The 72,089-nt window shown below is 37.5% G+C and overlaps 2 pseudogenes; both read right to left on the bottom strand.

Moving 5' to 3' along the window:
* Positions 1-33,153: 33,153 nt before the first annotated feature.
* LOC149152916 (uncharacterized) lies at positions 33,154-37,784 on the bottom strand (annotated as a pseudogene).
* A 771-nt stretch (positions 37,785-38,555) lies between these two features.
* LOC149152915 (uncharacterized) lies at positions 38,556-48,630 on the bottom strand (annotated as a pseudogene).
* Between the last annotated feature and the right edge of the window lie 23,459 nt (positions 48,631-72,089).

The raw sequence follows: 72,089 nt of genomic DNA, 5'->3' as shown, positions 1-72,089 counted from the left end.
AACCATCCTTTGATGCCATTTTTTTACATGGTATCAGAGCTCCCATTTCATCTATTCATGAGCCCATCCAAGTTTAGTGTTGAACCATGATCTAATACCACTTTTTAACATACCTTATTCCTTAATTCTTGACTAAGGATATGGGGTATCAAATTTGTTTCTTCTTCACAAGCTTAACAATCAACTCTAATACCACTTTGTCACATACTCAATTCCCTCAATGACTTATAAAGGTTATTGGGTACCCAAAGTTTTATTTTCCTTTTTAATATCTTGAAAACAAGCTCTGATACTAAGATGCCACATACCCCTACTAAATTTATCCTAACCACACTTGCCAAAAACTTGTTTTTCATATCTCATACATTTTGTCAAGCACTTTCCATGTATACTTTCTTCAAATACTTTGTATACAACAAATGAAGTAGTATTTTTCTTGTAGACATTATGTCAAACATTTTGTACGAAATCAAATAAGAAACATTGTTCTTCTTCCACTTGTAACATACTAACTAGATATAACATTCAATCATGCAACTTTAGATTTATGTCTTTCAGGTATTTTGTCCAATAGTTTGTATGCAAATTGTAATAAAACACCTTTAACACATTTCTTCAAATGTTTTGCATGCAAATAGACATAGATCAGCTACAGTAGTACTATCATAAAATAATGCTAACACACAACAATATTATCCCCATCAACAAAACAAAATTTTCATTGGGGAATTTCATCAAATAGTTTGTATGCAATGAATCATTAAACCATTTAGGCATTTCTTCAAACACTTTGTCTACAAACCAATATAGGAACTTCCACAGGGAATATATCCTAAATTATGGTAGTTCAAGTTCTAAAAATTGAAACATATGATCAGTGGGAGTTCCCCTCATTGTAGTCCAAGTTTCAGCCTCTAGAACCGCCCAGATGAAAAGTTATAGCAGAAATCCTAGCATGACCTACTTGGTGCATGATTTTAGGAGCATTTAGGAAGCTCAAATTCCTCTTGTTATATCTCCTGAAATTTCATGACCCGAGATCTAAAAGTTGGACCATATAATTAGTAGTATTTCCCCTCACTATGGTCTACGTTTTAGCTTTTGGAACCTCTTAGAAGAAAAGTTATAGTAGAAATTCCAACATGACCAACTTTATGCACGATTTTAGGAGCATCTAGGAAACTCGACTTCATTTGATCATATCTCCTAAAATATCATGACTCAAGATCTAAAATTTGGACCAGATTATCAGTTGGATTTTCCCTCAACGATTTTTTATGTATTAGCTTATGAAACCTCCTAAAAGAATAGTTATAGAAGAAATTCCAACATGACTTGTTTAAAGATGCATTTAGCAAGCCTATCTTACTCAACCAATTATGTTACAAAATTCAAAACATATAAAAAGCTAAATCCAAATAGTATAGCATATACAATCATGATAAAATTTGATGAAGGGTAAATGCATGTACATATAATCTTGCTAAAAGGAGAAATTAAATAATCATGCATGTCACTAAAAAATCTATACCATAATATCATTAACAAGTAAATAAATATTTATATATTGCAACCATAAAAAAATTGGAAATTGAATTAGGGTGAGTCATGTTCCACCCCATCATGAGCTCAGTTTTGTTACAATTTTTCTCATAACTAAGCGCCCCCATTCCAGATCTTGATGCCTTGAAGAGAACTTAAGTTAAGGGTATTTCACACACTCAGTTTCAAAACTAGATTTTAACACCAGAAGTGAAGGCCATCCTCCTTCATACACACACACAAGAAAAATCATTGATTAGTGTTGGGTCTTCAAAATTTCATTCATTTCCATTACACTTTCACTATTATGTCCATTATATCACCTCCATTTCAGTACTATGTCACCAAATTCATCCCACTTTCATTATCATTGGGCCACATTTATGTTTTTCCAAACCTTATTAATTTTAAGACTTTTTAAGTGAATTTGTGGTTAAAAATTAGAAAATAATGTGCATATGCTTATACCTAACAAGTGGGTTGAGATTGTTGATATGTGTAGGTTAAAAGGAGGCTTTTAGAAGACCTTTATGTGGCACCTTAAGGCCAAATTCAAATTTGAGTGGAGATAATCGTGAGATCATGACGATATGTGTTGCATCTCCTAACTGTATTGAAACTCTAAGAAGACATGTGTCTTATCAATTCCTATTTTGATTAGGACTCTAGAGGTAGAGGGAGAGATTCATGGACTCTCATTAATGAGATGGCTTCTCATCTTTTTGTATAAATAGGAGATCTCTCTCCTTCATTTGTTAGCTTAGCTTGGCTTTTTAGTTCTTTAGCTTGGAGTTTGTAGTTCTTCCTTGATGGATTTGAAAAGCTTTGGCGAGCTTTGTTGTACTTTGTAATTTTGAAGAATTTGAATAAAGCTTTGAGGTTCTCAACATGGAAGGAGATGTGAAGTAGTTGTTATGGAGCATATTAGAATGTAAGGTAGAGTAGATTTTGCTTTGTAGTTTTGCTTTGATTTCATTCAAGTATGTCATTTGATTGCTTTCAAGTTTAATAGATTAGAGTTTCCATTCATGCAATTTTAATTCATGCAAGTGTGTTCAACCAGTTGTTGTAGATTAGTTTTTCTTTAGATGTTCTTGTATTTTCTTATTAGTTTTTGCTCGAGCTTTTTAATGTAGTTTTTGCATCAAGTGGTGATATGAGATTTGCTTCTCTGCTGAACTTTAGCTTTTAAATTTCAGTTGTTATGTTTTGATTTCAGTGAGATTTGTTTGCTTCTCTTAGCTAGTTTAGATATCAAGTTCTTCATGTTATTTGACGTTATCTCCGGTGCCATGGCTTAACCCGAGAAGTTAATTGGTGAGCTATCAGATTATAAGTGAAGTAATTTGATTTTGCTTTCATTAATCTGCAAGTAGGTAATTTAGATATCAAGTTCTTCATGTTATTTGACGTTATCTCAAGTGCCATGGCTTAACGCGAGAAGCTATTTGGCGAGCTATCGGATTATAAGTGAAGTAATTTGATTTTGCTTTCATTAATCTGCAAGTAGGTAATTTAGATATCAAGTTCTTCATGTTATTTGACGTTATCTCCAGTGACATGGCTTAACCCAAGAAGTTAATTGGCGAGCTATCAGATTATAAGTGAAGTAATTTGATTTTGCTTTCATTAGTCTGCAATTTTTGGTTTTGAGTGCAGTAGTTTAGATTTTATTTCTATAATTATATGGACAACAGAGATAGTAACCTCATGTTCAGTACTTCATCTTTTGCTTGATTTAAGTAGCTACATATTTACACTTTTGTTCAAGTTCTAATTTTATCAATAACATGTTTTTAGATCTTTGAAGTGCTAAGTTTGGAAATCACCATAAGGGGCATAAACCTTGTCTTCAATTCTACATCCATACTTGACCTTTAAAAGTATTCTTAAAACTTTAAACTAGGATTTCCATTGCATTAGAATACTTTAGGAGACCAAAAAAAAAAAAACCCAAAACAACATAAACTATAAAACAATGAAGTAAGAAGAAGGGTTAACTAAGCACATATGGTGCACCACACTTCATCAGTTTACGATACCCAGATTGATAATTTATGTAGAGCAATTTAAGATGTTAAATTGACTAGACAATTAGCCTTTCCATCTTTGACTAAGCTCACATTCACAAGAAGACCATGCAAGTTTTCATAGCACAAGGGGTTCCTTCTTTGATCTCTGTAGTCCCTCAACCCTCCCCTCTTCAGTGCTCTATGTGCCACACACAACCATGACCATTCTGAATCCTCAGAGCCATCTAGTTCAAAGAAAAAATGCTACAACACATTGATTTCTTGTTACACAAGTTGTCACCAATTCCCATGTGACCTTGAACTTCTAAGTGTGTGTGTGTGTGAGAGAGAGAGAGCGAGATGTATGACAGAGTAACAAAAGAGAGAAAAATTAGAACCTTAAGAACCAAGAAGAAGAAACCCTTGATTTATCCTCCCTCTTATTTTTATAATCACACCTTGGTCATTCATCTTATCAACCTTTTAGCTTCTTGGGAATACTAACCATCACATCAAAGGGAAATATTCACCCAAGGTATATTTTTCCTCTTAATTTAATTTTTTCCCCTCCCCAAGGCATCATAATATATTGGTTATCCCCTTTCTTCATCACTAGGATTTTTATTAATAAGAATAAAAATTACATCATATAATAGCATCAATGTTGGCACCCCAGGATCATATATTGTTAATTGCATTACAAAAATTGGGGCAATGAAAGGGGTGTCACAATAGCTAATGAGGGGGTAGAGCTCATGCTAGGCTTTTCCTGATGAAGTAAATAATGTCTCAGACATATTTTGCATGTTTACATTTTATTTCATTATCACCCTATATTATTTTAACTTTATTTTAGTTGCATCAACCTCTAGGACCAAGTTTCTTGACCCTAACTCAAGGATGTGGATGAAGGGTGCCAATATCAATTACCAATAACTACCAACTTGGAGAATGGATATGTATAACATGGAGAGATGGAAAGTGGTATATATGGATTACGTTGGAAATGTTACATCAATTAAAGCTTCCCCGGTAGTGCCCTTCCAAAAACCCTAAGGCCTTAGAAGAGGTCCCACTAAACTAGACTTAGACACTAACCTCTCAAGTGAAGTGTGGTAACATAAATAAATTCGACGTCATTCAATCATCTAATTTTCTCCATGACACATATTAATTTTCCACAATATTAAATTAAATTAGATGATTAAAATAATGGTTAAAGTAACTAATGATAGATGACCCACCTTCTTCCAAGAAGAAATGTTAAATAAGAGAAAAATATGACTAAGGAAATAGATGGAGAATCCTAAAATATGTTTATGTGTTGATCATAATAGGATTGCGAGTTGGTTGGCTATCAAAAGAGGAGAAAAAAGTCCTACTAGGACTGCCCTTAACAAGATTTTCTGATAGGCTTTCTCAAAGGTGTAAAAGTGGTCAGTTATTAATACCTCTTTCACTTATTTTAGGTTGAAAATATTATTCTCTTTTCTAAAGGAAATAAAAGATATATCCTTATTATTAAATATACTTTTGATCTCCTCTATAAATGCATTGTCATGGAAATAAACTTCTCCAAGTCCTCCTATTCTCATTCTCTACCAGATATTATTTCCAAACAAGTTGAACTATAATTTTCTTTTCCTCTAAGGACCTTGGAATACAGCTTCAAATATATAGGTTATACCTATAACCTTCTATATATTGCTTCGGGGACTGGATCTAGATATACAAAACAATTGAATCCAGAATCTCTAGTTGGGTAAACATACTTCTTTCTAAGGGAGGTTCCCTCACACTCGTAAAGGTTTTCATTGAAAGTATTCTAATTTATTGGATGTTTATTTCTAACATCCCCAAAGGAATCTTAACCAAAATTGGTAAGCTCGAATTTAGCTTTCCCTAGTGTAGAGGTTGCAATTCGAGTGGCAATCATCTTGTAAAATGGAGAAGAATCACTCTCCCTAAGAATTTTAGAGTTGTGGCACTAAAAATATTTTCCACTTTAGCAAAGTGCTTATGGATCGTAGCCTCTAGCACCTCAAAAAAAAAACATCATGGCGAGGAAGAGTTCTAAAGGATTAATACCTTCCAAATATTACTTCTGATGATTGGTTTAGACAACCATTGATCTCTATAAAGGGATCAATTGTTTGGAAATATTTTGTTCTCACAATTACCTTATTTAGATTTTGTACAATGTGGAAAATTGGTAGTAGTGAGAAAGTGCATATTGATATGGATCCCTGAGTTAGGATGGGGATGACTATTGCCTCTCTAATGCCCTCATTACCTAATCTCATCATTTGGAGAATCTTTTTTTATGTCGGAAATAAAAGCACAAGACCCCCAATTATGGGGTCGATAGGATTGGAAATCGACTACATTTTTTGGGCTCTCTCGGCCTATAGCAATAGAATGGCAATCCTGTATAATCCTCCTCACTTCTAGTTACATCAAAATTTGATATGAAGTTAATGCTGAATTTTCATATAAATAGAAATCCAAATCAATGGTAATTTCACTACAAAAATTGGTTATTCCTCACATATTGAATCCTTCTTCTCTGATGAAATTAAATGGTGGTGGAAAATTTTACGGAAACTTTGTGCTCCTCACATATCAAAATCACTATCTATCTTACAATAAAAAAATAATTCTCACGTAGGATAATGAGTTGAAGATGGGATGGATAGGTCCCCATCATTGTTCTTCTTCTTTTTTTCCTTTTTTTTTTGGGTGACTAGAGGAATCAACAACTAGGCCAGTTTCATACTTGTGTGACACAGGGAAAATTTTGGCCACTACCACTATAACCTCTAGGTTCCCACGTATGAACCTTCTATAAACGTGATTAATTCGATCGATTTGAACCTCAAATCTCTTGGTACACTTCATTTTCACAACACTTTCCAATTGAGTTGCCACCCCCTCCCGGGGGTCTCCCAATCATTATTATTTATGCAAGATTTCTAAGGAAAACATTGCTCATCTCTTCAATTTATGTTAATATTGAGCATAGGTGGCTGTCAAACCCATGACATATCTCATAATTTAATTCAAATGGTCGCAAATATGTTTAATGAAGTGCTTTAAGAAATGACTAATGGATCGAGCCACTTCATAGTTTGTAGTTTTTCCATGTCTTTTTGTTTTTGGGGTCTAGTGGGCTTGAAACTATAGAATATTTAGATCAAAGGACATCATTGTTGACATTTTTTCAGGTCTGATTACAATTTCTTTTTAGAATACAACATATATCCCGAAAAAAAGGAGATCAGAATGAGGGTACACCCCAAGATTGACTAAAACATTCCATGGAGATATTTTTATGGTGACACCCAAGGCCACCCTTCCTTATGCAACATCGGGGAAATCCTACATATCTCCAATTCAAATTACTTTCATATCATATATACACCAAGGCATGTATCCAACAATTGTGTTGAATTTGTAGCCTTGAGAACTCTCCTCTTAACTACTTCTCTAAAAAGCATTGCCAAGTTATAGTCTTTTGGGGATTGAAAATTAGTTATTGACTGAGAAAAGAAGAAAATTGAAGTGGTAAATATTTTTCTCCAATCTATGCTACAGGTTATACAAGAGGCAACGATATCTTTTTAATGGTTATCTTTCAACCATATCTTGAGAGAACAAAACACAAGAGTGGATGTGCCTTCCATAGAAGCTTTGCAACTTCTAATAGGGTTCTTCAAGATCATTGAATTCCTCAATGGAGATGAACATGGACCTAGGAGTTCCATCTTTGATCCTTCTTTTCATTATTTCCTAATACTTTGCTGGCCAAATGAAACGGAAATATGTTGTTTCAATCTAGTGGTGAACTTAGAAAACTAAAGGACACCCTATTTTGTTTTTTTCTTATTAACCAAAAGGAACTTATAGAGGCCTAATGTGCATGATACAAATCGCAACATGTATCTTCTTCCTAATGAATGTAAAATATTTCTTGCTTTTGGAGATTTCATATTTCTAATGACAATGTGAGGATTATTAAAATTCCTCTTTCCAAAACAACCCATTTACACATAATAAGAAGTGCATCAAGTTTAGAGTTTATTAGGATTCAAATTTATTCACATTTTTACCATTTTATTAATTATTTAATAATAGTAGAGAAAAAATGAAGAGAATGCGAGTAACTTTATCCAAAGATGAATTGCAGTTGGAATTTTCTCTTTTGAGTTAATTTAAATTAAATATAAATGATCATATATAAAGCATCAAAGCCCATAAAACATATTCTTAAATATTTGTTCCTTATCTTTGAATTTAAAGAATAAAGAAGATAAACATTTTATCACATGAATAATATTGATTAATCTTTGGATAAATGGTTCCCATTTATGTTTTAACCAATATTCAATATAGTTAAGACTTAGTCATTGAAAAAGAAGGATTTCACTTGAAAAATGGAAGTCCCTTCCATACAGTTGATTTGGATTATGTAACTCCTACTTATCTTAGTTGTGATAATAGGATCGAGAGGGATTATATTCCTATTATTTAGGATTTGGTTAGATTTGGTTAGTTTGAGATATATTTACTCAACTAGATGCTTCCTAGATTAGTGTGTGTGGTTGAGATATTTGCTAAACTAGTTAATTGTGTGATCAAGGTAGCTTTTATATCTTGAGAAATCAATATTTTATTTATATATATCATTATTCGATTGATAAGAGTGTGCTTATGAATTTATAATTTGGTATGGGAGTGGGATTAGGCCTATCTCTCTCATGGGAGGGCCTAAGAACATGGGGAGAGTAGATTAGATTATTTATGTAGTGTGTGCTCAGTTTTTCTTTTGCAATACATTGTTTGTACATGAGATTGAATGATCTATTGTTCTATTATTTATGAGTATCCCACATGAAGAAGTATACATGAAAGGGAGTTTTCATTCATAGAAAAGAGTGGCACTGGTGTAAGTTGAAGGCTAATTGTGTAGAGGAGGAGTTGCACACTATAAGAAGAATTGATCTACCCATCATGCACTATCATCATGCAGAGAACTCGTTGCAATAATGTTGTTATGGAGACATCCATAGAATTGAATTGAAGGACACAAGAACATGTTGGACAAATACTAGTCATATAGTGTTTGAATGACACATCCAAGACATGTTATGTTATTGATTCGAGGGTAGAGGCTAGATGCAGTGGAGGATTCACCACAAGAGAAGAAAATTTTGATGACCAAGGGAGACAATCACCATAGGGAATTTGTGTGGCTAGATTAAATTTTGGGCATGTCTACATGTAATAGAGAGCATGATACATGTAAAGAAGGATCATGCATGTAGTAAAGGGCAGTGTACAAATGTGCATGCATTAAATCCTTCAATCTATTGGATCACGAGCATACAAGAAGGTGAATCACATTTAGCATTCACAAAGTTTCTCTCACTCATCAAAATTTGTAGACAATATAATCCCCACTACAATCCTTGAGAGGGCCATTATACCATCTGAGAATAACCTAATTCATATCAAATCAAATCAGTGAAAGCTTTAAGCTTTAAAACTTCTTACCTACTAGTGTTGTGCGTTAGTTTGTTTGAGCTTGGAGGCATTCTTGTTGCAATTTTACCATAAGCATTATAGCTTTTGTTCGATATTGGAGGATATAGAATAGAAAGGGGCATCCTGTAGCCACATTTGGAGGGACATATAGCAAAAAGATGCCATTTGTGCTAGATCGTGTGGAAGAAAACCCAATGTGATTAAAAGAAGAGGCAAGTATATTTCTAAATTTCATTTCACACATTGAAAATATCATGCATGGTCATGATGAAGTCAAAGGTAGTTCAGTTCATTACTTTATCAATGATATATTGTTAAAATTTATGGTATGGTAAAGTCAATGGTCAATGTTGGACAGATAAAGTGAAAGATAAAGGTTTTGGCATTGCCATATATGGGTGAAAATTATTTAATGGTTTTAGGTAATTCATCAAATATGTGTCATTATTATATGACTATGGAGATGGAAAATGTTGCTAAAAGAAGAGTCTAAATGCATTTTTTTGTGAAGGAAAATGAGTGCCAAAGTCAAGTTGGAAGATTCCCATTAGAGAGGTAAAGGAATTAATAATGATTCTACTATTCTATTGGCTTACATTTCGGGTACAAATTGATGCTATAATAACCATATTGCAAGGAGCGTATCGAATGCATTTTTGTTTGTATCCAACATTTTTTAATTTAAGCTATGGTTAATGATAAAATTGTAGATATTGAGTCTAGCTAACACAATATAGTTTCATTGTTAGAGTTAGCTACTTCAATAAAGAACATTAAATGTAGAATAAAGAATGACCATGGACACTAGTGATGACTAGTGAAGGATAAAGAAGACTCCAAATGTAGAGGTAAAACATAAGATATGCATAGCGATGAGATGTAAATGGGCTTGTAATTGGTTTTACATTTAGTAAAGCATTTGAAGTTCTATTGTAACTAATATAAAATGTTGTAATTGTGTAGGGGTGCAAGATCAATTGTACCAGACACCCCAAAGTTTTGGTCAAGGTTGTAAAAGATTTGATTTCTCCGAGTGTTAGTAACCCCTGTTGAATCACGCTTACATAAATTAGTGTGGTAGCACTGTAATCTTGTAGCATGTATCCTTCTTATGTATAGGGAGGATGTGACATCAAGTTGTGGAATTAACCACTAAGTAGGTATGAGGGTGGCATGTGTGCTTGTATCTAAGCTTGATGTTGAACCAGAGAAGTATTTTCTTCAATCAAGGGGGGAATGTGAGATGGAATAGCCTTAGAAAGTGAGGGACCAAGTTAAAGAGAGTTTAACACGAGGATGAACCATGTAGGTGAAAAGGATTCCTAGAGTACTTAGCAATACAATTAATAGCACCCGTGTATCTTGGTAGATGGATTTCTTTTTATATGGACATCAATGATCATCTTATGCAAGTAGAAAAAGAAGTGTAAGAAAGTACAATTAAAGACATGATCCTCAAAGTAACAAAAATGAACAGCTTGTAATAGTGTTTGTGGTAGTAATGAAGTTGACAACAATAAAAGTCAAACGATGGTGGACATCAAAGTTAAAAGTTTGTGGAATAGACTCAAGACTATATTGTAATGTGAGTCGCATTGTGTTTGTAAGCAATTCCATAGTGTCATATTTTGAGTTGATGTAATGGTCCTCAAGAATGTATGCACCTAATATCTCTAGGAGTGGATTTTGTAATAGTATGTACTTGAGTCAATAATGATGTAAGCCTAGTGAAGTGTGTATACCCCTGAAAGTTGTCATGTTGAAAGTTTCTGATCAACTCGAAACCAATTGGTGAGATGGTTTACGGTCATCTAAAACCATTTGACGCATTCTTTGTGGTAAGAAGAAACCACATGAAGATGTAATGAAGAAACACAATTTTGCGAGAGACAGGGACCAAATGTATAGGGATTCCTGCAGAGTTTTTTTGTTCCTTAGGAGTCTAGTGCAAGAGCATCAAGAGCATCATTAAGGATAAGCTGGAAAAACCCAAATCATGGTTACAGGTAAGTTGAGAAAACCGAAGACTATGATGATAGTGATGCAGTGGGAGTTAAAGGTACAAGTATCAGTATGATAATATGTGATTCTAGTTGAATGAACCATGTACATGAAAGGGTGTCCTAGTAGACTAGAAGTTGTAGTGGTTGGTTACCCATGCATTCTAGTGGATGGTTGTTTCTTTATATGGATGATAATATTTTGGTAATGTTTGTAAATGCTAGGTTTGAACATTGATATACTTTGCTAATTAGGGGATGTTTTAGTTCATAGTGGATCATGCATTGTAGAGAACATATTCGTGAATACCCTAGTTGATCAAGACCTCTACTTATCAATATTAAGACAAGTAGTCAATAAGGGGGAGTGTATTTAACTCCTACTTGTCTTAGGTGTGATGATAGGCTCTAGAAAGATTTTGTTCCTATTATTTAGTAGTTAGTTAGATCTAGTTGGTTTGAGAGATGTTTGTTCAACTAGATGCTCTTTAAATTGATGTGTGGTTGAGATACTTTATATTTTATTTTAGTGCCTTTAAATATTACATTAAAATACATTTTTTAAAATTTAATTTATTAATTTTAATTAAAATAAATAATTCAATTTTATAAATTTATTTATTAATTTTACATGAAATAAATAATTATAAATAATATCAAGTTTTTTATATTTATTAAATTTTAAAAATTTAAATATATTTTTTCATTTTTATTTTTAATAAAATACAAAAAAAAAAACTAAATTATAGGTGACTTTTTGACCACAGATTGTCTTAATAGAATTGTCTCTCACATTTTATTCTACCCCAAAGAGAAATTACACATTTTATATTTATAAAATAATAAAATATATATATTTTTTATTTTATTATTTTAATAAAATAAAATAAACATATATATTTTATTATTTTATAAAATATAAAGTGTGTAATTTTTTATTGGGTGTTCATTAGAAAGTGAAGGAATCTTTTATTACGACAATCTGTGGTCAAAAGGTCATCTATTTCAAATTTCATGGACAAAAATCTGGTCATGCTAAGGGCTAGTTTGGCATAGATGCCCCCTATGTTTTGGCTACTCAAACCAGAGGTTAAACATGCTAGCCATATCAAGACTCACATTACCTAATAAACAAAAAACACCATAAAATTTGTAATTTATACACATATAAAATTAAAATATTGAAAAGTATTAAAATAAAATTATACTAAATATTTAATATTTTAAAATAAAATGTGTTACACTATAAAAATAATAATAAATTTATTTTTAGTATATGAATAGATTATATATATATGAATGATTAAAATTTAATTGAAAAAAATTAAAATAAAATTGTATTAAATATTTATTAAAATTAAATAAATTTTAAAAATAAGAAAAATGATTATATAAATATTTGATATATATGGACTAAATATGGTGTAATACTACCAGCTAAAAAAGGTGGCAGAACATGAACAATAAGTAGTTAATATTGATAAAAACACTTAGAGGTCTTCTTCTGACTTGCGTTTCTTGTTGGTGGGGAGTTTCTTTCTTTTTTCGGATTCTATTTTTCCATTGTCCGATTCTCGAATATTTTACTTTCCAATTTCCATGTCACTCATCTCAGTTTAAGTCTTTGTTGGCATTTTTCTACAAAGGTTTAATATGGATGAGGAATTACTTAATTATGGCGAAGATAGCCCTTAAAGTGGGCATGCATACCCATCCCATGAAGATTGTATTTTTAGAAAGGATCACCCATTGGTTTCACCTCCCATTCATCTCACAGTAGAATTGTCTCACTTTCCTTAAGGCTTATTTAATTTGTCATCAGATCATCTAGATAATGAACAACATCTGGAGGTTTTGGGCTTGATTCCTTCTTCTAAGCATGCTCCAACTTTAGATACAACAAGCCCTAATCTGTGACAACCTCTAAAGCAACGAAATTCAAATATTTGAATGGTAATAGGGGACGACATTCCCCTTTCACACATTCTACAACTTATGTATAGGGATCTAATTGGTCGGTTTTCTAGGAAGGTGGCTAAGCCGTCTTATCTACAACATTGGATCAATTCAAATTCGGCTCTTATTATTAGTTTTTTATGCAATTCCACATATTTCCTAAAGCTTGATTATGTGTTATCCTCAATAAAGTAGATGAAGTGAAGACTCTCCTATCCTCTGACTAATGTTGGTGATAATTTAGGTTGATGCTTCAAAAGTGGAATGTGGATTCCGACGCTTCACGTAGCCCCACGTGAATGCAAAAAATGGGCCCTCCTCCCAGCTTTGCTGACGCCATTCTATAAAAAATGGTTTTGGAAAAAATAGGCAATCATATTAGCCAATTTGTTTATTGAGAGGAAGTTTTCCTTTCGAAGCAAGATGGATGAGTGGTGTGGAAGTAAGTGGAGATCAACCCCAGTGAAGGTTTCTTGGAGGAAATTGAATTGGTATTCAACGAGGTGGTTTGGAATCAAAAGATTGATTATTGGAATTTGCTCTTCCACTATTTTTATTTCCATGAGGTAGGCCACCTTGTCTCCAATTACACACGAAAGAAAATTTTCATCCAAAAAAGTTTGGATTCAGAAAATTTTGAACATGCAGATTGAGGCCTTGAGACTGAGGGAGAAGGATCCTTTGGATTCTAAAGTCAAAGGCACATATGATGATCATCCTCCCTCCCCAGCTAAGTGGTTTCATACCCCATCATTTTCTCCTATAAAAAATAATGATAAAATTGATCATGATGTTAATATGCTTTGGAAAGTTTCCAAAGTTATGTCCCTGATGATAACGTCTCTAGTCCCTTCTAATTAAGGTCTCTTTCTTCTCAAATTTGGCACATGTCAAGGAGAATGATGTCTTTCCAAGTCATATTTTTCCTTATGGTTCCAACTATTCATCCAACTAGACTTGTGGGAAACCTCCTTTTGCATATTATCAGGTCATTCGTTCCTCAAAATAGCTCTATGTTCTATTGGCCTCCATGTTAAGTGAAATGCTCTTTATTCATGTTCCTCGACTCGTGAAGATGTTTCAGTGTCTTTTGGTCTAACCGTGGATGCTCCTTCTATAATTCATGCCAGTCACAAATCCTTTCTTTCTAAGGCCAAGTCTAAGGTTAGGGAAGACATTCTAAGTGGAAAAAATACCATAATCTCCAAGGTTCTTAGGGAAAAGGCCCCCCCCATGAAGGAAAATGAAGATCTTGTCTCTGAATATTAGGGGCTTTTGGGCCAACCCCAAAAAACTGTCTCTAAAGTGACTCATTCCAGCCCACATCCTGGATGTTATCATGCTTCAAGAAACCATGTCAGCCGGTGCCTATGTGATTTCGATTTTAGAACCCTGGTGTAGGCATTAGATTTTCTTCTCATTAGATTCAAAAGGTTTGTTTGGTGGATTTCTTTTGGCTTTGCAGCCTGATCTATCGATTTTACTTTTCTCAAGCTCTTCCAAACATATAGTGATTGATTTTGTTTCAAACAAACAAGAAGGGGTGAGTCATCATGTTATTTCAAATACAAATTATTATGATGCATTAAAGAAGTCGATATATTTATTTGACTCAATCTCATAATTGGAAGTAGTTCATAAATTAGAGCTATGATGCATGATTTTGAAGCCATTGGAATTAAAATGGACATCCCTATCATAGCCTTTTTCAAGGTCCTCTATCCTGCATATTCTCACTATCTTCAATCCTTACAAGTTAGTTCCCAACTTAAGGACGATACTTTTGACACTCTTGTGGAGGCTTTTGTAGGAAGGGAGAAAGCTTTTGGGAAGAGGAATATAGCTTATAAATCCTCTGAAGAAGTTTTGTGCCTTGCACAAAAAGAGAGGAATCAAACACAATATTATTCTATAGGAAGAGTTGGTAGAATAGGACATGGAAGGAAGAATAACAAAGAAAGTGGGGATAAATATCATAAAGGAGGAAAATATTATCTCCATTATATTTGTTGTAAGATTTATAAACCTTGTGTCATTTAGATAGCAAACATATAGATAATATTTAATATGTCATTTAAAGCAAAAATAATAATAAGAAATTGGAAAAATGGATGTGTGTTTATTTATGTAGGTTGATCCAATAGGTTTTTCAAGTTGAAGCTAAAACCAAAGAAGCCAACTCATCAAACATGTAGAGGAAAAAATCTATATCCACTAATTATTTTTGAATATATATTACTATTACATAAATTAATAACCATGCATAGTGAAGACCCTTAGGCATATGCCCTGTTGAGATTGCAACAAGATGATGGAGCTTAGTGAAAAGAGTCGCCTTCACTAAGTGGGCCCGCAGGCAAATCATGGCGCAAGTTCTATTTTTGGATCACAGCAGGAATGATCACAGCAGGAGTGACCACAGCAGGGATGATCACAGCAGGAGTGATCACAGCAGGAGTGATCAAAGTCTATTTTTAGACTGGCTGTCAAAAATAGAAAAGTCAAATATTATTGTCTCATAATAATATTTGGACTATAAACTTGATCTTATTCTCTTGGAGCACTTCACTTTGAGCTACAGATGTGTCACATGCAGTTGTCAGAAGGAAGTATGCTTTCTTTGTGGGTCAGTTGAGTTGTTGCATGCATGACTTGAGTCATAACTCAATCAGTTGAGTTTGGTGGAGTTGATTGTGGAGTTGATGGAGTTGTGTTCAGTTTGACTTGGTTAAACTAGTTGTAATTAGTCTAACTGCAAATAGACTAATGATGAGTTGTTAAACTAATTATTAACTCATAATGCAACTATAGAATACATCAGTTAACTCAGTTGCATGTCAATGCATGTTCATTTCAGCAAGGACAAGTGTTAGAGGATCAGATTGCTATCAGTTGTGACTATAGTTGTTCATGAGGATTTGCACAATCAAGGGATTGAGTATGCCAATGAGTATTGCCCAGTATTTGCCTAGTATTATAGCCTCTACTCACGTCTTTCCCAATGTGAGTGATTCTTTGGAGGTAAATACGAGTTTGGTTAATCCATTCTCATTCATTCTTGAGTAGGTATTGAGCAGTGGAGGCAGGCAAGCAGTGGAATAGATTTGGAGATCATATCTGAGCTGTATTATGTGTAACAGGTGGAGATAGTGCTGGATACTTGTGAGAAGTATTGACTATTGGAATGTTACATGTTCTCAATCATTAATATACAGATAGTGTGGGGTTTTCAGCTATAAGCTTTCCCCGGGTTACATACTGTGTTAATGTGTGCATGCTCTTGATGTTTTATTGTTATTGATGCTGCTAAATTGATGATCAACGTAGAGGAGCTTATGTATTGTGTATGTATTCCGCAATAGTACATGATCAAGATAATCTCCATTGATATGTGTTAAATTATTCAAAATTTCTACATGGTATCAGAGCTGTTGATCATCAGATCTACTATTCAGGAAGTGTTTACATTCTATTTCTTCAAGCAGAGTCTGTAATCAGGCTAGGTAGCCTCTGGATTCATCCTTCTTTTGGAAGGTGAGATATTCGGTGAATGCCCATACAGTCAATCTCTGTACGAGAAATATTGTGTTCTCACGAATCTTAGATCCAAGGCAGTTGAGTTTGGAGCTGGTGGAAATCGAATTTGCAACAGTGTTCTTGAAATGTCTTTCAACGATTTGCGAATGTTATTCCAAAGCAAGAGCGACCTAGCGCTCAAGGATAAACTCAGAAACAATAAGTGTGAGAATGGATCTTCATCAAAGGGAGCTGATGAAGAAAATTGCGCTTTGGCTGCCAAAGCAAAGAAAGGGAAGAGCAAGAAAGCTTCTCAGTCTGGTGCGAAAGGCAAGAAGCAGGACATGTCCAAGGTGAAGTGTTTTCACTATCACCAGTACGGACACTATGCCACTAATTGTCCACAAAAGAAGAAGAACAAGCAGCTTGCTGGATCTGCAACAGGAGAGGCTCTAGCCTCGCAGTTTGAGCTTGATTTTTCATTGATCGCATGCTTGGTTTCAAGTGTGATGGGATCGGTGTGGTTCTTGGATAGTGGTGCGTCTTTTCACATGACGGGAGATCGAGATTTATTTTCTAATTTGGAGGACAAAGATCTTGGAGTTCACATCGAGATGGGCGATGATGGTAGATACAGTGCAACCGGTATCAGTACCATTTCCTTTGAGAGGGAGTCTGGTAAACCCTTCGTATTGAAGGAAGTCATGCATGTTCCAGGATTGAAGAAGAATCTTATCTTTGTGGTGATGTTAGAAGACAAGGGGTATGATGTTGTTTTCAGCAAGGGAAAGGCTTTCCTGTGCAGCAAGACAAGTGGTGAGACCCGGAAGATAGGGGTTCGAGTGAGGAACCTTTATCAGTTGCATGTAGATGGATGCGCAACAATGGCAAGCAAGGCAGAAGGATTGGTGAGCCGGGACGATGGCAAGTTGTGGCACAGGAGATTGGGTCACCTTCACCATGGAGCCTTGAAGATACTGTAGCAAATCACTACAGGGCTTCCTAAAGGCACTCTTGTGCAGTCATATCAATGCAACGGGTGTACTTTGGGGAAGTTTGTGAAAGCCACCTTTCACGAGAAGGATAGTCGCGCCACGACGATCCTTGAGAGAATTCACACAGACGTGTGTGGACCTTTCTCAGTTGCTTCGACAGCAAAACACAGGTATTATGTGATTTTTGTTGATGATTTCTCTTGTAAGTGCTGGATCTTCTTCATGCAGAAGAAGAGCGAGACATATTCAAAGTCCTGTGAATTCAAAGCACTGGTCGAGAAGGAGTCGGGGAAGAAGGTGAAGGCTCTTATGAGCGATAATGGTGGTGAATACATCTCAGATGAGTTCAAGGATTTCTGCAAGGCAAAAGGGGTTCGAAGAGAGCTCATAGCTCCCCATAACCCACAGCAGAACGAGGTAGCTGAGCGGAAGAACAGAACGATTGTGGGTGTTGCACGGGCAATGTTGCATGATCAGGTCCTACCCCTTCACTTGTGGGCGGAAGCATGCAATACAGCAGTTTATGTGCAGAACCGTTGTCCTCATAGGATACTTGGCATGAGTACACCCGAGGAGGCTTATTCTGGTAAGAAGCCTGATCTTTCTCATTTGAGGATTTTTGGTGCTAACGTTTACATGCATGTGATGAAGGATGCTAGGAAGAAGTTGGAGCCAACCGCAGAGGTTGGGATATTTGTGGGGTACACTGATACACCCCACAACTATCGTGTGTATTTTCTAGACAGTGGTAAAATTGTTGTGCGACGGGATATAAAATTTAAGGAGGAGAAAGCCATGAAGTGTTCGCTTGAGAGGGAGCTACACTTGCATACAGATGAGGAGCTATTAGTTCCTAAGGATGAGATTCAGGACATGGATCAGCCACAAGACGAGGTTCATGGAGTGGAAGAGACTACTCATGCAACGCCAACCATTAGAGGGCGAAAGCGCTTGACAGAAGCTGAGCGACTCGCTCAAGATGCAGAGAAAGTTGTAGGACCACCTACAGCCCAACACAGGTAGAGGCAGTCACCTGATCGGTACACGGGATACATGGCTCTTATGAGCAAGTGTGTTGTGACTGAGCCATCCTCTTTCGAGGAAGCTGTGGAGGATCCCGCATGGGTAACGCCATGGTGGAAAAGTATGATTCTATTGTCAGAAACAGTGCATGGGAGATTGTTCCTAGACCGGAAGGGAAATCAGTGGTGGGTTCGAGATGGATCTACAAAGTTAAGCAGGAAGCTGATGGGAGTGTGGAGAAGTACAAGGAAAGATTTGTTGCCCGAGGCTTTTCACAGATAGAGGGGATCGATTATGAGGAGACATTTGCACCTGTCGCAAGGTATTCTTCCATACAGACAATTCTTGCTCTCTCAGCACAGATGGGGTGGCACATTCATCAGATGGATGTGAAGACTGCGTTCCTCAATGGAGTCATTGAGGAGGAGGTGTACATTGAGCAGCCCGATGGCTTTGAGGTCTTTAGCAGCGAGTCGCATGTGTGCAGGCTCAAGAGAGCGTTGTATGGGTTGAAGCAAGCACCACGTGCTTGGTACACATGGATAGACAGCTATTTCACAGGACTTGGATTCTCAAGAGCGAGGCGGATCCTAACCTATACCAGATTGTGGTGAAGGGTAAGTTTCTTATCATTGTACTGTATGTTGATGATTTGATTCTAACGAGTGATGAGCTGTTGATACTTTCATGCAAGGATGATCTTGCTAAGGAGTTTGAGATGAAGGACTTGGGCCTCCTTCACTATTTCCTAGGATTGGAAATATGGCAGCGCAGTGGTGGACTGTTTATTTCTCAGGGCAAGTATACTCGAGAGATACTGGAGAAGTTCAACATGCATGGCTGCAAGCCTGTTGATACTCCTCTTCCTGGAGGTTGGAGGAAGGAGGATGCCACTTCGTGAGAATAAGTGGATGCCACTGTTTATCGACAGTTGGTGGGGTCGCTGATGTATTTGGTCAATACACGACCCGATATATGCTATGCAGTTAACCAGCTTTCACAAGCTATGGTTAAGCCTACCAAGCTCTTCTGGAAGGCAGGCAAGCATGTATTACGTTATTTGAGAGGCACATCGGGATATGGATTGTGGTACAGACAGGAGGATGAGGTGAAGCTATGTGGCTTCATGGATGCAGATTCGGCAGGGAGCCCAACAGACAGAAAGAGCACATTAGGAGGGGTCTTCAGTATTGGATCGACAACAGTTTCTTGGTACAGCAGGAAGCAGAGATCCATGGCACTCAGTTCAGTAGAGGCCGAGTATATGGCAGCAAGTTTGGCTGCATGCGAGGCTATATGGATGAGGAAGATTCTGGTTGGTTTGTTCGATTCTCATTTGGATCCTACTGTGATTTACTGTGATAACCAGAGTTGCATTAAACTCTCGGCTAATCCTGTATTTCATGATAGATCTAAGCATATTGACAGCAGGTACCATCATATCAGAGATTGTGTGTAGCAGAGGATCATGTTGCTTTCATACATTCCAACGGAGGATCATGATGCTGATATTCTGACGAAGGCTCTCACCAGGAGAAAATTCGAATACCACCGAGGCAGGATAGGGGTTGTTGATAATCCATATCTTGTCGAGAGGGAGTGTTGAGATTGCAACAAGATGATGGAGCTTAGTGAAAAGAGTCACCTTCACTAAGTGGGCCCACAGGCAAATTATGGCGCAAGTTCTATTTTTGGATCACAGCAGGAATGATCACAGCAGGAGTGACCACAACAAGGATGATCATAGCAGGAGTGATCACAATAGGAGTGATCACAGCAGGAGTGATCAAATTCTATTTTTAGACTGGCTGTCAAAAATAGAAAAGTCAAATATTATTGTCTCATAATAATATTTGGACTATAAACTTGATCTTATTCTCTTAGAGCACTTTAGTTTGAACTACAGATGTGGCACATGTAGCTTTCAGAAGGAAGTACGCTTTCTTTGTGGGTCAGTTGAGTTGTTGCATGCATGACTTCAGTCAGAACTCAATCAGTTGAGTTTGGTGGAGTTGATGGACTTGTGTTCAGTTTGACTTGGTTAAACTAGTTGTAATTAGTCTAACTGAAAATAGGCTAATGATGAGTTGTTAAACTAATTATTAACTCATAAGGCAACTATAGAATACATCAGTTAACTCAGTTGCATGTCAGTGCATGTTCAGTGCAGCAAGGACAGGTGTGAGAGGATCAGATTGCTATCAGTTGTGACTATAGTTGTGCATGAGGATTTGCAAAATTAAGGGATTGAGTATGCCAATGAGTATTGCCCAGTATTATGGCCTCTGGTCACGTCTTTCCCAGTGTGAGTGATTCTTTGGAGGTAAATACGAGTTTGGTTAATCCATTCTCATTCATTCTTGAGAAGGTATTGAGCAGTGGATGCAGGCAAGCAGTGGAATAGATTTGGAGATCAGATTTGAGTTGTATTGTGTGTAATAGGTGGAGATAGTGCTGGATACTTGTGAGAAGTATTGACTATTGGAATGTTACATGTTCTCAATCATTAATATACAGATAGTGTGGGGTTTTCAACTGTAAGCTTTCCCCGGGTTACATACTGTGTTAATGTGTGCATGCTCTTAATGTTTTATTGTTATTGATGCTGCTAAATTGATGATCAACGTAGAGGAGCTTATGTATTGTGTATGTATTCCGCAATAGTACATGATCAGGATAATCTCCATTGAATATGTGTTAAATGATTCAAAATTTCTACATGCCCTTTATCTAAAACAAGCAAATGGTACCTAAAATACCATATGGGGTCAAGGACACCAAAGAGAATCCGTGTGTCATGGTTAGATGCCTTGATCATAGTGCCTAAAGCCTAAAATGTTCATTTTCTTGTGGAAGGATCTTATTTTCCTCTTCAACCATGGCTTAGGCCCCTAGACCCCTCACTACTATCCAAAACTAATCAATTATAGCAACTTTCCACTTAAAGGCTAAAGATCTCATAGAAAGGTCATACGTGGTGTTTCGATTTATCTTTCATCATGCTTAAGACTTGGAAGCTTTGATAAATTCCTAAGCCCCTTTTTATGCTTCCCTAACCATTGATAAGTTATAAATAACCATCATGGTTACTAAAAGCATCATAATATCCCATGGTAAATAACTCATATTTTAGACTCGTGGTTATCAATTAGTGGTGTTTTCCATGGCGATTGAGACTAGCAAGCATCATTTTTGGCATAAGGTTGTTATAGTTAACTCATAACCTTGGTTGGGACTATGGACCATTTATGGTCTGAAATTCACCTAATCATGGTGTCCATTGTACACTTGGAAGATAATTGTGTCTAGAAAAGGTCTAATGTGGTGGTCAAGGAATTTCCCATGGTGCTTGAGACTAATAAGAAATATTTAGGGTTAGAGGTTCCTATTTCCTTCCCTTAACTACAAAGATAAACTTGAGTCCTATAAATCATGCCTAAGTATAATGCATTAATCAACTCATATGTGAAAGAATCCCTATAAAGAACTTAACTCAATGTTTGTAGGTGCTTTTCATGGTGCTTATCTCAATAAGGTTTACTTAGGGGGATCACTAGCTCCCACTTGACCATGCTTATACCTAAAAATTTCCACTACAAAATCCCTAATTATGATGTTTGTTCCCTACTCAGAGGTGAGAGAACCCCAAAATCTTCCTACATGTTGGTTTTTGGTTTTTTAAAATGTTTGAGCCTAACATATTTTTCTTCAATACCCCTATGGCCATTCAAACATCTCAAGATTAATGGGTATATAATGAAGCTCCCTTTTTTATAAATACATTGTATCCTCACTTGTAAGAAGTCTCTCAAAATAAAAGTTTTGGAAAAGCTCATGCAAAGTATGGAGAAAAAAATATATTATTGGACCTTTAGGACACTCAACCTTCCTATTAGACTTTCCTTTCTTAAATTACTTTTTCAAGCCATCCTTATGTACCTATTCTCATCCTTGGCAAGCTATAAATCCATTCTAGAAAAAATAAGAAACACACAGATATCCCTCCTTTCGGGGGGAGCTAGAGAATAAAAAATATGGGCCCTTATCACCTGGAAAAATTATACTATCCTAACCACATAGGGGGCCTGTGATTAAGAGACCCTAAAATTCTCACTCAATCACTAGGAGCCAAAACTTGGTGGTGGTGGTTTAAAAACCTATAAGCTTCATGGAGTAAAGTATGGAAGGAAAAATGCATGCCATGAACAAACGATATTCTGTTGATTTGGATGTGGGGTGGAATTGAGGGATCTCATCTTTGTAATTCAGCTTGGAAGAATAAACACCTGATTCAAGCTCACAAGTTTTGGGAAATCAAGCACATAAATTTAATCCTCTTTTGGGAGGATTCCTGGTAGCAATGGTCCAACTTGGAGAAAGGAGAGTTGAAAGAGCTAAAAACTTGTTTGATATTGCAAGTTAGAGTAGTGGTCCAAGAGTATTGGGTGAAACCTCAATCTCAGCAATAATGGAGGTAGTGGGAGAAGTGCACACATTTGGCAATGAAAATAAGAATAGAAACACAGGGAACCATCACAAAAGAACTAGAAATTGGAAGAATTAAAATCCAATCTAAGAAAGATATCCTATAATGAGGGCACTGGCCTAAAGGATCTTTTAGCATAAAGGAGGCTTACATATTAATAGTTGGAATAGAAGGACACCCCAAAAAAAGTAAATGGAAAGATTTATGGGACTCCAAGCTCTGGCCCAATGTGATCCATTTTCTTTAGAGTCTCATGTAAAACAAGATATTAACCTGGGACAATCTCCAAAAATGGGGTTTTCAAGATCTAGCTAGACTCAAGATTCTGTTGGAAAGTAATAGAAACAACTAAGCATCTACTTAACAATTATAGATTTCCATAAAAAATATCAGATTGCTTAGCCATAATTTTCAAATGATCAAATTTAAATGGAACCAATATTCATTCAACCCTTTAAGAATGTAACTTTGGATCTTTTACAAGTGTTATAGTGAATAAAACATGTCAAATTTTTCGAGGATTTATAATGTGGGAATATGGAAGGAAACGAACATAAGAATATTCAAATATTATTCATTAAATATAGACACTATTGGAGCTCCTTAATGGGAAGGTTAAGAGAAATAAAGCTTACAACCCCTTGGTTTGCACAAGATTGGGAATGTAGTTCTAAGGAATCATGCATTCTCACACTTTTGGGGCTCAACCAGTCCTTCATAATTTTTTAAGCTCCACAACCCCAACTCATTCCCTTAAGTCCTAATAAAGGGAAACCACCTCTACTGGCTTCTTAAAATTAAACTTTAATGACGCCCCTAGGGGTAATCCTAGCCTTGTTAGTTTTGGAGGGGTATTTAGAGATATCATGGACAAACTACTCACATTTATGTGGGAAATCAACGCAATAAAATTACTATTGTGGCGGAACTCTCATCCCTGGAGAAAGGTCTAATAATAGGCAAGCACTTTAATTATAAAAAAATGATCACTGAGGGGAATTCTAAAATTGTTACCTTAATGATTAAAAAAGCTACAAAATGGATCCAACCACCCCTCCCAAAGGTCTCTAATAGTTGGAGACTAGTAGTAGGCTTAATGAGAATCAAAGTCCTTTTAGAAGTAACGATAACCATTATACTATCAAATATAAAAAGAACTAGAAATAAGTTGGTAGATAAAGAAACCAACGAAGGTTAGCACTTCAAAGCAAATATGTTGGAATATCTATATCCTCTTCTTGACACACTAAGAACAATATGCGAAGAAATTGTAGTTATGTAAAAAACTCCCCAATATGGGTGCACATATGGTGGGGTCATCTCCTCACATTGAGATGATGGCCATCTATTTAATATGGGCAGTAGCCACCCATCAAATGACGCTCTGCATGACCTAGCATACATCTACACTTGCATGGTAATTTGGTTTGTTCGTGGGAGGGCACTGTGATGATGGCCTTCATTGCATGGGAGTTATGTGAAGGCCAATTAATTTTAAATTATGAACACAGGAGAACCTAGGTAATAATTATGGTGATTAAGGGGAAGGAAATAACATATCGCGACATGACATGGAGTAATGGAGATAGTGGAGGGAGGGTTGAGGCTCTCATTGAAATTTATTGTATTCCATGCCACTATTTCTCATGGGTACTCCTAGCCTTTTACATTCCTATTATTTTGAAAGATTATAGGTTTGGAAGGAAGGAAATTTAAAGTCAATCCTGCAATAGAATGTAGATGCCCCTCTAGAGGTAGAGTTACAGGTATTTCCCATGTAGGGATGGGGATTGTTTGTTAATGTAGCTGCTAGAAAATAATGATTTTCCAAGAAATTGTAAAACCAAGAAGGAAAAAAGTATCCTTATGTAAATTTTCTATCGATTTGTTCATAGTTTCTAATTGCAATCAACTTGGTTGGTGTTTTCGTATTTTATGTGCAATATATTTCGTCCATGTTTTTCATTTGATGTTTTTCTTTTTTTTAAGTCATTGCAACATTTTCTATGGATAAGGATGAAATTTACAGTGATAACAAAGAATGTAGGATTTCACACTGATTGATGGGGGAGCTCATGTCTTCAACCAGATGAGTAAACTAAGCATGCTGATCTACTGAACTAGAAACCATAGAGATACATCATTTTATATATGTCAATTTGGGTCCATTGTTCATCTACAAAACTGGAATGTTCAAGATAAACCTGAGAAATTACATCTCATTTAAAACACACCTCCAAGACAAACCCAGAAAAACATAAGACCAATATAATCGCCAGAGAAGCCAAACACTTCCAAAGTACCACCCATGCATTAACACCATGAGAAGGGAAAGAAAATATGGTAAGAATCACCACACTCTTACACCAAATCTTCATTATAACCAACAATGCCAACAGAAAGAACTTAGAGTATATTGTCTCCTCAAGAGAGCAGGAGATTAAATCACCAAGGTTTCCACACTCTCACACCAAGAGTCATTTATTAAAACCAGGGATGCCAATAGAGATCGCTTGAGCAAATTGTCTCTCCAAGAGAATAGGGGATTTCTCACCAATGCCAAAATTTCTGAATAAGTGCCCTAGAGAGGTGATGTGGGTAAAACCACAACCAATTCGAAAATTGACCCTGTAGCATTATTGTGTAGAAACAATGAAAAACATTGACCCTATGTTGTATTCTTAGAATCTATGGGAAAGATTGGAGAAAATTTTAGGTCTCCCTTAGAGCAAGTAAGAAGCCTAAAATTGCCACAATAAGGATACAATGTAGAAAATCTGTGATAGGTGTTGGAGAGGTAAATCCCCTCTGTAGACAGAGGCGATCCCACTAGCCCAAAATGGGTATAGCAACAATCAAACAATACTATCATGCAGGCTCCTAATTGCAAATTAAAGGTGGATTACGAGAACCTACTTGGATTCCAACGCTAGTGTTGTAAGAGAGTTGACGCTCCCGTTCCTTTGCTCCGGCCGGTCACGATCTTCGTGAATGGACACCTGCACATGCAAAGAACGATACGAATACAAGCATAAAATCCAATAGATGCAATTATATATCGGTCAGAAAAGATATAATTCAATCATCATTATAATGAACAGCAAGAATGGAACCATAATGATAGTCATCTATTATTGATAATCAACAAAGGAGTATACAACCGAAGTTCTGACGTCAAATCCTCCTTTGGCTGGGTGATCAGCTACACATGTCTTGCAAAGCTTGTCGGGATCAGGAACAAGCCTCTCTCTCTCTTTGACTATGAATGCAAAGAAGACTCAACAACAATCTCTCAGACTTCTGACAGTATCATTCTCCCTCTACTCAAAACTAGCTTGTCAAATGCACCAGAACAAGCTTTTATAGATGGAGGAGGAGGAAGAGATACAATGAATCCAAACATTCATGGGATAAGCATTATCCTCAAAAAGCTATTGTGGATGATGATTCTCGACATCCATGAGATTGACATTATCCCTGAAAAGCCACATGAGTCGAAAGGAAAAAACTCTCGGGCGTGCGTTTGTTAACAAACTTTTCCAAACTTGGTTGGCGCGGGTAAGACTCTGAGACAGAGCGCCAATGAGCGTGCCCTCTTTGGAGAATTTCCTTCATTAGCACGGGTGATACACTGTGGATCTGCGCTAATGGAAAAAGGGGACTTTTTAAGGATATTTTGTAGGAGATGTCTTCAAGGCATATGAAGTCCATACTTAGGGGAACATAATGCAAGTGTTTTCAAGTTATGTCACTGCTCACAAGTCCCGGAATGAGTCCTCCAAAGTGCGGGAAAGGGGTAACAGGGATGGTGACCAATGGTGACAAATTACTGTGTAACAGATGCCCCCTAAAGCATGAGGCCTGAGAGAGAGAGGGGTGAAATGCTTTACAAGAACACATGCAGCTGCCGCCGGAGAATCTGCATAGAGAGATACAACTGATAGCTCAAGTACATGATATATGTGGTATGGTCGCAGCCATCCATAACAGAGTACATAATAATCTAGATCCATGGTATGGGCGCAGCCATCCGGTTAGGATCGATGAATAGACTCAGGTATGGTCGCAGCCATCCAGTGAATGAGTCATGTAACAAGAATCCACAAAATCACAGCCTAGATTCCAACAGACAAAAACCAGGGTCTTACGCTCCATCTCGACCCGAACAAAAGTACAAGTTCAAGCATGCGAATACATGAGCTGAAGTCGAACATGCATGAACATCGTCTGATTACCAGTCAATAATGAAAACTGTTAATAGACGCAAGAGGTACCACCAATAATGAAAATGGCCCTAAAGGTACTATAGGTACAATCTACGGCGTGTGAATCAGTGAGCTGGCGTCGAACACCCGTAGAATCATTCGATCGGAGGCCAATGATGAAAACCTCACGTCGAACACGAAGAACCTGCCATTGAGGCATGCAGGCTCCAAGGCACCGGAAAGGAGTCTCTAGATCAGCTTCTTGGATAATGAGTTGAAGTCGACAGGAAGTGACCTTGATCGAAGGTGGGCCATAGTGTTTCCCACATCATCGACATGAGACAGAGAAAGAATATTGTGGTGGATCAAAATTGTGTGAGCTATCAGAAGGAGGTTGTTATTCTGCAGAGGTCAACTTCTCTTGAACATATCGGCGGCACGACAGTGGAATTGGCAGTATTTGACGAGGCAATGAGCAGATGAGAGGTCAAACAGGATTACCCAAATCCACGAAGGCAAGTGAAAAATGAGATGAGATATCCCCACCCAGACACGAAAGCAGACAAGTGCCATGTTCAAGAGCGACATACTGCCGACACGAAAATAATTATGGTTCCATTTTCCCCCACCATTTCTGCCGAGTACCCCAATTATTTTTATTTACAAGCTTGATGGGGATAGCATATGCTTGTAACGTCATCTTGAAGGACTCCAATGTCATCAAGTTTTAACGAGTCTGACAGAGGAAAAACTCGACGTCTTTTCATGTTTAGAGAGTTTGAAAAGACTGCGGAAAAGAAAACTCCAAAGGTGTCCTTTTTCGTAAAGTTGTGTCTCTCGAGCCCGAAAAAGTATAAAAAAATGCTCGAAAGAACCGCCCGACCATTACGATCGAGGAGTACTTTTCATAAATAGTGATTTCGACCTGAAAAAATAAAAAAGCGATCGAAACCACGTCGTTTCGAAACCATTAACGAACCTGAAACGACAAAGGTCCGATGATCTTTTTGTTTTTACACAGTCGGAAAAGAGTTTAAAGACGACCGCCTCTTATTTACGTTTAACGAGTCAAGAGGGATAACTCGATGATCTTTTCATCTTTAAACAGTCGGAAAAGAGCTGAAAGGAGACTTCCATTTTTATTTTCTTTAACGAGTCAAAAAAGGAAAAATACTCGGCAATATTTTCATCTTTTACGAGTCTGAAAAGAGCTTAAAGGAGACTCGTCCTAGAGGAACGAGTGGTATAAAGGGTAGCAATTGGTTCCGACAATGGTGGAACTGCTCAAAACATGTAATGGTCAAGAGGCTGGCTAATAAAACCACTCATCGCTGCGGTTCCTCAGGAAAGGATAAACAACCAAGTGAAAGCATATGATCGGCCAAAGAGATGGTGGCGATGGAATGAAACAACCAAGGCTCATCTAACAGAATTTAGCAGATAAAAGGCAATCACGAGATGTAAATCAGGTATGGGTTGATTTTTACACAAGCTTGAACCATGGAGAACTCTACTTAGATTCGGTTTCATGTTTACACAAGCTTGAAACGAAAAACTATGCTTGTTATCAGTTCGCATGCCCCCAGCATAATAATGAAAATCGAGGTACATGCCCCCAAGCTTCATTGCATACAACAAATTGGATGGAATGAAGGTTCACTCTCGAGATCTAGGAAAGAATCGACTTGTATTTTAAGAGATCTTAATCAAAAGACTCGATTTGGAAAGGGAGTTGTTTCATTTTTTAATGAGGTTGACGCAGTAAAAGAACTATCCTCATAACCCTTGTTTCATTTTTTAACGAGGTCGCCACAAGATCAAAAACTATCCTTGGACACCTAGTTTGATTTTTTAAGGAGCTTGACATAGGAAAACGAACTATGCTCCGACCAAGCCTAGTTTCATTTTTTAAAGAGCTTGACATAGGAAAATGAACTATGCTCCGCCCGAACTTCATTAGAATGAACAGGAAGTCGGGGCTTCCAAGAGTGCCACTCTGGGTGGAAGTCCAACATCTTGGAAGTCAGGGCCCAATGCCCCCAGGACACTATGCACGACGGCGGCATCACTGGATATAGGCATGGGATAAGTGGCCACGTAGTTGATCTGTGGTGGGGCAGATGAAACTGGTGGATGAAAACCAGGAGGGGATGATGACTACGCAGGAGGGACCCGTGGACGAACGAACGATAATTGATCTATAGTCACTATTCTTCCATCATGTGGAAAGAAAACCACACGGAAAAGTGAAGAGACCAGGGCCCCCATGGCATAAACATAGTCAGGGCCAAGGATAAGACTGAAATCTAAAGCACCTTGGGTAACCGATACGTCTATATAGATGGTTTTGCCTCCCAAAGTAATAGGGAACTTTGGAAGGATCCCTAATGGTTGATTAGTTCCTCCGTCAAAAGCCGTCAGATTCGGCGCGACTGGCACAAGCTGTGGGGAACCCAAAGCTTGCCAAGTAGTGGATGGCATAAGACTGACAGATGCACCCTCATCCAAAATAGTGCCAGGTATTTCCCTATTATAGGCGTGTACCGTGACCCAAAAAGGCACATGGGATGGAAGGCGGGAGGTAGTCAAACGACTCCAGTCGAAGGAAACGACTGAACTACTTGGTGGGGGAATCGTATGATTGCCCCCCTGCTCTAAAGGGACCGAAGCAGGACTCTCGGGAGCAGCTGGGATAGGAGAGTCATTTCCGGACTCAGGAGAATCTGAGGAGACGAGAAGAACATGGGAATTATGCTCTTCCGAAACAGAGTGATCGGGTGGTGAACTCGAGTCGACACTCTTTCCGACCAATGGTTGGTCTGGAACAGGCTTGGCAGAGCCAGGTTCAGGAAGAGGAGGCTGGACAAGAGAGGGATCTTGGTCGATATTTTTGTCAGCAGGGGGGCGATCCGCAGCTGCAGAGAGACGTTGATAGCCAATGGGTAGTTGGGGTGAAGGGGCTGTGAGACTTTCCAAGACAACAGAGGCTTTATCCATGAGCGGACAAAGGTGAAGGGGATGATTGCCTTCACAAAGTCTACAGGGGATTCGAATATTCCCTTTTCCCTTACCATTTCCAGCTGATAGGGTAGCATCGCCATGAACTTCAGAGGACGATGAGGGGCGGGCCGGATCGCGAGACCATACTTCTAAGACCTTGGGAATGCCAGGAAAATCACGAAGAAGATGGTCCTCCTTGCACAACCTACAAGGAAATTTCACCTTCCGCAGAGGAGCAGAAGGTGGCTCGACTTGAGTTGTACTTTTAACCTCTCGCTTAGGAGTCTTCTTCTTCTTCTTCTTAGCCACCTGGTTACTTGAATCCAGACTTTCGCCAGGCGAAGTAGAAGATGAGGACGCAGAAATAGGCGAAGAAGGGGAGAGGTCCACCTTGGAATCAACATGATGTTGTTCGGGTGGAGGAGATGGTGGAACAGGAGTCATCACACTCGGGACCACCGAGGTTGAAAACAACCATACGGGCAAACCGATGGTTAACCCAGGCAAAGACAAAGTTGCCATATATGGAGCACTAGCATTTCCAAAGGAAGGAAATGGACTAGGGTTTCCATCTGGGGGAACACCTTGGCCGGTAGACTCGGGGAAGGTTGCCATTGAAAACGAGAAAGAACCCTACTCAAGCTAACACAAACAAGATCTAACCGGGTAAATGTGAATCGCGGCCGAATAAATTTTAAGACAAAGGAACTAAACTTGACCTTTTCATGTTTTAAGAGTCGAGAAAAGGACAAAAATATGACTCTAGTCTCCTTCGAATATTTAGTGAGCCCGAAGTGACAAATGCTCAGGTGAACCTTTTCTTTTAGGGAGTCCGAAAAGGGTCAAAAGTGACTACTCTGGAGAACTAGGCAAAAGGTTTACCATGTTAGCGCTTGAAATTTCACCTCAGGCTGAGAAAGGTAAACCTCAAGGCAACATCAAACCACTTAGCCTTGTAGCTAGCCCTACAGGGCAGGAGAGGGCTCTCTCCGGTCTATCTCGGTCAAAATCTTCAATGGGCGAGATAACCAATAGGGTAACACTGATTTTAGGCTAGTAAACTGATCAAAAGGGTTGATTTGGGATTTTTAGGGTTTTTTAATAAAATGACGGGGTTTTTCTGGGCTGCATGAGGCAAAGAAACAGCTTGAACAGAGAAATATAATAAAAAACACAGATTATTGACTCAGGCAAGGTAGGAAAGAAATTTAACATCAAATTGAGATTAAATGGGATGGCAAGACTGCTGAGGAGCTGACAAGGGCATAGAAGATGAATCCTTGTCAAACAGAAGAAAACATGAAATATTGAACAAACTTAAAGGCAGAGCATACAAATGATGAATTCTACCTTAACACTTCATTTGTTCAATTAGAAATGATCATGAAGTGAGATGAAACATAACAGTTTACATATGAAACAGAAGAAAAACTTATGCTAACTTTCATACCACAGGAATCTCAGAAGTCAGAGCTGTGTAATTTCATTAAAAATCTTTGTCAAAAACTGTACAATGAAGCTCTGTTACACACACCTTTCAGCACTCAGAATTCTCTCTCCCACCAACTAAATGATTTTGTTTTTGATACATTAAATAAATAAAAAATCTGTTAAAACAAAACAAATCGACCCCCAAGACCAGGGATTTGTTTTTTCATTATTAATAAATAAAACTAAAAAACAAACACTCAGCGCTTCTGAAGAGAGAATAACGCTCCTTCCACTCAAATCTGTTGAATCTGATGAAGAGGTGGCATTACAGGTGTCCAGGCAATCGAATCTTGCATGCCACTTTGCAAACTGCGCCCCAAATCTCTGGAAATGCGTTGGCCGGTTTACCGAAATTAGGAAAGGATCTTGATGATCTGGAGTAAATCCACCGCATGTACTTTGAAAACGGATCGGATTCACAATTGGCTGCCACATCACAAAATACAGACCCCCTTCGATGAAGTTTCCATTCCCAGAATTGTTTTTTCCCAGAGCCCCAATTACAACTGTATCATTACCCACACAACTTGCACTTCCTTTACCAAGCAAATAGGAAACTGTCGACATAGAAACCTCATTTAAGCTAGAATCATCAACCCGCAGTGCTTCCATATTCTAGCGATGAAACATCCAAAAATTATTTTTACACGCACTTTTCATTTTCTGCTTAAACTGAGTAGCTTCCACACCACAAAACGCTTCTCCAGTGACAATGAATGGCACTGTAAAAACTGATGCATGATAGTTGAACAGAGCATCTGAGGAGAACAAAGTTGACATACGACTTGTAATAAGCTGCCAGAAGTTTTTCCCGACCTCTGTCCAAAGCTTGACCAACAAAGCACACAGCCTCCCTTCTCAAATCAAAACATAAATCACTGTTCACATAAACTGCACTATCATCAACTCGTTCATTAGGTGTCATCTGACATCGTGATGATGACAACTCAGCCAGTTGACCTTCATTATCGACAACCATCGCTCTAGCACTTGAAACCAGCGTGTCCTTTTCTCCTATATCAACTCGTTGAGAAGAAGAAAACTTACAGCCCTCAAAATGAAATACAATGCTTATATTGCTGTCGACTGATACAACGACACTGTCTTCACAACAGAAGCCATTCTGCCCATTGAAACTCGTATTTGCTCTCTTGAGTCCCTCTATCGAATGGTTACTGATGTTGCTGAAGTTCCAATAGTACACAAGTGTGTGTCCTGGTTGAACTAAATCACAGCTTGCTTATCAATATTTTTTCTCACAAAAACAGTGAAGGCAATTTACCTTGTACACAGTCAATCAGAGATTAATTACTTCTGTTTGATATACACACTCAACTTTAAGTCTCAGAAAGAAATATTATCTATCCCTGAAATGTTCTCATGTCACAGCCCCATTTCAGATCAAAATCTTTCTTATTCCAATCCCACAGCTTTCTTCTCATATCCAAAAGGAAAAAGACTAGAAGACCATGGAGTACCCAAACCTCCCATTAATGAACCTCGTGATGGTGACTGAGACCATGCACTGCCTGATAGAATTGATAAAGGTGCATAGTGCCAATATGTAGAAATCCTGGCTTGGTTTGGAGAAACATGGCTCATAGCATTGGCTGAAAGAACATTTGGTTTTGACATCGAGGAATCATACACATTACCTAGCACTTATTGAGATCTAGGTGGACCTTGCATGCTGCTAGACGATTCTACAAAAGGCAATGGCAACTAATATAGACCATATGTCCAAAATGAAGTAGCTGACAGACTGTTGAAAGTATCTCCTTGCAAAGGACTGACACTATGGGATGACATACCAGAACCATCGTTATCAGAATAAGGATTATAAGGAGATGACGATACAATCCTAGTGGGAGAACTCCACGATGGCTGTGCATAATCACAAGAATGGACAGGCAATCTTGGTGGTTGTCGCTTATCAAAAGTGTAAAGACCTTCTGCAGGTCCCACCCTAGAGCCAGAAGGAGGCCATCCTACAACCCTTACAGCTAAAGTTTTGCCTTCCAACCTGTAGCCATTCATATGTGCAGTAGCTTGAGCAGCACAATGGATGTTGTAAAATTTTACAAAACCGTAACCTTTGCTTGAACCATTCACATGATCTCTCATTATTCTGGCTTCAACTATTCTACCAAAAGAAGAGAACAGCTTAATCAATTGTTCCTCTTCCATGGTAGGAGGCAGATATCCCACATATACATTTGCATGATCAAATTCTTTACCATGATTGTGTTCAAAATGAGATCCCAAACCCATATGGGAAAAGGAAGCACTCTCAAAACTAGATTCCATATCCACATCTGAAGAGTAGGGGCTGCATCCATACGGATAAGAACCTTGTATGGAAGAGGTCTCAAATCCACCACCCTTCCTTATATTGGTTCCTATTCCAGCACTTTCAGTTTGTCTGTGTTCTAAACCTCGAGCTAACCATGACATATAATTGTCTGTAAGACCCAGTGGTTGAGTGGACTGTCTTGGAAGCCCAGACCCACTCTTTTCCACGGATACTGCTGATTTCCCTATTCCAAGTTCATCGCATATATCATGGTTATTAGTAGTATTCAGTTTTGCACTCTGCAATGATACCTTCTTTCGACAATTAATAGTTGAATCTTCATCACCACAAACACAACACATGAGATCATTTTTAAATGCTATCTTCCTCACTGGACAAGTAACTTGCTTATGACCTTCATTCCCACAAAATTTACAACAAATATCAAGTTTCACTGTAGCCACTTCCAGCTGGGCCATATGGTTCCTGTGGTGAAGGGAGATAATGTAGACCAGATGGGTAATTTTATGGTACTCGTGGTGATGTTCGGCTTCCATTAGATGAACAACTTTGAACTGATGGAGAATTGTAAAATGAATGTCCAGTAGAATATGGCAGAGCTTCAAGAGTTGATCTTTGACTTTGTAGAGAATCATTATCATGCAATGGGGAACTTTGGACTGAACCATCACTCATACGATATTTATCACTTGTATAACATTCATGAGCTTGAGTACAGAGGGCCAAGCCATAAGATATAACCTCTTGTGGAGAACAACGAAAATTTTGGTAGCTAGTTTTTAGAGTACCATGGATCCACTCATGAGACCTAGAAGATTGTTCAAGAGAGATGTGAAAATTTTGCTAGCTACACTTGGACCTGGATCTGGTAAGCAAGTGCCAAAAGCTTTATGTGGATGTTCTAAAACGTATTGGGAACTCTGAGTAGTTGCAATCGGCTCTGTCTCAAACTGGACATTCATATCTGGAGATTATGTTGGAGCTATGAAACTTTTTCCAAGGGTGCAGGTGATAGGCTTGTGATTGACTAATATTTCCAGAGTTGCCAAACAAATACTTCTCAACTGATCCACTGATTATCACTTGATCATGCCTCGACTTTTCTACATTTTCATGTTTCTATTTTTTGTCAAGGTAATGTCAATGTAGGCACAAATGTGTTTTCCCCCTGATGTTGTGTTCTCTTCCAAGAAAGACAACGACAAAGACAGTTTTGGTAGAGTGTCAATCTACCGCCTCCTGTTTTGATATCAATCTGGGCGCTTACATCTTTAATTGGATTTGCAATGTTAGTTGGATTGCCACTACTGTACATCAACATAGGAGCCCAAATGACTCATATCAGAACTAGGAACAGACATATGCCACTGCAGAATTTCCTTGCCTTACTTTGCTTTTCACCTAGCCGATGCTCTGCTCTGGAAAGTGTTATATCACACTTGACCAGATACAAACTTACTGAAGAAGAATCAATCTCTCATTAACTGACAAGACGGAGTCTAACATCGGCTCCACTTGGGATGGCAGCTGCCGCTTTTTGGAGGTGCCAAGAACCGCAGAAATTTGGGAGAGCAGACAGTGGCTCCATCTATTGGGCAATGGAGTCATCATCGACACAACTGAAACTGAACTCAAATTGATTTGATCTCAAGACTAAAATGACTGAAAAATGACTTAACAATCTTCAAGCAAACTAAAACAAGATGTTGCCCTTATGGCTGCTTATTTATTTACAAAATATACTCTAATCTGTTGTACAAACAATAGATCAGGTAATACCAAAATGCTAGATTAACCATTCAAGTAAACCTGAAAATGACGCCGGTTGAGAAAGCTTCCACCAGGCCATAGATGCAGTTGCTGGCAGCCCTTCATGCACGTAATGAGCCTGGTCACGTACAAGGCAGTCTGATCTATCAATCAAAGTGAAAAACATGTCCATATATGTTGCCATTGGATCGCGGAAGCCGGACTCTGTTGGCTGTCCCAACTCTGCAATGCATACTTCCAGCTGCACACTGTCAATGTAAACATCTGTAGGCGAGTATGGAGGAAGGATTTCCAAGAACCTTTTAGGGTCTTGGAAATCATAAGACTGGATCTGCTCATCTAAACACTGAATCTCCTTCTCGATTCTTTCAACAATTAACTCGCAAAATTTAGTTTTGAACCACTTTGAAGATTTCAACAAATGAAGCCAGGCACTGAAAACATCTTCATCAAATTCAGTATCTGCTAGCTCCTTTCTTATTCCTTCTACAGCTTCACACAGGGCAGGGTTTGCCACATACCCTTCCATTGCATGAATGGATCAGCAAGCGTTGGAATGTCTGGATCGAATTGGAGTCGCGAGGTGAATGGTTCAGCCTGCATAAGTGTCTGACTGCTGTCCACCATCAGCATCAGATCTGCAATTTGATTACATGTACTGGGACAAGACAATCAACAAGTCGAATGTTCTCCCCAGTATGGTCGCCAATATGTTAGCGCTTGAAATTTCACCTCAGGCTGAGAAAGGTAAACCTCAAGGCAACATCAAACCACTTAGCCTCGTAGCTAGCCCTACGGGGCAGGAGAGGGCTCTCTCCGGTCTATCTCGGTCAAAATCTTCAATGGGCGAGATAACCAATAGGGTAACACTGATTTTAGGCTAGTAAACTGATCAAAAGGGTTGATTTGGGATTTTTAGGGTTTTTTAATAAAATGACGGGGTTTTTCTGGGCTGCATGGGGCAAAGAAACAACTTGAACAGAGAAATATAATAAAAAACACAGATTATCGACTGAGGCAAGGTAGGCAAGAAATTTAACATCAAATTGAGATTAAATGGGATGGCAAGACTGCTGAGGAGCTGACAAGGGCATAGAAGATGAATCCTTGTCAAACAGAAGAAAACATGAAATATTGAACAAACTTAAAGGCAGAGCATACAAATGATGAATTCTACCTTAACACTTCATTTGTTCAATTAGAAATGATCATGAAGTGAAATGAAACATAACAGTTTACATATGAAACAGAAGAAAAACTTATGCTAACTTTCATACCACAGGAATCTCAGAAGTCAGAGCTGTGTAATTTCATTAAAAATCTCTGTCAAAAACTGTACAATGAAGCTCTGTTACACACACCTTTCAGCACTCAGAATTCTCTCTCCCACCAACTAAATGATTTTGTTTTTGATACATTAAATAAATAAAAAATCTATTAAAACAAAACAAATCGACCCCCAAGACCAGGGATTTTTTTTTTCATTATTAATAAATAAAACTAAAAAACAAACACTCAACACTTCTGAAGATAGAATAGTGCTCCTTCCACTCGAATCTATTGAATCTGATGAAGAGGTGGCATTACAGGTGTCCAGGCAATCGAATCTTGCATGCCACTTTGCAAACTGCGCCCCAAATCTCTGGAAATGAGTTGGCCGGTTTACCGAAATTAGGAAAGGATCTTGATGATCTGGAGTAAATCCACCGCATGTACTTTGAAAACGGATCGGATTCGCAATTGGCTGCCACATCACAAAATACAGACCCCCTTCGATGAAGTTTCCATTCCCAGAATTGTTTTTTCCCAGAGCCCCAATTACAACTGTATCATTAACCACACAACTTGCACTTCCTTTACCAAGCAAATAGGAAACTGTCGACATAGAAACCTCATTTAAGCTAGAATCATCAACCCGCAGTGCTTCCATATTCTGGCGATGAAACATCCAAAAATTATTTTTACACACACTTTTCATTTTCTGCTTAAACTGAGTAGCTTCCACACCTCAAAACGCTTCTCCAGTGACAATGAATGGCACTGTAAAAACTGATGCATGCTAGTTGAACAGAGCATCTGAGGAGAACAAAGTTGACATACGACTTGTAATAAGCTGCCAGAAGATTTTCCCGACCTCTGTCCAAAGCTTGACCAACAAAGCACACAGCCTCCCTTCTCAAATCAAAACATAAATCACTGTTCACATAAACTGCACTATCATCAACTCGTTTATTAGGTGTCATCTGACATCGTGATGATGACAACTCAGCCAGTTGACCTTCATTATCGACAACCATCTCTCCAGCACTTGAAACCAGCGTGTCCTTTTCTCCTATATCAACTCGTTGAGAAGAAGAAAACTTACAGCCCTCAAAATGAAATACAATGCTTATATTGCTGTCGACTGATACAACGACACTGTCTTCACAACAGAAGCCATTCTGCCCATTGAAACTCATATTTGCTCTCTTGAGTCCCTCTATCGAATGGTTACTGATGTTGCTGAAGTTCCAATAGTACACAAGTGTGTGTCCTGGTTGAACTAAATCACAGCTTGCTTATCAATAGTTTTGCTCACAAAAACAGTGAAGGCAATTTACCTTGTACACAGTCAATCAGAGATTAATTACTTCTGTTTGATATACACACTCAACTTTAAGTCTCAGAAAGAAATATTATCTATCACTGAAATGTTCTGATGTCACAGCCCCATTTCAGATCAAAAGCTTTCTTATTCCAATCCCACAGCTTTCTTCTCATATCCAAAAGGAAAAAGACTAGAAGACCATGGAGTACTCAAACCTCCCATTAATGAACCTCGTGATGGTGACTGAGACCATGCACTGCCTGATAGAATTGATAAAGGTGCATAGTGCCAATATGTAGAAATCCTGGCTTGGTTTGGAGAAACATGGCTCATAGCATTGGCTGAAAGAACATTTGGTTTTGACATCGAGGAATCATACACATTACCTAGCACTTGTTGAGATCTAGGTGGACCTTGCATGCTGCTAGACAATTCTACAAAAGGCAATGGCAACTAATATAGACCATATGTCCAAAATAAAGTAGCTGATAGACTGTTGAAAGTATCTCCTTGCAAAGGACTGACACTATGGGATGACATACCAGAACCATCGTTATCAGAATAAGGATTATAAGGAGATGACGATACAATCCTAGTGGGAGAACTCCACGATGGTTGTGCATAATCACAAGAATGGACAGGCAATCTTGGTGGTTGTCGCTTATCAAAAGTGTAAATACCTTCTGCAGGTCCCACCCTAGAGCCAGAAGGAGGCCATCCTACGACCCCTACAGCTAAAGTTTTGCCTTCCAACCTGTAGCCATTCATATGTGCAGTAGCTTGAGCAGCACAATGGATGTTGTAAAATTTTACAAAACCGTAACCTTTGCTTGAACCATTCACATGATCTCTCATTATTCTGGCTTCAACTATTCTACCAAAAGAAGAGAACAGCTTAATCAATTGTTCCTCTTCCATGGTAGGAGGCAGATATCCCACATATACATTTGCATGATCAAATTCTTTACCATGATTGTGTTCAAAATGAGATCCCAAACCCATATGGGAAAAGGAAGGACTCTCAAAACTAGATTCCATATCCACATCTGAAGAGTAGGGGCTGCATCCATACGGACAAGAACCTTGTATGGAAGAGGTCTCAAATCCACCACCCTTCCTTGTATCGGTTCCTATTCCAGCACTTTCAGTTTGTCTGTGTTCTAAACCTCCAGCTAACCATGACATATAATTGTCTGTAAGACCCAGTGGTTGAGTGGACTGTCTTGGAAGCCCAGACCCACTCTTTTCCACGGATACTTCTGATTTCCCTATTCCAAGTTCATCGCATATATCATGGTTATTAGTAGTATTCAATTTTGCACTCTGCAATGATACCTTCTTTCGACAATTAATAGTTGAATCTTCATCACCACAAACACAACACATGAGATCATTTTTAAATGCTATCTTCCTCACTGGACAAGTAACTTGCTTATGACCTTCATTCCCACAAAATTTACAACAAATATCAAGTTTCACTGTAGCCACTTCCAGCTGGGCCATATGGTTCCTGTGGTGAAGGGAGATAATGTAGACCAGACGGGTAATTTTGTGGTACTTGTGGTGATGCTGGACTTCCGTTAGATGAACAACTTTGAACTGATGGAGAATTGTAAAATGAATGTCCAGTAGAATATGGCAGAGCTTCAAGAGTTGATCTTTGACTTTGTAGAGAATCATTATCATGCAATGGGGAACTTTGGACTGAACCATCACTCATACGATATTTATCACTTGTATAACATTCATGAGCTTGAGTACAGTGGCCCAAGCCATAAGATATAACCTCTTGTGGAGAACAAGGAAAATTTTGGTAGCTAGTTTTTGGAGTACCATGGATCCACTCATGAGACCCGGAAGATTGTTCAAGAGAGATGTTGCTAGCTACACTTGGACCTGGATCCGGTAAGCAAGTGCCAAAAGCTTTATGTGGATGTTCTAAAACGTATTGGGAACTCTGAGTAGTTGCAATCGGCTCTGTCTCAAACTGGACATTCATATCTGGAGATTATGTTGGAGCTATGAAACTTTTTCCAAGGGTGCAGGTGATAGGCTTGTGATTGACTAATATTTCCAGAGTTGCCAAACAAATACTTCTCAACTGATCCACTGATTATCACTTGATCATGTCTCGACTTTTCTACATTTTCATGTTTCTATTTTTTGTCAAGGTAATGTCAATGTAGGCACAAATATGTTTTCCCCCTGATGCTGTGTTCTCTTCCAAGAAAGACAACGACAAAGACAGTTTTGGTAGAGTGTCAATCTACCGCCTCCTGTTTTGATATCAATCTGGGCGCTTACATCTTTAATTGGATTTGCAATGTTAGTTGGATTTCCACTACTGTACATCAACATAGGAGCCCAAATGACTCATATCAGAACTAGGAACAGACATATGCCACTGCAGAATTTCCTTGCCTTACTTTGCTTTTCACCTAGCCGATGCTCTGCTCTGGAAAGTGTTATATCACACTTGACCAGATACAAACTTACTGAAGGAGAATCAATCTCTCATTGACTGACAAGACTGAGTCTAACATACCAAACAATCCGTAAAACTGCTTATACACCTTGGCAATCAAATGAAAACCAAGGGCTTCCCGTACGGCAGTCAATCTTCCCGAATGCTGTGTTCAGTGCATTACGGCTTGTAAGGCGGTAGACACGGCTTCTTGTGGATAAAGGATGATAACCTAGTGGGGTCTCCACATATACTCGATGGTACGTGGGAGCACAAATCCGTGCTAGACCACTATCGAGTCACAAAAGGAGGAATCACCCAACCATAATGTGAAACAACAGTGACTATGTTTAACGACGCCGGAACACGTCTCTAGCCTATACCTCTAGAATGTATGCGTTAAGTTCCAATGCGTTTTTAGATTCATTCAGTTCATTTTACAGTTGATCTTTGATTAGGTTTCAGTTTTCAGGTCCTACCGTATGTGATCTCTCACAATTTCCTAAATGCAAGCTATATGCCAAAATGTATCATTCCATTCGATGAATGCTAACTACAGAAGAGTTGAGATCTTTCAAACAAACAAAATGATCATCAAACAATCAACAAAGATTCTAATGCAGCTAATGGCAATAAACGAAACTTTTTCTTTTCTTTTATTTTAAAAGTGACTAATTGCTAATAACAGTGAAGAATGCTAACTTCCATTAACTAATGCAATGCAAAAAGATCGTTTGTTTTTTTTTTTTAAATGGCATAATGCACTTAAACAAATTTTGAGAGATGATAACAAAGAGTAAACAGACAAATTTCACTCAATGAAAATAGAATCAAGTCTGAAACACCAAGACAATCTGTCAAGCCAAGAAGAATCACAAAGATCTCAATGAGCTATGTGATCTAAGCCCAAACAAAGCCAAGCAAAATCCAAACAAACAATAGGTAGATTTCTCAAAGCACACAATAAAAAGTTTTGACAACCACTAGACAAGTGCAAAAAACAGCCAAGAAGTCGACTGGACAATCAAAGAACCAAAAACTCCCATGGAAGGCTCGATGTACAAAGCCACTAGATGCTCTAGGGCTGGGATATGAGATCGATGGAAAGAGGCAAACACCCGAAGGATGAAGGTCAAAAACCAGTCAAACAGATCTCTGACACACTCCAGTAGCTGAAAAAGATGTGAAAAGACAGAAATCTGAGTTCAAAAGGCTTCCAAACAAGCAAACTGGCAAAGTTCACAGGCCTGGCGCGACTGTCAGTCTGTAACTCGCGCTATTAAGGGATTAGCGCGAGTTGCTTTTGTGCAACCTGCGCCCACTGGCGCGACTGTCAGGTAAAAAATCGCGCTAATAAAGTTTGCTGGCTTAAAAATAAAAAACAAGCAGTCTAGGGTCTAATCGACAGTATCCAGACCGACCAAGCAGCAAGAGACAGCAAAGAATCCAAACCAGAAAACTATCTAAGCAATCAAAACAAGAGAAAACCAAAGTGCAAGACAAACTCCAAGATGTTCGGTTCGTAAAACAAACCGGAGATTTACTGAAGTGGCGTTGATCTACTTCGCTAATGCAGAGCAATAACGTTTCGAAGGCTACCTGGCCGTACTTCAGGCTCCGTCCAAAGTTTACGAATCAAACAACAAATAGCTTCCCCAGCGGAGTCGCCAAATTGTTGGAGAGGTAAATCCCCTCTGCAGACAGAGGCGATCCCACTAACCCAAAATGGGTCTAGCAACAATCAAACAATACTATCATGCAGGATCCTATTTGCAAATTAAAGGTGGATTACGAGAACCTACTTGGATTCCAACGCTAGTGTTGTAAGAGAGTTGACGCTCCCGTTCCTTTGCTCCGGCCGGTCATGATCCTCACGATCTTCGTGAATGGACACCTGCACATGCAAAGAATGATACAAATACAAGCATAAAATCCAATAGATGCAATTATATATCGGTCAGAAAAGATATAATTCAATCATCATTATAATGAACAGCAAGAATGGAACCATAATGATAGTCATCTATTACTAATAATCAACAAAGGAGTATACAATCGAAGTTCTGATGTCAAATCCTCCTTTGGCTGGGTGATCAGCTACCCATGTCTTGCAAAGCTTGTCGAGATCAGGAACAAGCCTCTCTCTCTCTTTGACTGTGAATACAAAGAAGACTCAACAACAATCTCTCAGACTTCTGACAGTATCATTCTCCCTCTACTCAAAACTAGCTTGTCAAATGCACCAGAACAAGCTTTTATAGATGGAGGCGGAGGAAGAGATACAATGAATCTAGACATTCATGGGATAAGCATTATCCTCGAAAAGCTATTGTGGATGATGATTCTCGACATCCATGAGATTGACATTATCCCTGAAAAGCCACATGAGTCGAAAGGAAAAAACTCTCGGGCGTGCGTTTGTTAACAAACTTTTCCAAACTTGGTTGGTGCGGGTAAGACTCTGAGACAGAGCGCCAATGAGCGTGCCCTCTTTGGAGAATTTCCTTCATTGGTGCGGGTGATACACTGTGGATCCGCGCTAATGGAAAAAGGGGACTTTTTAAGGATATTTTGTAGGAGATGTCTTCAAGGCATATGAATTCCATACTTAGGGGAACATAATGCAAGTGTTTTCAAGTTATGTCACTGCTCACAAGTCCCGGAATGAGTCCTCCAAAGTGCGGGAAAGGGGTAACAGGGACGGTGACCAATGGTGACAAATTACTGTGTAACAATAGGTTAACCCAATAATGCAATATAAATGAAAGCAGAATACTATAACCTACTTCTACTATCAATTTTCGGAAGCTTAAAGATTGAGCTGAACAGTATAACCAAAAGAAGAAGAATCAATGGCACAATACACATGAAAATACTTTGGAGAAAGTCTCAGATAAAACCCCACACTATTGTATTATCATACATGGTGGAAATACATAGGAATTATACAAAGCCTTAGCTCTCACAACTAGTGAGCTCTTAGTACAATCCTCACAGATGCTCACAGGTAATCTTGGCTTCTCTCCAGCCTTCCTCTTTGCCCTCCAAGCTCCTATTTCCTTGTGTTGTTCCTTGTGGATGATTAGCCTATTACCAAGTGGAAAAACAAGCCTTTAAAACTGCGCAATCCTCAAGGATGAATCCTTGACTGCATGCATGAGTTTTATCCATGAGAAAGCACATGCAACTGATAGTACACTATCCTTGAAAATTAATCTCAGCTGGGACTTTCTCATAATAGACATGCATGAGCTTCCGATGAGGGAATCTTCAGTTAACTGGAGTAGCACTAGTTGAGTGCATTAATGCATCAACTGAATGTTAACTCACTATTAGTTCCTCAAACAGTTTGGAACTAATTTAACTGGACTTAACTTAGTAAACTGAGTTAACTAATTACAACTCAAATATAACTCAATCTTATCTCCTTAATTTAAGGGATAACTCTTGCATGACTTAAAAAAGACTTCTAACTTGAATTTCTCCAACTAATTAATTTAAAATAAATTAATTAATTATTTCCAAGTAGTTGTTAAGACTAAATTCGATTTTAATTCACAATTTAATTCAAGGACAAATTAAATTGGAATATTCTTGTTGCCATATTCCAACATACAAGTGACCCAAGTTACCGGATATCTAACCATGGAGAAGCTTAAACAACAAAGTGAGGAATCCTCCTCCTCACCACCCCAATCACGTCATACTGCCACCACCCTGAAGTAGATCCCATGCATTTAAAATGAAATTACTGAGGAGAATGACTCAAAGTTAACCAACAGTTTCTATGCCACCCGAACAACAAAAATTTATATATTTAAAATTTCAACTATGTCTTTATTTTAAAAGTTTAATTATATTTTTATATTAAACTGAATTAATGAATTCCAAGAAGTTTTAAGCTACAATTGATTTAGAAATGTTGTTATTTGAAAATGATTTTAAATGTTCACTAACTAAACTTATATAATTTGGCTAGTGAAACATACAATCAAATATATCCCTAACTAAAGATTTATATTTAAAATTTAAAATATATTTTTATTTAAAAATAAAATAAATGTATTGAAATATTTATATGTTTAAAATTTAAATTACAATTTTATTTAACATAAAATGAATTAATTGAAAGTTGTATTATTTTTGTTATTTTTTGCCATTGATTTGTTTTCCCATGATAGACTAAAGATTAACAAAGATATAATTTATTTTACACAAGTAAAGATTTTAACTTGTTTTCTATTATTGTTAATCATTAACATACTAATCTATTAGTGAGAAATAAATAATATTTATTGTAAGAAAGCTCTTAACCCCACACACATTCCTTATGATATTGACACACACATATGTTCCTTATAAAAATAATGAAAAACGAAAATTTTAAGACATAATTAAATTAAATATTAAATTACATTTATTATTATATATGTTTTAAAATTTTAAAATAATATATGTTAGTTCTATTAGATATTTTTAATATATAAAATAACATCCATCTCATTATAAACTATAATTGTTTGTGCATATATTATTTAAGATTTAGTTATTATAAGTAAGTTTAAATGACAAGTATAATATTAGTTAAGATTGGTTAAACGAGATAATTTATTGTTAATATAGGAATTCCATGAAATAGTATAATAATATTGATAAAATTATTGAAAAAAAAAATAAGTTTATTTTTAAAATTTATTTATTTTTTAAATAAATTATATTTCAAAAATTAATATTTTAAAAATTAAATCATTAAATTTAATTTAATTAATTTAATCTCATATATCTATCTATATATACATATTGAAATATACTATTAATTTCTTTTAAAAGATAAACAATGAAATAGATTCGATAAATCGCCAATTATATTTAATAAATATTAATATCATGTCTATATCTTTTACATCTAGAGAAATATTTAGTTTATTGGTTAATGATTTAAAATTAACTTTCATCTCTCCAAGAGGCTTAGATTTAAACAATTTAAACAATAGACAACCAAAATGGCCATCAAAATGGTATGTAGTTAAATTGTGGAATAGATGTAAATTTTACTTTTACTTAAAGTGCATATATTTATTGCATATGAAGATATATTAATAATAAAATGTATATATTCATTGTGAGTTTTTATTGTTTAAAATGTATTTTTAAATGTATAAATAGATTCAATGCTAAAAAAAAACTTTATGACTTTTAAATTGTAAAGAGATCAAACTCAAACTGATGATTTTAATAAATTCTTACTAAATTTTAGATAAATTTGACAAATAAATATTTTTAAAAAAATCTCAAAAAAAAATAAAATTACTACAACAAATTATTATTCAAATACATCACAACAAAAATCTTCTCTATAATAACATTCCATTAAATATCTTCATTCACCCAAATTTCTATCCCACAATCAATTCTCTATCTATCTTCTTCATCCAAATTTATATCCCACAACCCATTCTTATTTTGTAATACATGATATATCTCTTCCCTGTGATAAAACATACATGTTGCTCAAAATTGGGAAAAAAAACTGCAACGCAATTTGCATCACACCACATCTTCTTTAATTAAGTTCAATACACATGGAATTAAATTAAAATTTAATTAAACGTTATAATAATGTGTCCTTTTCACATTCAGAAATATGCTAGTATATACCTTCTTTGGTTAAAGTGTTTCTATTTATTTATTTTGATAATTAGTTTTTTTTATGGCAATCATGACCTGTAATTAGGTTTAATTTGTCACATTTGTGAGGCTACCCATGTGACAACCATATATCAAATTGCACACACGGTCCATTTCGAAAAAGACAACATAAAAACTAACCCCAGAATAATACACCACGAATTGCCACAAGTCAAGCCTGCCAAAGTAGACAAAACAAAATAGACCACGAATTGACAGGCGTCCTTTTTTTTATAAATCCAAATAAATAGTTGAATGTGATTGTGAAATTTATATGACGTGGACAATGTTTATTGTAGCAGTTCCTATTTCCAACCTTATTGAAGCATAAATGCAGTTTGACATGCTAGGTGAATAGCAGTTGCCTTGCATTTATGTTTCCCTCAAAGTTGACTTTGGCATGTTAGCAGCAAGGCAACTGCTATTCCCCTTGCATGTCAGACGCATTTATGTTTCAATAGAGTTGGAAATAGGAACTGCCATGTTTATTTTAGGACCAATTACGAATATTCACTGGAAATCATGCACAATAATGAGGTTTTCATCATACTTGTTCGTCAAAGTCATACATCATTTATAAACATCATAATTTTATTATAAATAAAACTCATATGTTTGCGTTCTAAACAAAATTATATTAAAAAAAATTGATATTCAAAACGAAATTAACTTATGTTTTTGATATTCAAAAAAAGGTAATACCCATGAAATTTTAAAATCTTGATAGAAAAAATGGTATATACTTAATTTTTAAAGTAAGAACAAGATGTTCATTATGATTGGATTAATGTAACACACTATATTAATTGTGGTGTTTGGAAACTTTGGGCGAGGCGAGGCGATAGCAATGTAAGCTTTCAGTTGCATTTTTCCGGTTTAGTTTTTATATTCTGTAGCTGATCTACCTCTATGTGCACTGTTATTTCTTAATCTCGACCTGGTTTTTACCTTTGTCCCCCCACTCTACTTTGTGTTGCCATCTTTCTATATGATATCTCCTTCTACACTGGCTCTCCTTGCTCCATTTTGGCCTATCGTTGGGGTCTGACTGGACTTTGACGCCTTCCCCCTCTCCGGGATTAATCACTTCCTCTTTTTTGAGATTTTTCACATTGTGGTCATCTTTCTTATCGCCATACACATCCTATTTTGTATGATACAAGACCAATTACTGAATATCAGAAGGTTCCCTCATGCCTATTTGGGCCAACATCCTTAAACTTGCATGATCGACTACAAACCATGATAATGGTTCCTGCTTCGCGACTACGAACTATACCACGCTTTGGGGAAGGTGTCCATAGAAACATTTATCATTTCAGACCCTACAAATATTTCGGGGTCAGATGTTGCAATAGGTGGTGGACGTGTTTAGGATGTTGTTATTATTGTTGTTGCGAGGGATGAGATCTCCATTGCTTTGTCTCTATTAAACTGAGAATTACAGGTGAATTGCTTTGTGTCATTCGCCTCGCCCTATGATGGCTACTAGGGTGTTATAAATATGAAAAGAGAGCGAAATATTGCTTTCAAAACACAAATCACACCACCATCATATTATTGATCTCATATACATTACATATATAGGACATAACACACTTACTTCGACACATCTAGATTATGGCTCCAACTCATAGTGTACGAATCATCAGCTTCTAGATTGACTCCTTGTAACTCATAATGACAACTATACATGACATGGAAGCATTACTTCAAACACTCTCCCTTAATGCTTACATGGAAAACATTAAAAACACATATTATAACGATAAATAAATCTTTGTCAAATTTGTCTGATATGGTCTTCATCAGCACCCACATCCACTCTGGAATCTCGCAAACACCGCTCTTTCACCACCACATCTTCGAGTTGTCACTTGACCTCCATTTAAAACGTAACCGCCTCTGACCATCGTTGATGAACTTTGCAGAATTGACGCTTCTCAACCTCCCAGAGCGCAACGGGTCAGTCTCGATACTGAACCATCCTATGGAATTGCCACCATCTGTGAATCCACGGCCCTCCGCAACCTTCATCAATTATCTAGGATAGCATTCTGGATACAGAATGTCTTCAGCAGATAATTCTACAACTTGACATGTACTGATGCTCCCGGAGCACGACGGGTCTCACCAACTTGACCTTATTAAGAACTACCTTTGACTAATGCTCTCAGAGCACGACGGGCACATTAATCTATTAAATAACTGTCCTGTTCTTTGTGGTTCTCCATTTGAATTTTTTTTTCACACAACTCCCTTTCACCATTAAAATTCCCAACCACAAATTTTCTCTTTTTATTTTATAAAACTCCTGTCACCAATAAATAAAAGGTAGACAAACCAATATTAAAACAACCTTAAAGTATAAGGTTCAAAACTAAATAACATGCCCAATATGGCTGAACCATTTTGACATTCAACCATATCACTTTGGTCAAAAAGTGCACGCTTCCATTCCTAGAATTGTTCAACAAAGATCAGTGGAGCAAGTGATGATTTTCGATTGAACAAGAAAACTTTGCAGCAAATAATCCTGCCCAAAATACGATGAAATCCTAGTATTGCAAAAAAAATCATATTTCAGTGGCATCAAATTACAATCGTGCTATATCACAGTGCTTGCAAAAAAACATCAAATCCCCCTCTTTGCCTATGGTAGCGTAGATACAATGTACTCTGCCCAACAATTTGGAGGTAGGCTCTGTTCCTCCATCAACAATCTGTTCATTACCATGATCACCCATTTCGTAACCTTTAAAGCGTTGTCACTCTTGGTCACGGAGCTAACGAAATTTACTCGAAGAAAAAAACTACATATATTTCTTTGAATAGGGTTCCAAGTGTAACCGTGATGTCATGTTTCGTGTTGCCATTGTGGATGGCCCGATTTCGATTCTCCTCGATGGTCATGGAGTCCCCAATTTCTGCGTAAAGGTCCTGCAATCTGTGGCCCCAAAATTTTGTGTCAGGGTTGCAACGGTCATGGTGGCCCCAATTTCATGGCAAGAACAATCTCTTATAGGCCGTGGAGAATCCTACATCTTGTAAGCGACATAAACCTATTACGAGCTGAAACATAAACTTTTCTAGGAGCACATGCACATCAATGGCAGCAAGCACTCCTCACAGCTTCCTCACGTTGTTCATTTTAGCTCTTATTTGCCAGATCAATTTCTTTATCGGGAAGACATCACCCAACTTTGTCCAATATATTCATACAATACTCAGATCTAGACAGTGGGGTAAATTTACAAACCAACACACAAAACACAACAATATTTTCTACCACACCAGAAATCTTCACGCACACATCTAAGCTACAACTATAATTATAAAGCAATAAAACTCAATGCTCTCTCACATCTTCCTGGCCCTCCCTTGAGGGAGTGAAGCTAGAATAGGCTCTGATTCCATGTTAGAAATATGAAAAGAGCGCGAGAGATTGTTTTCACAACACAAATCACACCACCATCATATTATTAATCTCATAGACATTATATATATATATATATATATATATATATAGGACATAACACACTTACTTCAACACATCTAGATTATGACTTTAAATCATAGTATAGGAATCAACAACTTCTAGATTGACTCCTTGTAACTCATAATGACAGCTAACAATGTAAACTTTGAAACGGGAATTGATATTGTTACCTGTTTCATAGAGATAGCAAAAAAGTGACCCGATTTTGAAAAGGGGTGATGCAGAACACACATGTTTTTTTAGAGCATAGTTTTTGACACTTTAAATTTTTTATGTACATTACGTTTTAGAATGGTAGTGATTGTCATGTTGATTTTAAAAAGTTGTAATTCTGCAGACCCTTTTTTTAAAAGACTTATTTTTTTACTTTAAATTTTCTAATGTTGAAATGTCAATAATTATTTTCTAAATTTAATAATTTTTGAAGTGGTCTTCTTTTTCATATTTTCTTGTTTTTATTTTAATTTTTTTTTTTTTTGTAGTGAGGTTTTTATTGTTTTGCATATTTAAAGAAAAAGGTCAATATTTTGAATTTTCAATATTCCACATATTTATACATCGTTAATTAATATTTCAATCCAAATGAAATAATTGTCTCTAAAAAACAATAATTTTTAACAATTGACATAAAAATAACCATTTTTAACATAAATATAACTAAAAGACTACACTTTTTGATTATTTTTTGTAATTTTTTGCTAGAGATGCATGTTAAAATCACAGTTTTTATAGGAAAATTTTAACTTAAAATGGTTAAATAATAATAATCACTGTTTTTTTTTCAAAAAGTAATGATTAACATAAAATTAATGCAAAAATCACATAATACAAATATTGAACGCATAACAACCTTAATTGAGTGCTTATTCTTCTCATAAAATGTCAAAGTCAAAACATTACAAGTATAACTAATTAATAGTTACAAAAAATGAGCTTGATTTCCAAGCATAACTTAAATTTAATCAATAATGTCACGTAATCCAAACTCTTCATCCTCTAGAGTTTCATCATTGTCTTCTTCCACAATATTTTATGCTTCATTTTACTCATTTTCTTCTAATGGATCTTTGATGACTGCGAATCTCCCAATGTATGCCTTTCCAATCATTCCGTGTAATGGTTGTTGGGGTTCCTTTGCCTTTTTTGCCACACGTGATTCATTAAAGTCCCCTTTCTTCAATCCAATTTCTTGCATTGCATCTGGAAGAAATTGAAGAGCATTAATTCTTTGCTGAATAAAATTGCACTGTATTGGATCTTTTTCAATGGAAATGCAATTTCTTCCTTTTTGAAGGCAACATGCTAGTGTTGTACTGAATTATCTAGCACAAAAGAAATAATGGAGTAAATTAGTACAATGACATATAAATTAATAAATAACATATTGAAATTTAATTCCATATAATAAAACTTACATGAGCCAGAAAATAAATCCAAAACCCAATCTCCTTTATTTGAACATATGTCTATAAGATAGTTAATCAATAATTGTGGTTTTTGATAAATGTTAACTATCATTCTTCTTGCTTCTTTGTCTTCATATGTTAGTTTTCTCACAACAATATCATAAGTCAGTATTTAGCTATGACTCTTTCCATCTACCCGATTAAAAATCATAAACATATAGCTATCATCTTTTGCCCAACTATCAATATGGATGAACTCACAATCATTTATAAATGGTTGATCTTCACGGTTAAGAAGATTTGACTTTTGCCTGTAACATGAAATAATAAAAGTTCAATTAACTTGTACACAAATGAATTTTTTAACATTAATCAAATATACATTTTAAACGTCTTACCATGTAAGTTGCATCCTTGAATTTGTTTTCCCCTTGAAGCTTGACAATAACATTGCCAATTGTGTGTTTGAATGAAATGTCACAAATCTCCATAATGGTGATGACGTGACTTCTAGAAATCCCATAACCACTTTACTAAGAGCTTGATAAGTATAAGGGTCACTATTATAGTCAATGTTTGGAATATTAAAACCATGGGAAATGTCTGCAATAACTAGGGCATAATCCCTTTTAGGTATGAGTTTAGCAATGTCTTCAAAGTCGCCTTGTATTACTTGATATTGAATAGTGTCTAGCCCATTCCAAATGAAATGAGTAAGAGTTGGGTCAAGTTCAACATTCTTAAAACGTTGCTTCTTCAGTCTTTCAATCTTTCTTTTTTCAATAAAAGTTTTGAAACTATCTGGTGCTCCATTTTCATCCTTCTTCATTTTTTATAAAATAAATAATTATATGTGTAAGTTATAAATTAAAAATAGTATACAGGTGAATAAAAATAAATGTATAAATCAACATACCTTTTTAAATTCAAGATAAAAAGAAAATTAATGTTGATATAGAACTTGAATCTGGATAGTTGCGTACAACATCATCCCAACTATCTTCATTCAACAATTTAACCATTTGTTCTTGAATTTTAATGTAAACTTTGTGACTGCATAGATAAAGTAAAAAAAGTTAATATAATGATATGTATAAAAAATACTACCAAGAAAAATATGTTATATTTAAAGGAAAATTATAATCTAAAAATAAATAAAAATAATTCAACAAACTTACTTTTGAAATTCCTGACATATTTCCTCCAATGATAATTCCCCTGACCTCACACAAGATAATATTGCTTTGACATGTTTTTTATCCTTCACTCCTTGCAATGCTCTCCAAGGTGTGACAGTCATATCTTCTGGAAGCTGCTCCATTTCAAGACCTGATTTACTATTGCTACATATCAATGGCTTAGACTTTTTGACCTTCTGGTTTTTAATGCCAATGTTCTCCCACATGCTAAAAATCTCATTAATCAACTCCAATATCTCTCTAGTTTTAAATGCCAACTGGAAAATGTTATCAACGCCTCTGAATAAATCACTAAATTTTTCGCCTTTTGAATTGATTTTCTCTTCAATTTGATAGCCTATTTCCATACAACATTCCTTTCGGAAATCTACAGTAACAATTATCCTATCCCCACCACATTTTTCTTCAACTTCACTATGAATAAATCTAACCCTTTGGATGAAAGTCATAGACATCCTATATTCATTATTTGAATTATGATCCCATGCCACTAAATTTGCTGCTATATCTGATAAACCAACATAAATGATACGTTTCATTGTTTCAAAACATGGGTTATTGGGATATTCCTCGATCAATTGTCTTTGAGCTTCTACAAAATGGTTCCCCCTAAGCACATAGTAATTGTATTCAAAACATTTTGACTTATCAAATGCTTCTTTATTGGGAACTTGAACCGGATCAACAAGAAGCACATAATTAACCACATGAGCATATGGATTGTACCTCATCAATGTCTTCAAGTTGTGAACATGCAGATGGTGTGGCTTTCTGATTTGATATTGACATTGTCCTTCACTTGCTTTATAGATTTGTTTGAAATTACGCTAAAATGTACGACCACCCTCAATTAAGTTTCTCTTCATCAAGTTCTGTCAAATGGAATTTTGTTTTGTTTTGATAATGCCATCCTCTAAGTCATCTCTTGTTGTAATGATCTCTCTATTTTTTTTTTAAGTTTCACTAGGTTCTTGATTGTTGGTAATGACTACTTCAAAATGTTCAACTTTACTTTTATTCTTCATAACATTCTCATCATTAACTGTAACATATTTATTCTTGGGCATTGTTACTTTTGGTATTTTACGGCTCTTCTCAGTTCCAATGTCATCGTCAATAACGACAACATATTCTTCACTGTCAGTTTCAACTTCCTCGTCTTCAAAAATAACTTGTCTACCCTTGCTAGATTTATCCACTAGAGGCTTTTCTTTTCTAATCCCTTGACGTAGTTTTGTAGCATCATGAATTACTACATTTTTCTTGTTTTCCATATCTTCTTCTGACACTGAGTAGAAACTACTGACAACTTTCATAATATCATGCTCTATGAAATGAATGCCTCCCACCCTAATTGAACAACTTTCAGCAAAATTCTGCCAAACAAGAATGCGAAACACAAATTTAAATAAAAATACTTATGATATTTTGTTTCATCTCATCTACGATTTGTTTACACAAATTTGTAGCTACCTCTCTCGTGTCATACAATGAATATGATAACTGGTATTTAATCATTTCATGTGACTTGGGTGGTTTTGTAAGTATGTAAACAACTTCACTGTCTGGTACCGAACACATGTCTATGACTCTTCCCATCACGTCATAAATTCCATTATCATTAGGTATATCAACATATAGATATATCTACATATTTTGGCTTTCTCTTTCTTTCACATACCAGACATTTGATAGAAATTTAACTTCTTTTGATTTCTTCTAGTATGAAATCATCTTCTTATCATTTTAGGTGCTTGAAAGATTTGTAGCCATCAGCTCAGGTGGGGATCGTTCACCAATGTTTTTTGAAGATCCACTTTTAAGAGTCTTTGGTCTAGAAAGATTCACAAAAATCTTCTTTGATGCCATTTTCCTGAAGAAAAAAAAGACACACATAAATCAGTAAATGAAAAAAAAACAGTAACTTAAATTAACAACAAAAATGATAAATAATAATTAATTTTATAAACCATAACAATTTAGAAAAAAACTAAGAAATTTAAAAAACACATTGCCCTGCCACTGCACCTTGAAAATCAGCCAGCCAACCAAGCTAGTCGTGGGGTCTGGCCCCCTAGCCCACCCTGGAGGCCCAACCACTGCCCCTCGCCCAACCTCGGCGGTCCTGCGGGCTACCGAGGTGGGGCGGGGGAGTTGCCACCAACTCCCCTACCCCACCTCGGTGACCCGATCACCTGCGGGGTGGCAGGGCAATTCTCGAGTGCCAGCTCCGCCCGCCCCACCCCAGTGGCCCAACGACCCGTGGGGTGGGGCAGGGAAACTGGCAGTAGCTCCCCTCGCCCCACCTCGGCGACCTGCAAACTCCCACCTTCCAACCCCGGCGGCCCGCCACCCCGCGAGCCGGCAGGCCGTCGGGGTGGGGCAGGGGGAGCTGCTGCCAACTCCCCCGCTCCAGCCCAGTAGCTCCCCCGTTCCACTCCGGCAGGCCGTCGACCTGCGGGGTGGGGCAGGGGAGCTGGCGGCAGCTCCCCCTGCCCCACCCCAATAGCCTGCTGGCCCGCAGGGTGGCGGGTGATTCTCAGCAGACTGTCGAGGTGGTGTAGGGGAGCTGGCAGTAACTCCCCCCACCCCAACTCGGCGGCCCGCCATCCGTCCCACCTCGCCAGCCCTAAGGGTGGTGGGCGATTCTCGACCCAAGTATCGCCTCATCACCCTGCAAGCCGTCAAGCCGCTGTGGTAGGGAGGAGGGCCGGGTAGCCATCCCCACAACCCCTAACATACGGGCTCGTTTGGCCGCCGTGAGCATTACCAGGCCCACCATGTTCACTGCGGATGTAGTAGGTAAATTTGGTCCACAAAAAGTTTTAAGTTAAATAAATAAATAAACTTCATTAAACTTATTTAATTTTAAAATTTGCAAAGCAAAAAAATTAATTAACCTTTCGAAAGCGAGAATCCTCCGTTGAATATGTTGTTCATAGCAATGTAGCTGCTCCACAAATTCACTCCAAGTCTTTTAACGAACCTCAGAAAACCTTGATGTGATGTGAGTAATAGTGATAATGAAATTTATTATATAGGTGAAATTATAGAGATTTTTTACCTGATGGTTAATGTCAGATTAATTTGTTTCAAAAAAAAATTAACATGTTAATTTTGTTATGGCGATATAGGAAACTATGATAAAGAGAATATTATGGAATTGTTTTACAATGCGGTGAATGTGGGATTAATTTCTTTTAGAAGGTATTATAAAAATTTTAAAAAAATTCAATTGTTTAGTAAATATTATATAGTTTAACTATTAAAATAATTTAGGCAAACGTTTTAGTTTAAAATTTTAAATTGAAATATTTATTTCATAAAAAAATTTAGTTAAAATTTTTCAATAAATTGTAGAATAAAATAATGAAGGGAAATACATGAAACAAAATTTTTGGAGGGAAATATTTTGGTGAAAATTTTAGGAGGAAAAATTTTTGGGGGGAAAATTTCATTCTCTAAGCTATATAATATCTTCAGGAGAGTCTGCATTTGTATCATTCAACCTCTTCTATTTGAAAGGGATGGATTCTTCTAATAGTGAAGTTTCTCTTTGTCAAGCATCAACATCTTTGTCGCGTAACAAATCTAATCAAATTGATGAATAATGGAAATTCTTCCACTATGAATAGAAAGTCAATTCTTCCACTTAGTCCTAATCCTAAGGACTATGAGAGGAGCACTGGTGAAAGATGGGATGAAGAATTTCAAATAAATAAAGAGGCACGGATTCCACTTAGTCCTAATCCTATGGATCATGAGAGCAATAGTGATGAGGAGCATGATGAAGAATTTCAAAAGAATGGAGTGTCACAATGTCCACTTAGTCCTAATTCTGTGGACTATGAGAGCAGCAGTGATGAAGAACATGATGATGAATTTAAAAAGAATGGAGTGTCACAGTGTCCACTTAGTCCTAATCCTATGGACTATGAGAGCAACAGTGATGAAGAGCATGATGATGAATTTCAAAAGAATGGAGTGTCACAATGTCCAATTAGTTCTAATCCTAAGGACTATGAGAGAAACAATGATGAAGAGCATGATGAAAATTTTCAAAATAATGGAGTGTCATGGTGTCCTCTTAGTCCTAATCCTATGGACTACGAGAGCAGTAGTGATGAAGAGCATGATGACGAATATCAAAAAGAATGGAGTGTCACGGTGTCCACTTAGTCCTAATCCTAAGGACTATGAGAGCAACGGTGGTGAAGAGCATGATGAAAAATTTCAAAATAATGGAGTGTCATGGTGTCCTCTTAGTCCTAATCCTATGGACTATGAGAGCAGTAGTGATGAAGAGCACGATGACGAATTTCAAAAGAATGGAGTGTCATGGTGTTAACTTAGTCCTAATCCTATGGACTATAAGAGCAGCAATGATGAAAAGCACGATGAAAAATTTCAAAAGAATGGAGTGTCATGGTGTCCTCTTAGTCCTAATCCTATGGACTATGAGAGCAGCAGTGATGAATAACATGATGATGAATTTCAAAAGAATGGAGTGTCATGGTGTCCTCTTAGTCCTAATCCTATGGACTATAACAACAGCAGTGATGAAGAGCATGATGATGAATTTCAAAAGAATGGAGTGCCGTGGTGTCCACTTAGTCCTAATCCTATGGACTATGAGAGTAGCAGTGATGAAGAGCATGATGAAAAATTTCGAAAGAATGGAGTGTCACGGTATCGTCTTAGTCCTAATCCAATGGACTATGAGAGTAGTAGTGATGAAGAATTTCAACTGAATAGAGTGTCACAATGTCCACTTAGTCCTAATCCTATGGACTATGAAAGCAGCAATGATGAAGAACATGATGAAGAATTTCAAAAGAATGAAGTGTCATGGTGTCCACTTTGTCCTAATCCTATGGACTATGAGAGGAGCCGTGATGAAGAGCATGATGAAAAATTTCAAAAGAATGGAGTGTCACGGTCTCCTCTTAGTCCTATTCCAATGGACTATGAGAGCAGTAGTGATGAAGAGCATGATGACGAATTTCAAAAGAATGGAGTGTCACGGTGTCCACTTAGTCCTAATCCTATGGACTATGAGAGCAGTAGTGATGAAGAGCATGATGAAAAATTTCAGAATAATGGAGTGTCACAGTGTCCTCTTAATCCTAATCCTATGGACTATGAGAGCAGTAATGATGAAGGACAGGATGAAGCACTTAGTCCTAATCCTAATGACTATAAGAGTAGTAGTGACAAAGGATAGGATGTAGCATTTTCAGTAAGTAAACAGTCACATTTTCGACGTAGTCCTAATTCTATGGAATATGAGAGCAGCGCTGACAATCCACATGAGGAAGAATATCCAATAAACATCAAGTCAAATTTTCCATTTAGTCCCAATTCTAAGGACTATTATAGTAGCACTGAAGAAGGGGAAGATGAAGAATATCCTCCAAGTCAGTATTTGAAAAGCATAGCTGATCATAGTGTGGATAACATTCCTCATAATTATGATGAAAATGCTTATACAAATGATGATCCAATGATAGAGATGTTGCCAAGAAGTATTGTATCGAGGAGTAGGATCTAGTCTTTTCGTATCAATGCAAGATGTTCTAGTTATACAAGGGGTAGAGTAGAATATCTTATGAGAATAAGTTTTATCAATGCTCTCATTTCAAGTGAATGTTGTCAAAAAGATTGCCTGAAACATATGGATTTCAAATTTGCATTAGAGAAAAGGAAGAGATATTTGTCAATGAATAAAAGCATGCAAAATTCATATTTAGTTGGGTGCATGCAATCTACATTGTCAGGTTATGATTATCATATTGGGTCTTTATTTATCTGTAGAAAGGCTTTCAAAATGTTTCATTCGATAGGGAATTTTCATCTCTCGAGAATCCAAGAAAATTTGGAAAATGATCCCACATTTTATTCAGAAGTACCTCATAAACAATATTTTGGGCCATTATCAAATACTGCAATGTCATGGATGAAAGATTTGTTTTCAAAGCATGGAGAGTGTATGCCAAATATAGAGACAATACATATTCCAGATAATTTTTCAAGACGAGAAATCTACAACTTATACAAAGAATATGCAGAAGGTGCTGAGGGACATGGTCAGTTTATTACATATCAATATTTTGTGAAGGTATGGAAGAAAGAATCCAATAGTGTCTGTATTCCTAAGAAGACAAGGATGGGGATTCGCAGTACATGTGCTTCTCTTAAATCAAAGAGGGACAAATGTGAAGGGTCAGAAAGAGGTAAGCATTCATAACTTTAACTTTAAAATTGTATAGTCATCAACTATGAAAACATATTTCTTAATGGCTTTCCTTTATGTTGTGTAGATTCAATTGTCAAAGAACTTCAAGAGCATTGCGAACAACAAACAAGTGAAAGAAAAAGGTTGTACAAGCATCGAAAGAAGTGTTATGATAATCCAAATAAATATTTGGGTTTGATAATTGATGGTATGGACCAGAAGAAAACACTTTTACCACATTTTGTTCGCACACCCAAAAATTTATAGGAGGAAAATTTTATTCAGTATCACTTGGTTGGTTGTATGGTCTTAAATGGGAAAATGTTGCCAAGGGTGTACTTCACAGCGCCAAATATTCATATTGATGCAAATTTGACAATAACCATAATTCATGATGTGCTTTCTCATTGGTTTGGTAATCTTCCTAAAGTTTTGTATCTACAATTGGACAACACTTGCCATGAAAACAAAAATCAGGTTGTTTTTGGATATCTAAACATGATTGTTGAATTGAGAATTTTTCAGAAGGTAAAGGTTGGTTTCCTTCTTGTTGGGCACACTCATAACCATATTGATCAGATGTTCAGTCGTTTTTCTGTTGCATTGAGGACGAAGGAAGTTGGGAGCTTGCCATCATTAATTGAATGTATTAAGAAATCATACGTGCCAAAGCCTACTTTTGATGTGTCGGAAGAAACTGTTGACATGCAAAGGTTTATTCTGGGATCGCATGGTGAGGAGAAATGTGTTGAACAACTTAATGAAATTAGCTTCCAACATCAACTTCGTATCAAAAATATTGATGGCAAAACACTAATATGGGGCAAGAAGTATTCAACTACAGCAGAATGGGCACCGTCATCAGGTTTGGAATTTTTGAAGTTCATTCCAAATCATCCAATATTTTCATCAAAAATATTGTTATTACAATCAGTTAGTGAAGTTCATAATGCATGTAGACAGAATAGAGATATAAATTATTGTGATTTCCTAGAAAAAATTAAAAAATGTATTAAATATACATATGAGTACTTTAACATTGCTCATTCAGTTTGGTGGGAGTCATTTTTCAATAATCAAAGCGATATCATTTCAACAACAACAAATGAATATATACCTTTGAAAAATCCATTTATTTGGCCACAAAATGTGTCAAATGAACATCAGGAAATAAACATTGTTGAATGGAAAAAATCTCAAGGTATTATTAATTCTTCACAGGCAGAGGAAAGAGAGATGTATATTGGTTCCAAAAGATCTCATGCACAACATGAAATCATGAAATACCTTTACAGGGGTTCACTACAAGATATTAAGGAGGATTGCATGATCGCAGTGCTAATAGATGGAGATCCCAATGGCTATCCATTCTGGATTGCTAAGGTTATAAAGGTCTTTACAGAAAATGAGGATGTTACAAGTGTTGAAGTACATTGGTATGCCACAAATACACACCCATTCAATGGTGTGTATAAGCCAGAGATGGTAGTCGACAAGAAAAATGGCAGAAAGAGAAAAAGAAAGGGTACAAATATAAATCCTCGCTGCATAGACCTCTTAAAATTGGAGGATGTTGACATACTTGTTTATGAATTCAATTTAACAAAGAGAGGAACTCTTCAATTCAAGATGATAGAGATTATGAAAAGGTTATTACTAGAAGGAACAGTGTTGAGATGGGAGTCTGCTGAAACCAATCGTAGATCTAAAAGAATTTTGAAACCTGAAATTGTGGGCATGCATGTGGACTCAGATGGGACACTAGTTGATGAAAGAGAAGAATATGGAACATCTTCGTCAGCATCCAGTCATTCATCTGAAGATGTGAATTCTGATGGTGTGCAAGAAAATATGAGTGATTTTGAATAGTTGTCTAAGATAGTTTATATAACTGATGTTTGCATCGTATCTTGAAATAAAAATTTTGATTTCCATATGGTGTTAAATCAGAAGTTATGAGTCATTTTTATGTTGTTGGATTATATGTCTTAATTATGATCATTTTTATTGTTTAGAATATCTACAATGCAACATTAAATTAGAGATATAATGTATGTTTCATTCAATATACAAATAATGACATTTTGATTAATTTAGTCATGTAATTTGTTCATAATGTCATGGTTTTTTAATTTTATGGTTGAAAAAATTCCAATGTTTTTGTATCTAGAATGTTATAGTTCAAAACATGTTGAATTTATACTTCGGAAAGAAAAATATTACTCTACCAAAAACATTAGTGTGTTTTTTTCCTCATAAAAACTGTTTTTTTGCACATAAAAATTTGGTTCTACTAGAATTTTTTTAAAATGTTGAACATTGACCCTAAAAAAAAAGTATTGTTCCAGTGTCAACACTTTTTCGTTTTCAAGGTTTTTTTTGCACAAAAATTTCGTTTTCACTGCCATTTTTAAAACATGTTAAAAATTGACCCTAAAAAAAGCCATCGTTCCAGTATACACACTTTTGGTTTTTAGCACTATTTTTGATGTTTTTTCGGGGTTTTTGGCTAGAGTTATCGTTTCAAAGTTTACATTGTTAACTATACATGACATGGAAGCATTACTTCCAACATGAGGTGGCATGATTTTTTCCGATGCTCTTACCAAAGGTCGTTTGTTATTTCTTGGCCATTTCAAATTTCTCGGTGATTGGATCCTTGATCGAGGTGGTCAACATTTCAAGGATGCATCCATTCCACTTAATTCTCTGCAAGCTACCTCTATTACCTCCCTATTTTCATATGATACTCAGGCACGATGGTTGGTGTGGAATTGGTATTTTGGGATACTCTTGTACATTCTATCATTACATTACTAAATTGGCATGAGATTTGGTGGCGGGTTGGGTTGCGGAATTTGTGTTGTAGGTGCTATGTGTTGTGATTACTACATGTGGATGGGACTGGGGTACTTTTTTTATATTCTTTTGGTCACTACTTCACCCTTCGCTCTATCCTAGGCCACCTCGACTTTATTGCCACTCCACCAAACTATCGATCTTCCTACCTACCTGAATCTTTCATGCTAGAATGGCTACTTGACGCCCTAGTTATCCTTTCAGGGGTCTATGGACCTATCATATATCTTTAATTCTGAAACCTCTATGCATGAGCTGCTTATCTAGGGACCCCTGGAGGCTGACGTGGCACACATCATTGGCAATACTGTGAACTCACACTCAGCGCCAGGTCATGCACTTTGGGAGGTGGACAAACATAAGGTGGGCCACTCGGCAGGGGGTCATAACCATGCTACATGTTTTATGGAAAAATTTATAGATGTTGTTCATGTTGACCCCCCTCTATTCTCAAATTGACATGCATTCCCCCATGGCCCTAAGTCCAAACAAAAGCGTTGAGTAGCTGCGACTTCTCCACAAACACAATTTCTGATCTTTGATTACGATGTGCTGCTGGATAGAGTGATCAGTCTTCAGAAGCGCGTCTTGGTAGGGAGATGGTATTTTTCTTACCTTCAGGAGGAGGAGATGAGATATTGGGTGGTGTCTGACTAGAAAACCCTCCTCAACTACTCACCCACGGTGAGCAAAGTCATAAACTCCTAGTACAATTTTCATTCCTCTATTAAGAAGGTTTGGAGAAAATTCCCAGATTACTATGGGTGCATGGGCGTGGTTTCCTATCGCTACACCCATGGTAAATTGGCTTCAATATGCTCAGGGATACTCCATGAAATAAGTTCATATGGGTTAAACTACCTAGTTTACCCATTCAATTCTGGACGAGGAAGGTCTTCATCGATATCGGGAATGCAATCGACAAATTCATTTACATTGACCTGAAGTGTTTAAGGGCCAGGGATAAACAAGTTTCATGGATTTTAATTGAAAGGGGTTTCTCTGGGGGCTTCCCTGAGAAAATTGACTTAGTCTGGGACAAGAATCACATACATCAACGGTCGGACTTTTGGTGCATTCCCTTCTGTTGCCTTATCTACCATCGCACTAGGCATCTCATGGAAAAATGCCCACGAAAGCACTGGAGGAAGAAGAAATTGAACAAGGAGGCTCGAACTAGGATGATCGAGGAACGGGCTAGGTACTAGATACATGGCAGTGGAACTGTAAACACTGGTTGGTTCATTGATCCTCTAAAACAACAAATATCAGGTACCCCTTCTTTGAACCTACCTTCTCCCTCTGATTTGAAATCCATGGATTATCCATCTTCTACCTCTCAAATTGTGGTTCCATCCTCCCCCCCCGGTCCCCTATGAACTCACACAACTCGGATTCCCTCTCCTCGGACGTACCCCTCCACTATATTGATTCCACTTCTATCCCTCACACCCTGGTCCCGTCTATTACACCAGCTCCTTCATTGGACTCCATGCTACCACTGCTCCTGACAACCTTAGAGATCCCAGATAATGTCGCTAATATTCCATGTTCTACTCCTCCTCAACCACTCCCTGACATCCCAACCTCTAGCATCCCACCCCTCTCCCCCAGGTCGCATACCTCTTCCCGTAGGAACTTGATTGATAGTGGCATCGAATTCCTTCTTTCCAAAAAGAGCCTAGATCTCAAGTCACTTACTATCCATTGACCGCACCCACCATCCCCTTCGAAGATCAACCCCAACTCTACACGTAACAAACGGTGCGACACAGGAACAATCAAGACATCAGACACTTCCAGGGGCACCCTAGGATGTTTCCTTTCTCAACTGTCAACTCATCCTCTCTTATCGAAATTTCTATTTGCTCCAGCCCTAAACCATGGGCTCTTAGATATTCGCAACCCAATCACTAGGCATCATAACCTTTTGCCTATCTCTTAATATGCAGGGTTTGGGGGACTCACACAAACTCCTTTCCCTCAGATAACTCTTTTCTTTTGTTGATCCGCATATCATCCTATTACAAGAATCCATGAATAAATCACACAAGGTGACAGATTACATCCAGAAAATGCTACCTGAGTGGCATATGGAAGCGGTAGACTCTAATGGCCACTCGAGGGGGTTGGCTTCTTTTTGGAACCTGAGATGGGTTATATTTAAAGCTTATAAATGATTTGTTGGAATTTTTCTATCAGGTAGTATAAGGGGGTTTCCAAGGTGATGTTGAAAATAGAAACAAGAAATGATAAATATAGAAGTGCTAAATTTAGTACTTCTATAAATAGAATTTCGGGATACCTTCCTATTTTAGTCAGTCCCTAAACTAAAATAGAGAAGTAAAATTCGAATTTGATCTTAGAAACTGTTTGTAAAATAATTAATTAATTCACCATGAGTTAATTAGTTAAGGAAAATCAAACATGAAGTCTATGTGGGGACATGCAACAGTTTCTCCATTAATTGAGGAATTTATCCATCAGTTAAAGAGATACATATGAGTTGTAATATTGAGTTGTAATTAGATGGCTCAGTTAACTAAGTCAAGTCCAGTTAGGTTAATTCAAATAGTTTGTTGAATTAATGTAAGTTTAGTTAGTTAATGCTTGCATGCATGTAACTGCTGCACTTCAGATAACTGAATATTCTCTCATAAATAAATCATGCATGTTAGTTCAGAAAGAGACCCAATTGAGATTAGATGGAGGGACAGTGTACTATCAGTTGGAGGAATATTCCATTGTGAATATCTCTTGCATGCAGAAGGAATTCATTCCTTGGATATTGCGCAGTTACTTCTTCAGTTTAGTGAGTGTGTGATGAGGCCAATCACACAGGTGCCATCATTGGACCCCAAGAAAAACTACACAAGGAAATAGGAGGCTTGGAGGGCTGAGGGAAGGCATATCTAGTGCCTATTTAGTCTGTGAGATGTATTGTTTGATTGCAGAGAGAGCAGGAAAGCTTGAGAGTTGATTCTTTTTGTAACTTGAACAAGATTTCCACTTGTATGATAATACAGAGATTGGGGTTTTTGGCCGAGGCTTTCCCTAAGTTATTTCTTCTATGTTTCATGTGTGATTGATTCTACTTCTCTGTTATATGTTTTATATTTGTTCTTGCTCAAATTCTATTAAGCTTCCGCAAGTTCGTTGTAGAAGTATATCTTGTATTTTGCTTTAGTATATTGCATAATTTGTTGATCTACAGTTGGAAATTCTACATGGTATCAGAGCAAAGGTGATCAAGGTGAAGAACAATATACAAGAAGGGAGAAGGAACAATTTTGAGGTTCCTGAATATAGAAATCGAGTTCTTATCACATATCAATTTTACCAATGGCATTCAGTGGTTTAAGACTCGAGTATGCCCTTGATGGGAGCTTGAATTATATAGCCTGGAAGGATCGCATGGAGGCAGTATTAGAGGATAATGGTCTAAAGGATTTCATTGGTCAAGAAGTCCCCAAGCCGACTAATGCTACTCAAATGGCGGAATGGAAGAAATGTGTGGCTAGAGCAAGGAGAATCCTCCTGGAGGGAGTTCGAGACCACACTGTCTCAAGCCTCCATGGGAAGGAGACACCATTTTCGATGTGGAAAACATTGAAAGATCTATATCAAAACGGCGGTGATCAGAGGAGGCTGGCGTTGAAAGACAAGCTTCATAAGATCAAGTGTGAAAAGTGCAACATGATCTCTACATATTTGAAAAAGCTCACCACCTGCAAGGGATGAGCTTGGAAGTGTAGGGATCATGACCGCTGATGATGACATGGTGAGTCTTGCACTCCTCGGTCTTCCTAAGAGCTGGCATAGCTACCAAGACTCAGTTAATGGAAGAGAAAAATTGTCAAATTGGGAATGACTTTGGTCAGATCTGATGTAGGAGGAAATAAGAAGAATTTGGTGTCTGTTGCTATGCTAGAAGATAAAGGCTATGATGTAGTCTTTAGTAAAGGAAAGGTATTCCTGAGGCATATCGGTACTGGACAGACAAAGTTAATTGGGATTCGAGTAAAGAATCCCTACAAGTTGGAGGTAGATGACTGTGCTGCATTGAGTTCCAAAGCTGAGATGGTGCAGAGCCAAGATGTTGGCGAGCTATGGCATAGAAGACTGGGCCACTTGCACCATGGAGCCCTAAAGATCATGCAGCAAATTTCTACCGGATTACCCAAGGGAAAACTTGAGCAGACGACTACATGAAAAGGTTGTACCTTGGGTAAGTATGAGAAATATTCCTTTCTGGATCGAGACAGTAGAGCTGGAGCAATCCTGGAGTGAGTTCACTCAGATGTTTGTGGACCATTCTCTACAGCCTCCACCGCTAAACAAAGGTACTATATTATTTTTATTGATGATTTTTCTTGTAGATGCTGGATCTACTTTATGCAAAAGAAGGATGAGACCTTCTTGAGGTTTTGTGAGTTTAAAACTTTGGTAGAGAAAGAATCTGGAAAGAAAATAAAAGCCTTGCGTAGCAACAATGGTGGAGAGTATGTCTCCCAACAGTTTAAAGACTTCTGTGTTGCAGAAGGAATTAAACGAGAATTGACGGCACCCCATAACCCACAGCAGAATGGGGTGTGAAAGGAAGAATAGATCGATCGTGGGAGCAGCTCGAGTGATGTTGCATGACCAAAGCCTACCACTGCATTTGTGGGCTGAGGCATGCAACACAACAGTATACTTGCAGAATAGAAGCCCGCACCGTATACTGGGGATGAAGACACCTATGGAGGCCTTTTTTGGGAAGCGACCTAATGTAAGTCACTTTCGAATCTTTGGATCATCAGTTTACTGTCATGAGACCAAAGATGCTAGGAAGAAGCTAGATCGAACAGCTGAGTTGGGAATACTTGTGAGGTACATGGATACACCCCACAACTATCAGGTGTACATGCCTTCCACTCAGAGGAGAGTGGTATGCAAGGATCTGAAGTTCGACAAGCAGAAAGTCATGCGCTTATCACTTGAGAGGGAGCTCAAGTTGCATGTAGAGGAGGAACTTTCAGCTCCTAAGGAGGAGGAGCCTCAAATTGATGCGGAATAGCTGCATGCAGAGGATCCAGGAGTGGAGACATCCACTCATGCTGATACTTACAGAGATGGGTAGAAACACTCAAGGGAAGCTGACAGGTTGATGCTGGATGCGCGGGAGAATGTGGGACAACCATCTTCTTAGTGCAGATAGAGGAGGTCACCTGAGCAGTACACTAGGTACATGGCCCTGGTTGGGGAATGTGTAGATACCGAACCTTCTTCATTCGAGGAGGCAGTGCAACAACCTGTCTGGGTTGATGCAATGGTAGAGGAGTATGACTCTATCATTTAGAACAATGTGTGGGATGTTGTCCCAAAACCTCAGGGTAAGTTAGTGGTGAGTTCCAAATGGCTTTACAAGGTAAAGTAGGTAGCAGATGGCAGTGTTGAGAAACATAAGGCAAGGTTTGTTGCCCGAGGTTTCTCACAGGTCGAGGGGATTGACTACGATGAGACTTTTGCTCGCGTAGCAAGGTACTCCTTGATTAGATCGATGTTGGCACTATTAGATCAGATGAGGTGGAAGATCCACCAGATGGACATGAAGATAGCATTCCTCAATGGGAAGATTGAGGAGGAGGTGTAAATTGAGTAGCCAGAAGGTTTCGAGAGCTTCAATCGTGAGTTGCATGTGTGCAGACTCAAGAGGGATTTGTATGGGCTAAAGCAAGCACCCCGTGCTTGGTACATTAGGATCGACAGCTATTTCACCGGTTTGGGCTTCACCAAGAGTGAAGCAGATGTGAACCTTTACCACATCATGGTAGAAGGTAAACCATTGATCATTGTTCTTTATGTCGATGATCTGATTTGACAGGTGATGATCAGCTGATACAGTCTTGCAAGGAGTACCTTGCAAGAGAGTTCGAGATGAAGGACATGGGCCTTATGCACTACTTTTTAGGCATCGAGGTGTGGTAGAAAGATGGTGAAGTATTTGTGTCTCAAGGCAATTATGCCAATGAGATACTCAGGCGCTTTCACATGGAGAAGTGCAAGCCCATGCAGACTCCTCTAGCTGGGAACTGGAGGAAGGAGGATGCTACTTCAGGTGAGGTAATAGCTACTACTGTTTATCAGTAGCTGGTGGATTCACTTATGTATCTGGTGAACACACGACCCAACTTATGCTTTGCGGTGAACCAGCTAAGTCAAGCTATGGTTCAGCCTACCAAGTTGTTTTGGAAGGCAGCGAAGCATGTGCTGAGATACCTCAGAGGCACATCTCAGTTCAGATTGTGGTACAGAGGGATAGAGGGAGTGAAGCTATGGCTTCATAGATGCAGATTGGTCAAGGAGTCCATCAGACCAAAAGAGCACTTCTGGAGGAATCTTCAACCTTGGTTTAGCTACAGTTTCCTGGTACAACAGGAAATAGAGATTAGTTGCACTTATCTTAGCAGAGGATGAATACATGGCTGCTAGTCAAGCTGCATGTGAGGCCATTTGGATGAAGAAGATTCTAGTGGGATTGTTTGGTTAGAGGATGGATCCTAAAGTGATCTACTGTGATAACCAGAGTTGTATCAAACTCTCTGAGAATCCAGTTTTTCATGACAGGTCCAAGCACATTGATATCCGATATCACCATCTTCGAGACTGTGTGGTCAAGAGGATCATGTTGTTGCTGTATGTTCGACCGAGGAATAGGATGTAGATATTTTGACTAAGGCATTGTCAAAATGCAAGTTCAAGTTCCACAGAGACAGGATTGGGGTTACTGATAATCCCTTTCTTGTTGAGAGGGAGTGTCGAGAATAGAAACAAGAAATGCTAAATATAGAAGTGCTAAATTTAGTACTGCTATAAATAGCATTTCGTGATACCTTCCTATTTTAGTCAATCCCTAAACTAAAATAGAGAAGTAAAATTCGAATTTGATCTTAGCAGTTGTTTGTAAAATAATTAATTAATTCACCATGAGTTAATTAGTTAAGGAAAATCAAACATGAAGTCTATGTGGGGACATGCAATAGTTTCTCCATTAATTGAGGAATTTATCCATCAGTTAAAGAGATAAGGATGAGTTGTAATACTGAGTTGTAATTAGTTGGCTCAGTTAACTAAGTCAAGTCCAAACAGATTAACTCAAACAATTTGTTGAATTAATGTAAATTCAATTAGTTAATGCTTGCATGCATGTAACTTCTGCACTTCAGATAACTGAATATTCTCTCATAAATAACTCATGCATGTCAGTTCAGACAAAGACCCAGTTGAGATCAGATGGAGGGACAGTGTACTATAAATTGCAAGAATATTCCATTGTGAATATCTCTTGCATGCAGAAGGAATTCATTCCTTGGAGATTGCGCAGTTAATTCTTCAGTTTAGTGAGTGTGTGATGAGGCCAATCACATAGGTGGCATCTTGGAACCCAAGAAAAACTGCGCAAGCAAAATGGTGGCTTGGAGGGATGAGGGAAGGCATATCTAGTGTTTATTCAATCTGTGAGCTGTATTGTTTGATTGCAGAGAGAGCAGGATAGCTTGAGAGTTGATTCTTTTTGTAACTTGAACAAGATTTCCACTTGTATGATAATACAAAGATTGGGGTTTTAGGCTGAGGCTTTCCCTGGGTTATTTCTTCTGTGTTTCATGTGTGATTGATTCTACTTCTCTGTTATATGTGTTCTATTTGATCTTGCTCAAATTCGTTTAAGCTTCCGCAAGTTTGTTGTAGAAGTAGATATTGTATTTTGCTTTAGTATATCGCATAATCTATTGATCTACTGTGGGAAATTCTACAGGCGATTGCATATTCTCAATCTATATGCCCCATATTGAGACAAGACTATTTTCTGGGATAAATTGGAGGAGGTTGATATCCTCAAAATTGATTCTCCCATTGTAGCGAGTGATCTTAATGCCACCACTGGCTTGGATGAATGTTGGGGTTCGTCATGTAAGATGGGCCCATTGGCTGATAGACCAAAAGAAACTATTTGTGATAATAACCTTGTGGACATTAGGCCACATAAATTGGTCTCCACATGTCATAATGGACGGGATGGTAATCAACACATTGCTAAGCAACTTGACAGATATCTGGTACATGAAGATCTAGTGGAAAGGATGGGCATGCTACAATCGAAGGTTATTAACACATTCATCTCTGATCATCATCCCATCACCTTAATTTGGCACGGGGAGTAGACAAGGATGGGAATGCCCTTCAAATTCAATCGGATCTGGCTGGAAGATTCAGACTTTAACACTCTGATTAGATATTTTTGGACACAATATAGAGATTCGAAGGTTTCCCCTATGTTGGTAATCTTTGGGAAGCTCCATGCTTTAAAATCAATGGTGAAGGAATGGGAACATTGAAAAAAATATGAACAAAGAGCTCATGGACATCAAAGAGGAGATGGATAGATTGGGACCAACTCTGAATTTGGGGTACTCATCTATAGACCTCTTACTCAACATCAACAAACTAGAGAAAATAAAAAATAAAAAAATTACACATTAAGTACATCACTTGGAGGCTGAAGAGCAGGGCACTGTGGATTCAAGAGGGGGACAGAAACACCAAATTCTTTCATCGATATGCAAATCACAGAAGAATGGTTAATACCATTTGGGACATCAAGGATTCAAATGGCAACATGGTTCATGCCCTTCCAGAGATACAATAGGCAGTGGCCACATTCTTTGAAGATGCTTACAAAAAGCGAGATGTTGAGTGCACCGAAGACCAGATTTGGGGAACTGACTCATATCCTACCATGTTTGATGAGGAAAAAATGAAGAATTATACAAGGCTGTCAATTTGGAGGAGATACATGTTGTCCTTAAATCATTCACCAAGGACAAATTCCCTGGCCCAGATGGTTGGACAATTGAGCTATTTTTGCATTTCTTTGATTTAATGGGACCAGACTTGCTGAGGATGGTTGAGGAGTCCAGACTAGGGGGTTGCATCACACCTGAAATCAACTCTACATACATTGCTCTTATTCCAAAAAAGAGTGATACAGGGACTTTCAATGACTATTGGCCCATTTCATTATGTAATATGATATACAAACGAATATCTAAGATCATAGGTCTCAGAATCAAGAACACAATGTCTACATACATTACACTAGAGCAATATGGATTCCTACAAGATCGACAGATTCATGATGCAGCTACTATAGCGCAAGAGTGTTTGCATGCCATTCACACTAAGAAGTTGAATGTTGTTGTTATGAAGGTGGATCTCCAAAGGGCATATGACTGTGTCGATTGGGCATTCCTACGTATTGTTCTACACAAAATTGGCCTCTAGGTACGCAACACTAAATGGATAATGGTTTGTGTTACTAATGTTAGATATGTTGTCATTATTAATGGTTTTCCCACAAGATATTTTGGAGCTGGAAGAGGTTTGAGGCAAGGTTGTTTTCTCTCCCCACTTCTATTCATTATGGCCATGGATGGCCTCAACCATAAAATAAAAAATGCATGTATGGAGGGCGAGTTCAATGCTCTCAAAGTGGGTAGAGGCATAAGGATCTCACATAGCTTCTTTGTTGATGACATTCTGATTTTTGGTATGATATCGAGGATGGTGTGGGAAACCTTACATTATATATTCTAAATGTTTGGGAGGGCATTGATACTTCTTATGAATAATCATAAATCAATGATTCTATTTGGGGAGGGACGTATGGAGGATATAGAGCACATCAAAAACATTTTTGGTGTGGATGCTAAACCGATTGGCGCTAGATTGAAATACTTGGGCTTCAATATTAAACCAAACAACTACAGAGTTAAAGACTGGCTTTGGATCGTTGACATATTTCATAAAAAGATTTTTGGATGGGAACACAGATGTTTAACACTTGGAGGCAGGGTTACTCTCACTCAGTCGGTCCTGCAACAACTTGTGGTATATTGGGCACACTTATACTGCCTCCCTGCTACTATTATTTTGAAAATTAACAAGATTATGGCTAAATTTATTTGGGCTGGTACAGGAAATGCTCATAAATTCCACCTTACCAAATTAGATATGATCACCATGCCAAAGAGCCATGGGGGATGGCGTATGTTGAACATCAAATTATTTGGTTGGGCCTTGCTTATAAAAACATTATGGTAGGGGTTGTTTGGTAAATGCCTATGGGGAGATGTCATCTGATCCAAATACCTCTAGGGGATCAAGGCCACACATTGGATGCAAGAGGGGCTTGTTGGGAAACCGACTGGTTCCACTATTTGGATCAGCTTAAACAAGTTCAAATAATGGTTGTTTAA

The sequence above is a fragment of the Pinus tabuliformis genome, chromosome 9, assembly GCF_031772625.1.
Source record: "Pinus tabuliformis cultivar Carrire ecotype Pingquan chromosome 9, CPIR1, whole genome shotgun sequence".
Taxonomy (NCBI): Eukaryota; Viridiplantae; Streptophyta; class Pinopsida; order Pinales; family Pinaceae; genus Pinus; species Pinus tabuliformis.
Note: the sequence above shows the minus strand (reverse complement) of the source record. Positions and strands in the feature narration are given on the sequence as shown.